At 44.0% G+C, this 72089-nt stretch overlaps 1 protein-coding gene across 3 annotated transcripts; it reads left to right on the top strand.

Moving 5' to 3' along the window:
• Positions 1 to 38243: 38243 nt before the first annotated feature.
• Positions 38244 to 59120, top strand: LOC142852129 (transmembrane protein 184C-like). Of its 3 annotated transcripts, XM_075976598.1 has the most exons (13): positions 38244 to 38488; positions 38815 to 39019; positions 42905 to 43035; positions 43128 to 43164; positions 43891 to 44090; positions 44820 to 44894; positions 46697 to 46790; positions 51218 to 51330; positions 54022 to 54121; positions 54543 to 54714; positions 55191 to 55514; positions 55995 to 56087; positions 56608 to 59120. In XM_075976598.1, the coding sequence occupies exons 2-11, from the start codon at positions 38906 to 38908 to the stop codon at positions 55439 to 55441; spliced, it is 1287 nt and encodes a 428-aa protein (XP_075832713.1). In that variant the 5' UTR covers positions 38244 to 38488; positions 38815 to 38905; the 3' UTR covers positions 55442 to 55514; positions 55995 to 56087; positions 56608 to 59120. The 3 variants fall into 3 exon arrangements, with proteins under 3 accessions (XP_075832713.1, XP_075832712.1, XP_075832714.1); XM_075976597.1 differs by lacking the exon at positions 38244 to 38488 and having other exon boundaries at positions 38605 to 39019; XM_075976599.1 differs by lacking the exons at positions 38244 to 38488; positions 42905 to 43035; positions 43128 to 43164 and having other exon boundaries at positions 38605 to 39019.
• The last annotated feature ends 12969 nt before the right edge of the window (positions 59121 to 72089 follow it).

Genomic DNA, 72089 nt, shown 5'->3' with positions numbered 1-72089 from the left:
ACAGACCCAGATCATAAAACTGAGGTTAGGAATTTGTGCAGAGTTGATCACTGTCCTAGGTTCTCAGCCAGACCTAGCAAAAGAGACTGCACAACAATTAGGCTGCTTTGTACTTTTCGCCTTAGTCCAACAGATCAGACAGCTTGTTATGTGTCCTTGTGAATTGGGTTGCCTTTTCTGAGTATAGTTCATCTTAAAAGCCATTAGTAATGTACCTGGTCTGATCTAAAGCTACTTTGAAATTTTATATCAGTTGATCGTGCACATCTGTCCTGACCGCTGTGGAAAATTTCACTATTTCCTTGGCGTCAGCCTGAGCTGTGATCTATAACAGGTCTTTGGGGGAACTTATAAAATAACCTCTGACATATGTAGCACTTCTTTGTATTTATTTTATTCATCAAAATTTTATATAAGATAACATTATTAAGCTGGACAGTGGTGGTGCATGCCTTAGAGGCAGGTGGATCTCTGTGAGTTTGAGGCCAACCTGGTTTCATGAGCTAATTCCAGGACAGGTACCAAAGCTACAGAGAAACTTTGTCTCCAAAAAAAAAACAAACAGCAAAAAAGATAACATTATTGATATCAGTTAGATAATACAATTAAGGAGGAGTCATCTTTTATTAAAAAAAAATATTTTATTTATTATGTATACAATATTCTGTCTGCATGTATGCCTGTAGGCCAGAAGAGGGCACCAGACCCCATTACAGATGGCTGTGAGCCACCATGTGGTTGCCGGGAATTGAACTCAGGACCTCAGGAATAGCAGACAATGCTCTCAACCTCTGAGCCATCTCTCCAGCCCCAGGAGTCATCTTCTTGATCACCCACAGATAAAAATACCTGGTAGATTGGCATGCGATCATGACATAAGCACACTATGTATGATACAGTTTGAAATAACACATGTGGAGTAAGAGACAGAAGCATAAGATATTCCCGAGTCTTTGCTCTATGGCTTTGCCTGACGTGGTTTCTCATCAGTGAATTTCATTCTGTTAGGTTGACATCTTGAATATTAGTTATTATGTGCTGCTCCTTTGACAATGGTCACTGGCATATCATGAGCATTAGTCAGCAGGGGTCAAGGCACTAGGGAGGCACATGACTTCTCCATGTTCAGTGAGCTTGTGTAGGTTGGTGTTGGCTTCAACAATAAGGCCTTTTGGAGAGCAAGCAATAGCCTTGACAATAGCCAGTGCTGTTTGGGAGTTCCCGTACAAGCCCTTTGGCGAACAACTCAATTAAATGTAACTGATTCCCAGTACTGAAAACTTCATTTGGTGATGAGAGATGTCCAGCTGGGACTCTGTTCCCTTCTTATGTGACAATTTCATTGGAGTTGATTACATATACGTATATATTATAGGAAGCATCTACTGTATTAAGTTTTTTAAATTTATTTATTTCATGTGCATTGGTGTTTTTGCTTTCATATATGTCTGTGTGAGGGTGTTGGATCCCATGGAACTGGAGTCACAGACAGCTGTGAGCTGCCATGTGGGTGCTGCGAATTGAACTCTGGTCCTCTAGAAGAGCAGTCAGAGCTCCCAACCGCTGAGCTATCTCTCCAGCCCCATGTATTAAGTTTTTATACAACCTCTCCAATGGCCCGTAGTTTTAGATGTCCCTCCCCATGTTCCCTCACTCGCCCCTTGTCCCACCCGCTCCCTGTTTTATCCTCCCATTCCAGTCTCCCCACACCTCATGCATTCATGAATGTGTATTCTATTTCCTCTTCCTGGGGGGATCCATCCCTAGTCCCATAGTCCCTTATTCTATACATATATAGTGTAATCTATATATACCCATATATGTGCACATATTTATGTATCTCTATATATACCCATATATAGATAGACACATACAGATTATATACATATGTATATAGATAGGTATAAGCACATATGCATATATGTAATATATATATATATAACTTCTGTGATTATTTACATTATAGCTTCCTTATCAATGACTTAACAGCTAACATCCACATATAAGTGAATACATACCACATTTGTGTTTCTGGGTCTGAGTTACCTCACTGAAGACCCATTTTTTTCTAGCTCCATCCATTTATCTGCAAATTTCATTATTTCATTTTTTAATTGCTGAGCAATATTCGATTATGTAATTTACCACATTTTCTTTATCCATCCACCTATTGATGAACATGTAGGTTGCTTCCAATTTCTGGCCATCGTGAATAGAGCAGCAATGAACATGGTTGAACATGTGTCTCTGTAGTAGAATGAAGAGTTCTTTGATTATATGCCCAAGAATAGCATAGCTGAATCTTGAAGTAGATCTGTTCCCAGCTTCCTGAGGAACCACTACACTGATTTCCAGAGTGGCTGTATATGTTTGTACTCCCCCATCAATGGAGGAGTGTTCCTCTTACTCCACAGCCTCGCCAATATGAGCTGCCATTTGTTTTATTGATCTTGGCCACTCTGATGGATGTAGGATAAAATCTCCAAGTATTTTGATTTACATTTCCCTGATGACTAAAGATCTTAAACATTTCTCTAAGTTTTTCTCAACCATTTCAGTTTCCTCTTGAGAATTCTCTCTTTAGATCTATACTCCATTTTTTAATTGGTAAACTTGTTTTCCTGATGTCCAGGTTTTTGAATTCTTTATATATTTTAAATATTAGCCATCTAGCAGATGTGTAGTTTGTAAAAAAAAAATCTTTTCCCATTATATAGGCTGCCATTTCGAATGATGGTGTTCTTTGCTGCATAGGATTTTTTGGGGGTTTTTCGAGACAGGGTTTCTCTGTCAGCTCCCTAATTGGTGCTGGGATTAAAGGCGTGCACCACCACCACCCGGCTGATATTTTCAGTTTCATGAGGCCCCATGTTTGAATTTTATCTTAGTGCCTATGGTATTGGTGTTCTGTTCAGAAAGTCATTTCCTGTGCCAATAAGTTCAAGACGACTCTCCACTTTCTCTACTATCATATACAGTGTATTTGGCCTTATTGTAAGTCTTTGATCCATCTGGAATTGAGTTTTGTGCAGGGTGGTAAGTATGGATCTATTTGCATTCTTCTATATACAGCTGTCTGGTTTGACCAGCACAATTTGTAACAGATGCTGTCTGTTTTCCAGTGTATATTTCCAGCTTCTTTATTAAAAATAAGGTGTTCACAGGTGTGTGCATTTATGTCTGGGTCTTTGATTGATTTCATTGATCAAACTGTTTTTATGCCAATACTATGTGGTCTTTATTACCATTGCTTTGTAGGACAACTTGAGATCAGGAATGGTGAGGCCTCCTGTAGTTATTTCAGTGCTCAGGATTGCTTGAGCTATTCTGGGATTTTCATGTTTCTAAATGAAGCTGAAAATTGTCCCTTCAAGAATGTGAAAAGTTGTGTGGAGCTTTGATGGTGATTGCATTGAATCTGTAGGCTTCTTTTGGTGAGATGGCCATTTTTACTATATTAAGCCTATTGATCCATGAACATGAAAGATCTTCCTGTCTTGTGATGTCTTCTTCAATTTCTTTTTTCGATGTCCTAAAGTTTGTAATTATACTAATTATACAGGTCTCCCATTTGCTTATTTAGGGTAATCACAAGCTATTTTATATCACTTGAGGCTATGATGAAAATGTTATTTTGCTGATTTCTTTCTCAGTCTATTTGTCATTTGCATATAAGGGGGCTACTGATTTCTGGGAGTTAACTTTGTATCCAGATACTTTAATAAACATAGGAGTTCCTTGTTGGAATTTTTAGAGTCGCTTAAATATACTATTATATCATCTGCAAATAAAAATACTTTGCCTTTTTTCCCAATTTGTACTCCCTTGATTTCCTTCAGTTATCTTATTGCTGTAGCTAAGACTTTAAGTCCTGTATTGAATAGGTTTGGAGAGACAAGTACTGTATTGGATAGGTTTGGAGAGACAAGTACTGTATTGAATAGGTTTGGAGAGACAAGTACTGTATTGGATAGGTTTGGAGAGAGTGAACAACATGGTCTTGTTCCTGATTATGGTGGAATTGCTTTGAGTTTATCTCTACTTAAGTTGATGTTGGCTATGGTCTTGCTATAAACTTCCTTTATTGTGTTAAGGTATGTCTCTTATATACCTAATCTCTCCGTTACTTTTATTATGGAGATATTTTTGCCGGATTTTGTCCAAGGTCTTTTCTGCATCTAATGAGATGACCATGTGGTTTTTGTCTTTTAGTTTGTTTATATGATGGATCACATTTATTTATTTACCTATGTTGAACCATCTCTGCATCTCTGAGATGAAGCCTACTTGATTATTGTGGAATATATATATATATATATATATATATATATATATATATATGAAGTGTTCTTGGATTAGGTTTACAAGTATGTTTGTGTCTTTGTTCATAAGGAAAATTTGTTTGTAACTCTATTTTTTGGATCTTTGTGTGGTTTAGGTATCAGGGTAACTGTGACCTAGGAAAAGAGTTGGGCAGCATCGCATCTGGTTCTATTTTGTAAGAAAATTTGAGGAATATTGACATTACCTCTTTTAAAGTCTAGTAAAAATCTGTACTAACCATCCTGATATTTTTGGGGAGGGGGCTTGGGAGAATTTTAATTGCTGCTTCTATTTCATTAGGAACTGTGGGTATGTTTAAACTGAAGATAAGCAATTAGTTATAGATTGTTAAAAAGTGTGCTAGGCATAGTGGCACAAGCTTTAATCCCCAGCACTCAGGAGACAGAGCAGCTGGCTCTTTGTGAGTTCTAGGTCAGCCTGGTCTATTTAATGAGTTCCAGGACAGCCAGAGTTGTATAATAGAGAGAGGTTTCTAAAGCACCCAAATATAAATAAAATAAAATGAAATCTATCATCAAATTTCACATATACAGTTGAGTACTTTTAACTACAGTAACAATGATAAATATTAGACTTCTAAAATTTATTCTTCCCAAAAAACTGAACTTTTGTACCATCTTAGTCAGGGTTCTATTGTTGTGAAGAGACACCTTGACCGCAGCAATTCTCATTACTTAACTCCAATGCTTAAAGGACAGCATTTAATTGGGTCTTGCGAGCAGTTTCAGAGGTGCAGTCCATTGCAGTCATGGGGGGCAGCATGGCAGCATGCAGGCAGACGGCCCTAGAAAAGTTGGGAGTTCTACCCCCAGATCCACAGCCATCTGCAAGAGAGAACATCACTGACCTGGTGTGGGCTTTTGAAACCCCAAAGCCCCCGTCTCCTGAGTGACACACATCCTCTAAAAAGGCCACACTTTCTAATTTCTCTCGTGTAGTGCCACTCCAGAATGACCAAGCAAACAAACATATGAGCCCTTGGGGGCCGTTCCTATTCAAACCATCACACACTCTTTAACCAACATCTCTTCATTTTAAGAAATAATTTTCAGTCTTAAACATTTCTTTGCCAAAAGTATTTATATGGAAGGATAAAAAGATAATGTCTAGAGTCATATCTGACACATATTCTCTTGCTGAATAGTGTTTATATGCTAATATATGTATATATATATATATATACACATACATATTTATACATCTAGCTTGTATTTAGCTGGGCTTGGTGACAAATACCTTTAACCCTAGCACTTAGGAGGCAGAGGCAGAGGCAGGCAGATCTCTGTGAGTTCAATGCCAACCTGGTTGACATATCAAGTTCTAGGCCAGACAGGGCTACACAGTGAGACCCTGCCTTAAATTTTGTTTAGATTTTTTTAATGTTGCATAGTGAGATTCTGTCTTAAATTTTATTTAGATTTTTTAGTGTTACTTTTTAATAGATTTATTTATTCATGTATTTATGTACATGGGTGTTTTGTCTATGTGTGCGGTAGTTTAAATGGAAGTGGCCCCCATAGACTTATAGGAAATGATACTATTAGGAGGTTTATGACATTAGGAAGTGTGTCACAGGGGTGGGCTTTAATGTTTCAGAATCTCAAGCCAGGTCCAGTGTCACTCTCTCTTCCTGCTGCCTGACAGTCCGTATGTAGGACTCTTGGCTCCTTCTCTAGCACCATGTATGCTTGCACACTGCTGTGCTTCCTGCCGTGATGACAATGGACTAAACCTCTGAACTATAAGCCAGCCCCAGTTAAATGTTTTCCTTTATAAGCGCTGCCTGTGCTCATGATGTCTCTTCACAACAATAGAAACCCTAACTAAGACAACATGTATTTCTGCACACCAGCAGAGGGCATCAGATTCCGTGGTTGTGAGTTACCACGCAGGTGCTGGGAATTGAACTCATGACCTCTGGAAGAGGAGCCAGTGCTCTTAACCATTGAGCCATTTCCAGCTTCCTAGATTTATTTTCATTTTTATGAATGTGAGTGTTTTGCTTTCATGTATGCCTGTCCCAGGTGCATACGATTTCTTCAGAGCCAGAAGAGGGAGTTGTATCTCCTACAACTAGAGTTACAGACAGTGGTGAGCCAACATCCAGTCAAATAAGGTCATCTGAAGGAGCATCCAATGCTCTTACTGCTGAGCTATCTGTGGTGTGTGTGTGTGTGTGTTTAATATTCATGTTGTTAAGTAGAAAGTACATAGTCCAATATGGTGTTGGATGACTGCATACTCACCACTTGGAAGTCTGAGCAATAAGCTCTTGAATTCCAGTCCAGGCTGAGGTTATATAGAAAACTGTCTCAATTTCCCTCCTCTCCCAAACACATAGAGATAGGGATGGCAAGCAGGCAGGAAGCACATTTATTTGGTATTCATGGTATTCATTTTTTTAGTTTGAGGTAGATGTCTAGGGTCTAGAAACCGTAGAATTATACATAATTGTGCGAAAGGAGAATCATGAGTTTGATAGCTAAGTTAAATAACAAATAGCAAGGAAAGGTGCAAGTAAGTGAACACCACTTCCAAGCTGACAACTGTCCCTTTAGCATGTGCATTATATATGTGAGTTCCCCAAATCTATCAGCATTTGAAAGACACTCTAGACTCTTAATAGAAAAAATATGGAAAAATTGTACATAAACCAGAAAGAAAGTATGTATAAGGTCACTAATTAACCATCAGAAGCAGAGAAAATGGTTTGGAGTATAACGGAGTAAACAAATGCAGACATATTGTGTGTATATATATATACACACATATATTTTTAATGGAGAAATAGACTTACAGAAACACCGTTCCCGCGGAGACCAGGAAAGCAGAAGCAAGTGCTGCAAGCATGCTCACCAGATTTTTAGGTAAACATTAGCCTGAGAAGAATACGGCCCCTAAGGGGCGGGACTTATCCCTACATCTCCCCCTTTTGTCTAAATAAGACAGAACTAAACTAAATACAACTATATACAATAATAACAAATAATAGATATAACAAACAATATTGAGAACAAAAGTTTTGCTAAACATTCTATCTCAAGAAGTCTAAATAATGTAGGGAGTAACTACAATTATATAATCTTCAACTCCGTCAAAGATCTGAGAAGGGAATAAATATTACTTAACAAACGAGATATATCCAAAATGTGCAATAATTGACAGAGACAACTGACTACCTGGGCAATCACCCAAAGTCTCGTTTGCAATGTTGAGTCAGCCTACTTTGGCTAAGGCCTAACATAACTGACATACCATTATTAAAGGTAAGGAACTTTTCAAAACTATCTTACCCTGTCTTGGCAGGATATGACAGTCCTGTTTTATCCATTGATGCACACTCTGTATCTCTGTCAGTGGTTGAGGTATGGGCATTTCTTTGCCCAAAGGCCAGTTCTGCCAAAAAGAAAGGCTCCAGATGGAGTGTCTTTGGTGCTCAACGTTCTCTCGGGAATAGAGCGGTGTTGCCAGGAGCAATTGTGTCTCACTACCACAAAACTCTGAGTTAGATTAAAGGCCATTTTCTACAGCTCTTTGAAGAGGTTGAAGATTATCTATCTATACTGAGTATAATCTCTATATATCTAGAGAACCTGGTTAATCTAATTATAAATGACAAACTTATAAGACTATTTATCTATATAATTCTCAATATCTATCTAACTTAAAGACTAAGACAATAAACAACTGTGTAACAAATGAGGATAATGACCTCCAAATATAAACACTGTACAAATATACATTGCAATATGGTAAATATATATCGATACACAAACATTATATAAGTATCTTAATCAGAGGTAGAAATGTACACTGCAATATGGTAAATATATACAATATATATCAATACAATATATGTCAATACATAAAAAATGTTTTAAACAGAGGTAGAAACATGCATGCATACAATAGTCAATATAATTTAACTTTGTATCATCAATATACAAGAATCGATACCAATATATTTGTCTAAAGCAGTAACTCACAATTATAAATCTATTATCCCATCATTCCCTCTTTTTTTTTTCAAAATGATCCCTGAGCTTATAAAATTCCTCCCCCAACCTCCCAACCCTTAAATGATGTCCCTAAACCCAGGGGCAAACTTTACTGGGAGAGGGGACATCATCGTCCTCTAGAATTACTTCCAGCTGTCATGGGGGCAACGTTCTTTCTGGGGGATTCTGTGAAAGTAAAATGATGGTTAAATTTCAAGATCAATGTCTTTTAAAATTGCAAATAGTCTCTGAGTATTTTGTGGAGGTCTGGCCAGAATGTTGTACAAGATGTGCACCATTTCAGCTAACCAAGTTGGGATCGTCTTGTGCAGCTGGTACCCAAAACAGGTCTTGTAGTAGCGCTATCAGTATCATGACGTCATATCAACCAGGTAGAGTTGTTGTTATGGGGCCCTATCTTCTTCCTGGAAACTTCAAATGTCACTTCAGGAAAAACTCATTGTTCATTGTGAAAAACTTAAGCACTAATCATATAGACATATGTAGACATACATACATATATATATATATATATATATATATATATATATATTCAATGAAAGGCATGATAGATATATTCAATGAAAAGTATGATAGATATGAAGAAAAGCAAAGATGTTTTCTAAACTTATATTTCTTTCTGTCCCATATCATGGCTCTTGACATGAGACAGAAACTCCAGAGACTCTGGGTTTTTCTCTTACTAACAGGCTTGGAATTGGAGAGGGACTGAGCCAGAGTCCAACTTCAAAACCAGCTCTACATATTTATAAAGAAATGTTTAATAAGACATATATATAAAAAATTAATACTTAAAAAATGTGTCCATCCATCAGTAATTAAATATTCAGGGTCCCTTAATTTCTTTGAAGATGAGTATTTTCCTATGGAGATAAGAAAAGAACCCTGCCCCCAACCTATTTATATTTCTTACCATCAGTATGCTCACCATCCTTGTGAATGAACTGTTATTTATCTTTTCCAAGTGGCTTCTTTTCTTCAAACCAAACCTTTATTAATTTTGACAGTATCCACAATTTTTCCTCACCTGTGGAGATAAGAGCAAAATCCCTTCCCCAATGCAGCACATCTCCTGGCTCCCATTGTGAGGTCAGCACATCCTTGAAATAAACTGGTTGATTTAGTTCAGTAGACTTTTCCATTATTCAATGTCTTTCTGCAGCCGTTGTTCCCTTCTCATTAGCGTTGAGAAAATTCAAGGTTAACCAAGCATTATGTAACCTATTTCTGGGGGTGTTTTCCACACCTTTCTGTTTGTTCAACATATCCTTTATAGTTCGATTTGATCTTTCTATGACTGCTTGACCTGTAGGATTGTATGGTATACCTGTAACATGCTTGATATTGTAATAATCAAAAAACCGTTTCATTTTCCTAGAGACATAAGCAGGACCATTATCCATCTTTATTTGTGTAGGTATACCCATGATAGCCATGACTTCTAATAAATGAGTGATTACTGAATCAGCTTTTTCTGAACTTAAAGCAGTTGCCCACTGAAAGCCTGAATAAGTGTCAATGGTGTGATGAACATATTTTAATTTGCCAAATTCTGCAAAGTGGAACACATCCATCTGCCAGATTTCATTCCTTTGTGATGGAGGAAGGTCATTGGTTAAAATAAAAGAAGCTGCTTGGCTCTCATTGGTTAGGAGATAGGTGGGAGGAGTAAACAGAACAAAACGCTGGGAGGAAGAGGAAATGAGGTCAGACTCCGCAGCTCTCCTCTCGGGAGCAGACGCCTTCAGAGAGACGCCATGTCCCAGCTCCCAGGCAGATGCAAGCAATGAAGCTCCGACCCAGGATGGACATAGGCTAGAATCTTCCCGCTCTCCTCTCCAGAGCAGACACTTCAGAGAGATGCCATGCTACCTGCTCCAGGGAAGACGCACGCTATGAAGCTCCGACCCAGGATGGACTTAGGCTAGAATCTTCCCGGTAAGCGCACCTAGGGGCGCTACACAGATGATTAGAAATGGGCTAAATTAATATGTGAGAATTAACCTAGAAGAGGCTATATAGAAATGGGCCAAAGCAGTGTTTAAATGAATACAGTTTGTGTGTAATTATTTCGGGGCATAAGCTAGCCGGGCAGGTGGCTGGGGTTTTGGGTTTTGGGGACGCAGCCCCGCCGTCGCTCATATTACTACACCTTTGGGTGCCCTTTGGATTAGCCCCTGCAGGCAGTGGCGTTTGGTTATAGAAAGAGCAAGTAGGGCATTTCTTTACAATCTCCTTAGCTTGTTGCCATGTAATTGAAAACTCTTTCTTCAAACCTTTGCTATTAACATGATGTTTTCATGAAATTCAGAGGCTTGTAGCACATTACCAATCAATAATTGATCAATTTCTGCATTCCCTTGTGCTAGAGGACCTGGCAGAACCGTATGGGATCGGATGTGTGTTATGTACATAGGGCAAAGCCTGTTCCTGATCAAATCTTGAACCTGGAGAAACAATGAGGTTAGTTCTGTATCTTCAGGTATAAATTCAGCAGTTTCAATATGTAAAATAACTCTTTTTGCATATTGTGAATCTGTAACTATATTAATAGGTTCTTTAAAATCCCTTAGCACCATAAGAATGACATATAATTCTGCCTTCTGGACAGAATCATAAGGACTTTGTTCCACCTTACCCAAGTCATCTGCTTTGTAACCCGCCTTCCCTGATTTATTGGCATCAGTATAGAATGTATGGGCTCCAGTTATTGGAGCATCACGGACGATTCGAGGAAGAATCCAAGAAATTCTCTTTATGAAGTTAAGCCTCTTGCTTTTTGGATAGTTGTTATTAATGTCTCCAAAAAATTAGCACAAGCTCTTTGCCATGGTTCATTATCTTCCCATAATTTCTGTAGTTCATCAGCAGTGAAAGGCACTATAATTTCTGCTGGGTCTATGCCTGCTAGTTGATGAAGTCTCAGTTTGCCTTTTATAATTAACTCAGAGACTTTTTCCACATAAGTTTTCAGTTTCTTACTTGGTTTATGTGGGGAAAAGATCCATTCCAAGATAATATCATCTCTCTGCATTAAAATTCTTATAGGAGAAATTTTTGATGGTAGTATGACAAGAATACAATCGAGCTCTGGATTCACCCTGTCCACATGTGTCTGTTGTATTTTTTCCTCAATCATTGTCAGTTCCTTTTCTGCTTCAGCTATTAATTTTCTGGGACTCTTTAAATCTTTATCACCATCCAAGGTTATGTTCAAATGAATTATTATATCAGGTGTTATCCCAATAGCTGGTCGTAGACTGGAAATGTCTCCTAACAGTCTTTGAAAGTCATTTAGAGTCCGTAGGCAATCTCTCCTAATTTGTGCCTTTTGTGTCTTAATTTTTTGCAAATCTATTTTATAACCTAAATAATTAACAGAATCTCCCTTCTGAATCTTTTCAGGAGTGATTTGCAATCCCCATTTAGGTAAAAGTATCTTTATTTCTTCAAACATTCTGTTCAAGGTATCCATGTTTGAATCGGTTAACAAAATGTTGTCCATGTAATAGTATACTATAGATTTGGGAAATTTCTTGCCTATTATTTGCAATGGTTGGTTCACAAAATATTGGCACAGGGAGGAGCTATTTAACATACCCTGGGGGAGGACGGCCCAGTGGTAGCTCCTCGAAGGTTGAGAATTGTTATAAGTAGGCACCGTGAAGGCAAATTTTTCTCTATCTTCTTTTTGCAAAGGTATAGTGAAAAAACAATCCTTCAAATCAATAATTATGAGAGGCCATCCTTTTGGTAATAAAGAGGGCAAAGGAATTCCAGATTGCAGAGGGCCCATAGGTTGTATAACCTCGTTGATGGCCCTGAGATCTGTCACCATTCTCCATTTAGCTGATTTTTTCTTAACCACAAATACAGGAGAATTCCAAGGGCTGGTAGATTCTTCTATATGTCCAGCATCTAATTGTTCTTGCACCAGCTGTTCTAAAGCCTGTAACTTTTCCTCAGCTAAAGGCCATTGCTTTGTCCGTATTTGTTTCTCAGTCAACCATTTTAGAGGCAAGGCTGTTGGTATCTCTGAAGGGACATCAATTGCTTGTTCTTGTACAGCTCGAATGGCGGGTTTTCTCTGTTTGTAATATCTTTTAATATTATTCTCAGAAATATAGGTTCTAGAAGTAGCATGAATGTTAATTTTGGTATTCCATTGTTGTAATAGGTCACGACCCCATATATTCATTGCAATATTGGCTACATATGGCCTTAATTTTCCTATTTGTCCCTCTGGCCCTATACATTCAACCCATCTCGTGCTCTGCCTTAAGAATCCTGGATTCGTCTCGTAAAGACTTTATCATATTTCTATTATCAAACCATTTAGTGCCAATGAAAACTACAAATCCCAGAAGGATTTATAGATGTGGGGTGATAGACACCTCTTGTAAAATCTCCCACATGGTACAATTAAAAAAACTGTTAAATTCTTGAATAGTAACGTGTCCAGACATTTTATTAATAAAAGACAAATTTTTTACCTGCAATGATCGGTTCCTGCCAGTGGTGGTCTCTGTGTTTTTGGAGCCTGTCCTGGAACTAGCTCTTGTAGACCAGGCTGGCCTCAAACTCACAGAGATCCGCCTGTCTCTGCCTCCCGAGTGCTGGGATTAAAGGCGTGCGCCACCACCGCCCGGCGCCAGTGGAACTCTTAAGATTAGATCTGATGACGCTATATCTGAACACGTCCAGTAGAGAAGTAAAGGTAAGGACAACGGCCAGCAGTCACTCTTGTCAGTCAGAACAGTTTGCCTTCATGAGGGATACTATACTCACACGGTTTATCATTTTCTTTGAAGATTTAAATCTTTCTAGACAGCATGCAAAAATAGATTGAATAAATATTAGTGTCTAGGACTAGTTATTATTAAATTTGAATGGGTGGTTCAATATGTTTTTAGTTCTTATATCCAATTTGATTAAAAAGAGAAAGACTTGATGATTTGCCTTGATGAAATGTTCAAAATTCGATTTCTATAGGTCCGCATTTGTAGATCTGGACGAGTGACTGCTGTCCCATTTTGGTTTCATTTGTGCCTTGATGATGAGGTCAGGCTGGACACCTCAGGTGAAGGCTCCCACTGGAAGCAAGCTGCCATGGTTCTGGACACCCCCATCCAGGTGCAGGCGGGAGAGGAGCTTGTGCTCAGTGTGCAGCATCACAAGAGCAATGTCAGCATCACAGTGAAGCAGTGAGAGAGGCTGTAATCATGGGAGGAGTGTAAATTTCCTTGTCGTGCTCAAAGTAAAGCGTTAATAAAGCACATGGTAACGGTCTTAATGTGCAGCCTTGTTTTTGCTCTCTAGAAAAGGATACGTCCTTTGTTTCATTTTGTTGGGCTTGGTAGGGATTTAAAAGTTGTCTGCCTCATTGTCATGTCAGTTAAACAGATTTTTAAGGTTTTGAGGCCTTGGCTTATAAAGGCTTCTAGTGAAGACTGAAAGGTGGTGTGAGCCAGAGCTTGCTTCTGTTAGGTAGTGAGTTAGAGAGTGAAGGGCCTAGGAGGTGTCTTAAGGAGGCACAAACAAAAGCTTGAAAATGCTAACTCAGGGGCTGGAGAGACGGCTCAGCAGAATTTTTCTAATTTTGATTTGAATGTCCTCTTGCAAAGCTTTGTAATTCACGGGATCCCATTTTTAATTGTCGCTGTTTCCTGAGTGATCTGAAAGCCTTCAGAAAGTCATTGCCCATGTCTCTATCCTGAAGTGCTTTCCCTACTTTTGATTTTGCTAAGGAATTCTTTCTTTCTTTCTCTCTTTATTTTTTGGTTTTGTTTTTTTTCACGACAGGGTTTCTTTGTAGCTTTGGAGCCTATCCTGGAACTAGCTCTTGTAGACCAGGCTGTAGACCAGGCTGGCCTCGAACTCCCAGAGATCCACCTGCCTCTGCCTCCCTAGTGTTGGGGTAAAGGCGTGTGCCACCACCACCCAGCAATAAGGATTTTTTGATCTTCCTTGTCCCAGTCTCTTCTTCTCTCTTTTCTCCTCTCCGTTTTCTTTCTTTGATCCTTCCTCTTCCCTCTTTTTTCTTTTCTTTCTTTTCTTTTTTGTTTTTTTGGACAGGGTCTATGTATCCCCAACTGGTCTCAAATTAGCAATGTATCTGAGGATAACTTTTAATTTCTAAATTTCCTATCTCTACTTTCTAAATGCTGAGATTACAGGCGCATGCCAGCATCTCTGGTTGGTCCCGATTTGGGCATGCTAGCCAAACATTTTTAGTAAGCTCCGTTGCCATCCCTTATTCATCTACTCAAGGAACCAACTCAGCTTCATGAGTCTTTTTATTAATTTCTGCCCTCATTTTAATTTCTTTCCATCCACTGCTGTTTAGGTTTGGCTTGTTCTTACTTCTCCCAAGACTCTGAGGTTCATTTTTCTTTGAGATTCTCTGATTTTTTTTTAAATGTGGGCATGTTTAGCTACGACTTTCCCCTTAGAAATGCTTTTGTTGTGTCCCGTAGGTTTTAGTTTGTTGTTTTCCTTTTGCTTTGATTCTCCTGATCTCTGATGGCCTTCTTGATTTCTTCAGTGCCAGTGCAATGGCAATGGTGTGCTGTTGAGTTTCTACAAGTTTGCATGCTCTGTCGTTACTCTTGCTGTTGATTTTTAGTTTAACATTTTGATCAAAATAAAAGTTATTTCAAGTTCCCTATGTTTATGTCCTATTATATGATCTATTATGGTCTATTTTAGAGCCGTCCCTATGGGTTGCTGAGAGTGTCTGTCCTGAAGTGCTGGAATGGACTGTAGGCTCTGTTGCTACGTCACTTAACTCTGGTGTGTAACTTCTGACACGATGACCTGTCTGCTGCTGAGAAAGTCACCCACTGTGTGTCGGGATTAATTTGTGATTTTTCATTTGATTTAAAAATTTTATTTGCATGTGGCTTGTGTGCTAGTACATGTATGTGCTAGTGTGCACACACAGTATGTACCCATGAATACTGAACCCTGAAGTTGATACTGTGTCTCTCTCCCTCATTCTTCGTTTATTGAGGTATGTTCTCTTGCTGAAGCCAGAGAGCACCAATAGCAAAGTCTTTTCTAGCCAGTGTGCCTTGTAGACCCTGGTTCCCCTCCAGTGTTGGGTGACGGAGAACCACCAAGCTGTCTAGCTTGGATGCTGCTCCTGCTCCTTTGTGGAAGCCCTCTGGTCACTGGGCCATCTTCCTACTTTGACTTTACATCTAGTAGTTTTGTTTTGTGAAATGGGTGCACATGTGCTGGGTGAACAGAAGTTTGGAATTGTAATGTCCTCTTGAGAGATTGTTGCCTTAGATACAATCACATGTTAGACCTTGTGACTGCCTGGCTCTGTCAGGCAGTAAAACAGTGGCACTTTGCTTGTTTATAGTTCCATTTGTATGGACCACCATTTCATCCTGGCACTGCGTGGTACCATCAGTTTATACTGGTGGCTCATTTGTGGAGACAACAAATAGTGGATCCTTACTTTGACCGCGAGGGGCTGGTCTGTGTCTTTGTGGACTTGGGAGCATTGCTGTTCAGTTGTCAGTGAGAAGGAACACCTTGATCCTGTCGCTCCAGTGTTTGCTTTCTCCTGCTCTTCATTTGTTGCAGCACAGCCGCAGAGTGCCTGTTTCCATAGCCTCTTGGGTGTGTTTGTTTTCTTCAGGCCCAAAGATTCTTACTAGTGTTTTCTGATAACCTGGCTCCACAGTCTGTCCATGTTGTGTTGTGCGCCCCACCCCTTCTAAAACAATAGGGTTTGGACCTCTGTCTTGGGCTAGACACCATGATCATCTTTAATTGGCACTGGTCTATAGTTCATTATCGTTGTACCTGCAAAAAAGATTAATTATTGTTATTCCTAAACTTATGGATGTGTGTATCTGCACACAGGCGGGTACCAGAGGAGGCCACAGAGGGATCAGCATCCAGGAGCCAGAGTCACAGGTGTCTGTGAACTGCCTAAGTAGGTGCTGGGAACAGAACTCGGGTCCTCTTCTAGAGCTGAACCTGCTCTTCAGCAGTGTGCCACCTCTACAGTTACACCTGGCTCTGTGTCACATCTGCCCTGGGTCCCCTCCCACTCTGGGGCAGAGACGTCACACTACACTAGACTACTTACCTTCTCTCTAGCTTTGTCCCGCAGGACCTTTGCTCAGAGGCTAGCACCTCCCTCAGTCTCTACTTAGAAATGGCCAAGAAAGCTGCAGACACTGCGCCGGAAGCTTCTTTCTCGCACCTTCACCTTCTCCAGGGAATGGGGACAGCTCTCATCTTCTCATTGAACTCTGAGTCCCCTATTTTCCAAGTCCTATCCTGTATGATATAATATCCATATCCTGCTCACATGCCCCAGTGCAAACTGCATTTCCTTTACAAACTAGCTGTTCTTGGCTGTCGGGGACAAAAGTGACTCAACTAGGACTCTTTAGCTTCAGTATCCTTGAAGCTTGATTTCCTGCGACCCCTACCACCAGTCAAGCCTTGAGTTTGAGTCCTCCCTCCCTCCCTCCCTCCCTCCCTCCCTCCCTCCCTCCCTGCCTCCCTCCCTCCCTCCCTCCTTCCCTTCCTCCCTCCCTCTCTCCCTTCCTCCCTCCCTCTTATCTGTCCCCTGCTCTGTTCCCACTCTACTCCAAGTTCAGATAAATCTCTGTGACACCCTCAGCACAGAACCTTCCCCTTCCAATCTGCCCACTTGAGCTAACACCAATATTTTCAAAACATCGTCTTTACAGTATTCATTTAATTAGAGAAAATTGTATAGATTGCTAGAGGTTGTTTGACTCTAAGGCCAAAGACCAGCTCAGAGTATCAAGGCTCCCAGTAATACTTAACGTTATTTGTGTGTGTGTGTGTGTGTGTGTGTGTGTGTGTGTGTGTGTGTGAGAGAGAGAGAGAGAGAGAGAGAGAGAGAGAGAGAGAGAGAGAGAGAGAGAGTGAGTGTGTGTCAGGGGCTATTGACAACTTCGCAGAGCCAGTCCTTCCTTAGATCTCCACATAGGTTCTGAGAATTGAACTCAAGATGTCCAGCTGTGTGCTAATTGAACTATCTTACTGACTGCCTTTTTTTTTTTTATCTTGAAAACAATGTTCAAACTATTCTTGTAGAATTCCTCAAATGCCCATGAGAGCTGTGAAATATGCACCTCCTTCAGTCTGCATGTGGGGTCTCAAAGTGTGAGGAAAGCTTCTGGATCCTGCCAGCCAAACTCTCATGGTGGGAGAGAATACCTTCTGAGTTATTTCCAATACTACAATAGGATAGGGCACTGTATAGCTAGTATGGCGTAAAAAAACCCCCAGAGAAGGCTGGCAGGATGGCACGGTGGGTAGAGGCCTTTACCACCAAGCCTGAGATGGTCCCTGGAAGCCACACAGCGGAGGAGAAAACCAACTCCTTTCTGATTTGTCTTCTGCTGTGCACACAAGCACTGTGGTATGGGTGACCGCACCACCACATACACACATAAATAAACAAACGTAAAAAGGCAACAACAAAACCCCAGCAACCCAGATGGACATTTCAGCTCAAGAGCCCGGAGAGAGGCTTCCCAGCAGGTAGAAAGAGCATGTGCGACCAGTACCACCTATGTCTGAATCTGTAAGTACTTCCCACTCCCACTGTCTGGCTTCTTCACAAGAAGAGCTCCCAGGGCGACTGCATCTCAGTGTCCTGTGGAATCAGTTTGTATCTTCATAGCATCTAACGTAATAGTGGGCATGGGTGGGCACTTCAGAAATGTTTGTTATTTAACTGTCACTCTGATAAAGTATCTTACACGCAGACATTTCTAGAACAATTTCTCCTGGAGCTGTAAAGGTGTTCTGCCGGTGATTAATGAGAGCGCAGTCATAAGACGAAAACGCACTAATCACGGCCTCACTTAAGATCCTTAAGTGAGGCTTCTTAGAAACAACAAACCACCCGAAAGTAATGGTGAGTCTCCATAAGGCAAAGTCTCCGTTAGTGGCACAGGGACAAGTCACAAGTGTGCAGCCTTCAGTCTTCACAGCAAACAAGCAGAGTTGAGTTAGAACTGGGCACTAGTAACTACTGTTGGTTTGCACAGCTTTCTTGCTCTTACAGGTAAAATTCCATTATAACAAACAGAACCATGTGAGGAATGTTCCCGCGCTCCTCCTGCTATCCCCCAGGAAGGTTTCACAAAAGCTTTTTCGGGGGTCGGGAGGTTGAGCTCTACATTCTTTTGGTTTGCTTGTTTGTTTGTTTTCAAGACAGGGTTTCTCTGTGTAGTCCTGGCTGTCCTGGAACTCATTCTGTAGAACAGGCTGGCCTCGAACTCAGAGATCCGCCTGCCTCTGCCTCCCGAGTGCTGGGATTTAAGGCATCTGCCACTACATGCTACAGGTTCTACATAACAAGTATCCTCCCAAATACTATTCTAATCAACGACCACTTTCTTAACACCGAGAAAAGAAACGATAGAGCTTGAACTCCTCAGCACGTGGGTTTATAAACACCCTGTGTGCGCTCTACAGGTCACCGCCACTTTTGCCCTGTGAATCAAGGCACCAGCTGGCAGTGCGGTCACCGATGGTCACAGGCTGTTAGCAGCAGACACTGGCCTGCTACTGATCTTCGTTTTCCTGTTGCTTCCTCAGGTAGTGAAATAACTGTGCTCTGGCCTCCTCTGCCGCTGTATGCCTTCTAACTCCCCAAAAGCCAAAGATGACCAACTTAAAATATCTTTGGGATTATAGAACGGGGTATGTGTGCGGAGGGGATGATGACCCCCGTACCAAGCATTGGGGAAAGGCTTTCTGGACCCTCTGGGTCAGTCATACACTCTATAGGTTTCTATTTAAAAACCTGTAAAATCAAGGCTTGGGGGTCAGCACTGCTCTGTGTCTGGGGAGAAAGGTTTGAAAGGGTCACAGCTTTTAGTAGTCTATCTCATTTCACGAAACGTCATTGCCCCCCAGTCCACCTAGCCTCTAGGATTTGCCATATTGGGATTTTACCTGCGCGATTAGTTTCTCACACAGATCCAAAATTACAGCACGCTCACTGCAATGGGATCGGTTTGCTTTCAAAATCTTCTAGTAGTAGGTACTCCTCTCCTTCTTCAGAAACAAAAGATGACCCTTGTCTGGTTTATAATCACATAAGAAATGGAGCAAGATCACCATTCACAAGTCAGAACATCTGTCAAGCAAGTAACAAAAACTGGGAGACTCTTTCCAAAAGAGCCTTGTAGAAACACTGTGATCGGCCATGATGGCAGAAACGGTTTTATCAACAAGAGACCTCCCAGATAACGGAAATCATTAACAAACCTATAGTACAAACCTGCAGTGTAAGCCTACTGAGATGGTTTCGTGCAAGCTAGGCTTTTAAACTCTATACACACACGTGTACATATGTGTACATGCATGCACCCACTCACACCCATTCACACACACACACACGATGGCATGGATCATGTACCTGGTGGGTTCAGGCTTCTTGCTCTGACAGTTGATCAACAAGAGGTAGTCCTGGGGGTCATCCTGGAGGCCTAGAGTGTCTGGGTGTGGCGGGAGGCTGATGAGCTGGTAAGAAGGAGGTAGTGCTGCTGAGGAAGAGGCTTCCAGCTGGGTGGAGGCTGGTGCTGTATTCAGAGGGAAAGGTGAATCAACTGGTGCTTGCGAGGAGCTGCCAAGGGGCTTCACGGGATCTGCAATAAAGTTTAATTTTCTTCAATCTATCACAGTTTAAGGCTTTGTTCATGTTGTTAGACTAAACAGCTTTGAAGATAAACTCTTTTCATGCACAAAACCAGAATAAATGGTACATGTTGGTTAAAACAAATACCACCCAAGGCCACAGGCAGCGGTGCATGTGTGCAATGTTAGCTATTCTGAAGGCTGGTGTGGAAAACTTCTCACACTCAGGAGTTCCTCAGAACAAAGCAGCAAACACCACTTACATAGCCACATTTATGCGCTGTTTGATTCTTGTCAGAGATGTCTGAAGGATAACCTTCCCTTTATCGGGGGCCCTAAAGAAGTCTCAGTTGGGGCTGAGGAGATGCTCAGTTAGTTGGGAAAGTGCCTGCTATGCAAGCAGGAGGCCTGAATTGAGATCCCCGCAACACGCACGAAAAGCCAAGCAGACCCCTAAAGCTCACTGCCACCTAGTCTAACCCTCTTGAGCTTCGAGCAGAGTGAGAGACTGACTCAAATTGAAAGGAGATAGAGAAAGACATGATACCAACCTCTGGCATCCACACGCATGTGAACATGCATGTACACACGTCTACATCCCCTCCTCATGAGACCACGGTAATGGAACTCTGAACTACACTTAGTCTTGAAACTACTTACATTTAAAATAAAAATGTTCTATGATCTTAGCAGGACACATTTTTAATGCTAATTTAATTTACTGTGCACAGGTGTTTTGCTTGCACATATATCTATGCACTGTAACTACACGCATGCTTGGTGCCCTTGGAGGGCACAAGAGCGCATTGGGTGCTCTGGAAGTGGAGTTACAGGTGGTCACGAGCTACCATGTAGATACCAGTAATGGAACCTGTGGCCTCTGCAAGAACAGCCAGTACTCCAAACCACTGAGCCATCTCTCTCCAGTCAAGAGACAGGCATCTTGTTTGTTTTGTTTTGTGATTCCCCACCTCCCATGCCGAGGAAGTGTTTTCTAGGTCAAGCCAGTCTGACAAGGACAGCCTTGATGGCCACAGTGCTGATGGACGCTCCAGGGTCTGCTCTCTAGGCTATACCCAGGGTGCTGCTCATTCTTTCCTTTCTACTTCTCCCGTGGCTTGGGGAAAATCTGTCTAATTCAGAGGCTAGTGAAGATGGACTCTTCATCATCAGCATCAGAGCCTCTGCCCTGGGCTCGCACCATACCGGGCAGCTTGCAGAATTTTCAGGAAAAGACAGTCAGTGAACAAAGAAGCAATTCACACATCCCTTAATCATGTTCCCAAGTGATAAATGAAAATTGTGCAGAAGAATATGACTAGAAAATAAGTTGAGTAAGTTGTACGTCTAGAAATAAAACCCTCTGCAGTTTCTGACATGACAAAGTGCAATTCTAAGGGCCCTGGCAGATGGCAAGGCCATCATCAACAGCCAAGGAAAAGGCAATACTCAGATGTGAATGAACGAACAGAAAGGAGAAGGCTGAGGGAAAGTCAGACTTTAAAAAAGGAAATACGCAGCTGGGCGGTGGTGGTGCACGCCTTTAATCCCAGAGGCAGGCGGATCTCTGTGAGTTCGAGGCCGGCCTGGTCTACAAGAGCTAGTTCCAGGACAGGAACCAAAAGCTACGGAGAAAAAAAAAAAAGGAAATACGCAAAACATGCTAAAGGGTTACCACGCCATCAGCTCCTACTGAGCACAGTCATTTAACCTGATGACCTGAGTTCCGCTTCCACCACTCCCTGGTGGAGAGAAGGGCACACTGTGCTCTGACTTCCGCTCTGTGACATGTGTGTGCACTCACACACAAATAAATGATGTCAATTAAAATTTTTGAACTGTGCCTAAATCCTCTCTAACTTAAGATTTCCGCCAGAGTCAAACGGCCCCCAAAAGCCTGCTGTTGGACCTTACAGGCTGTGACGTCAGCCACTTCTGGGCCACAAGCCCCACGGCCTAGACCACTCCGCTCTCTGCCTTGCTTGGATTTCTGATCTTTTCCTCTCTCTAGGTATCTTCCTAAGAACAAACAGTGGTTCAAAGTCTGCATGCCCATGTAAAATCATTTCCCATGTCTCAACTCAGAATGCACCAGAGTATGATTGACACCTTTAAAGGCCTAACAAGCCCCTGGAGCAAACGCCTAATTGGAATTTCCTTAGAAAGCTAATAGACACCTCTAAGGCGAGACCTTCCAGCAAGTCTTCAGCACAGAAGGGAGATTATGATCTGAGTGGATCCACAAAGAATAAACTGGCTCACATGACCCCCTCACCCTATGTGTTGGTTTTTACTATTTAGGAACATCATGCTTGTGTTAAAAAGGAAATATAGGCGATTGACAAGAATGGGGGGGGGCAAGAGAGAGAAGATGGGGAAAGTAGTGAGTATGACTGTATGGTGGCGAGAATTCCAAGGAGCGTTGTGAGCAGCAAAGCAAAGATGTTGGTGCCAAAATGGATGGAGCTATTAAGATGGATCGTTTAATAAAGGTGGTGACACCCAGCATATTATAAACATCTCCCAAATCATTATTGATATCTTTGGTCAATATCTCCCCGTGAGGCAACTGAACAGAACGTTAAAATTCTCCCAAGGAAATACTATGTCAGCAACAACGAAAACCAGTCTTCCAGATAAAGACCGAGTTCCTTAGGACACAGCAGGAAGACAATTCCCTCACTCCCCTGCTGGGTGAAGCAACCTTTCTTACCTGGTCCACTTCTTAGGTGATTTCCTACAACAGGCGGGGTCTCCAGAGCTCTCATTCTCTATTGTGGATTTTGGGTTATACACATATATAAACGATAGTTGGAAAGTAAGAGTTTTGACGTCTGTCAGTAAGAGCAAGCACTTTGGTGCTCTTTCTCAACCAATCACATCTCAAAACCAGAAAGTAGGACACGCCAGTTTTATATTCACCAGGCAGTGGGAAAGGTATTTGAATTCTGAACTATTCCAGGAAATAATGTCACTTTAATAACACTCTTTTAAATTCTATAACCAGGATAACCAGTACTGTGGTGAAGAACTAATCCCCTTCATCTCTCCTCCTCATCTCTAAGCCATCCACAAAGTCTGCACCCTCTTCTGAATGGAACACGTTCTTGTCTGATGGATGTCAACTTAACACCTTCTCTGGCTCGACAGCTTTTGAGGACTTAGCAATACTTAGGGACTTTTTAACAGTCGAATCATTCTGAAAATTCTTCTTTAGTTTTGTCATCTAAGTACATCCTTATGGAGGAATACTTTTGATGTCAATCACAACCAAAAAAAAAGGCAAAACTAAACACCTGTATTTCCAAAACTCCCATATTCCCCTCATCTCAAAGAAACAAGAAAAAAATAACTCTGAGAGCCGATTCTACCTTCTCATCCCAATGTAAACAATATTCTTATTAGATCTTTGTTCTTTTCCCCTTTGCACTAAGATCAATATCTCCCCAAGTATTATCTGAGGCCCACCACCATCAAATCATCAGGTGGACCAGGGTTGGTTTTTAACTGTGGGATCCTAGGGCTGGAGAGGTGACTCAGCTATTATGTGCTTGCTATGGAGGCCCTGAGTTCAGTCCCCAGCAGTCACAGAAAATAAATAAGTAAAAAGCCAGGTGTGGCAGTGTGCACCTGTCACATTAATGCTGGAAAACCAGAGCAGGGGGATTCCTGGGCTCTACAAACCAGCCAGTCTAGACGATTAGTGAACTCCAGGTTAGTGAGAGGTCCAACCTCAAAAAAAATAAAAATAAAAAAGTAAGGTGGAGAGAGAGTGAGGACATTGGCGCAGACCTTCATCTTCCATCTGTACCAGTGCACACACGTGTGCACATACACAAATGTGTGTATCTACAAACCCCACAGACAAACACAAAATAGACAAATATATTTGCTTTTCTAAAAACAGAGTCCCTTTTCTTTGTACGTGTATGTGTGTCTATGTCCAGATATGTACAAGCCACAAGGGTCATGTGGTCAGATCCCCTGGAGCTGAGCCGCCCAATGTGGGTGCAGGAAATGAAACCTAGGCCTTCTGGAAGAGCCTCAAGTAAGGGAGTTTCTTGATAAGCACCCTCTCCAGCACAACACTTGGGGTTTTGTGGGTTTTTTTCTTTTTATTAATTTCTGGACCCTTACCTGTACTTACTAAAGTCATCAGGTGGGGGAAGGAAATAAAAACAGCAAGGCTGCACTTTAGAAGTGACACAGTGACGTCATGAACATGGAAATTTGAGGGCCACTACCTCAAACCTTCCATTTCCCCAAACCAAAGGACAACAAGGACTCTCCCAAGTCCTAACGTGGGGCCGCATTACATCTGAGATCCCGTGCTGGGTCTCTCCGCCTTCCATTTCAAACACAGGTAGAAGAGACAAGCGAGTTTGGCGAGCACATCTCCTACCCTACAAGAGCAGCAGTGCAGACTCGCTGGCCCGGCTCTGTGGCGACTGCCAATTACAGCAGCCAGACCAGCAAGAGGGCTTGATTACATGTAATTTATAAAAAGTAAACAAGTTGGGCGGCGTATGAACAGTGACTGGTGACCTTCCAGCCAGGAGGTAACAAAGAGTACGATCAATGACTCAGCACCCCCGCCCCCCACCCAGACAACAATGGCCTGTGCTCTATCTAGGAGAGTGAGGCAAATGAGCATGGGGTTGATATGAAGGACAATAGCTCTTTGGACAGAGGCTCTGCCTTGCACAGTCTTTCCCAACCCTAGAGTGTTCGAAATACACGCACAGAAATGACTGGTCTTGTCGTTCTGACCAGAGTGAAGAAACGCTTTGACTCTAGGGTCACAACTGAACCCTGCACCTTCTAGAATTGCAGCTTCTGGTGGAATCATGGGACAGAAACCCAACAGATAACACGGGGGAGGGGCTGCTCACTGTGGCACGCTGACAGTCAGGGTCGGGCCGTGGTGTGTTGTGGGGCTGGGCTGTACAATACAGGTTTGGTCCTGATACCACCTCCCTCCAGACGCTACAAAAGACATCGCCTTCAGACACAGCCACATGTCCTATACCTGGGTAAAACGGCCTCCCCACCTCATACCACACTGACTCCTCTATGGGGAAACATCTCAAGAAACAGGCTTGTTAGTAAGCCAGCTCATGGAGCGTATTTTTGAAATCATAAACATCGCAATGATTCTTGCTTTTAAACATATATAAGGGAGTCTTGTAAGCATATATAAGGCAGCAAATATATACGTTTTTAGGTGTATCCTAATTTTCTGAGAACTGTTCTATTCCCAGGGACCAAACAGTGACATCTCAGAATTGCTTGTGAGCTACCTGGGTGATGACAAAAGTGCCACATAACTGAGCTGAGTGACCTTTTTGCCACTGTCCTGATCTATCTGCTGACGTATGCAGTGGGACTTTATCTGCAAAGCATTTCTGTCCACTCAACAATCAGTGTATCCATGAATGAATGGTATGTATACAAAAGGGGCAGTATCTGGTGACCAAGATAGTTTAATAGAGCTTAGAATATATTTACATTACAAAATATATTTTTGCCTACCCTGCCGCTGTGTGTATATTCATATATTTTTGCAATTTTTGCAAGAGTTGGTTCTCCCTAATTCATCATATACTCCAGGGATCAAACTGAGGTCTTCAGACTTTAGGTAAGTGCTCTGTGGAGGTTTGAAAGAAAATGGGCCCCAAAAGGAGTGGCAATATGAGGAGGTGTGGCTTTGTTGGAGGAAGTGTGTCACTGTAGAGGCGGGCTTTGAGGTCTCATATATACTCATGCTCAAAATATCACCCAGTGTCTCAATTCACTTCCTGTTGCCTTTGGGTCAAGACGTAAGGCCTCTCAGCTCCAGCACCATGTCTGCCTGTGTGTTGCCTTGCTTCCCGCCATGATAACAATGGACTAAACCTCTGAACTGTAAGCAAGCCACCCCAATTAAATGTTTTCCTTTATAAGAGTTTCCAGGGTCATGGGGTCTCTTCAGAGCAACAGAAATTCTAAAACATACCCTTATCTAAATTTTCATTTTCTGCTTCTTTGGTTTTGGTTTGTTGACACAGGGTCTCACTATGCATCCTTGGCCAGCCTGAAACTCATTCTGTAGTTCCAGACTGCTTTCCAATGTGAACTCATCCTGTCTTGGCTAGCCAAGTGCTGAGATTATCCATCCAAGCCACCACACCTGGCTTTACATTTTCTATGCAAGGGGATCCCATGAGAGCAAAAGTGCCTGGAGCCCATAGAAGTTGCAATGGACTTTACCTACCAGTATCACACAGTCTCGGGGAAAATAAACAACTACGTAAGTAAATACAACCAAGGGTGGGAGTGGCATGCTTAAAGACACAACTGTCTTTTATTTATTTATTTATTTATTTATTTATTTTTGGTTTTTCGAGACAGGGTTTCTCTGTGGTTTTGAAGCCTGTCCTGGAACTAGCTCTGTAGACCAGGCTGGTCTCGAACTCACAGAGATCCGCTTGCCTCTGCCTCCTGAGTGTTGGGATTAAAGGCGTGTGCCACCATCGCCCGGCTTTTTTTTTTTTTGACACAACTGTCTTGCACAGTGTGTCTGTGCCGGTGATGGAGTCCAGGCTAGACCACAGAGAGGAGAATGAGAACCAGCAGAAGTTAGTGTAGTTGAAAAAACAGAAAAAGAAGGTCAAGCATTCCTTCAGGGGCTAAGGTGTGTGCAAAAGCCCAGAACGACAGGTCTCAGGGCCAACTGGGAACACAAGAGTCCAGCAAAGCTGAGGCAGAGGCTGCCTGAAGATGGTGGCATCAAACCTCCTGGAGGGATGTGGTCATGCCACATGATGAAGCCTGGTGAGCCAAGGCGAAAGGCCTGGCTATTACCAACAGCAAAGGAACGCAGCAGAACCATCAACCTCAGCCCAGGGCGATGGCATCATTAGATTTGTTTCAGAAAAGTTGCCTAGCTGCCTTCGCAAAGAGATCTCTGCAAGCCTGGATGCAGAGGCCAGCTAACAACTGCAGCTGTCCGGAGGGAAAGCAGCAGAGCCAATGGTCGAGAGCTGCTGAGGTAAACTGACACGGTCTGTTTCTGGTCACTGTGTACAGAAGGAGAAAGCCTGCGCTCTCAAGCCACTGGAGAAGGGCCGCAGTGCTGAGCACCGGGGACGCGATGGGGACACCAGGCCTGAAAGGTGAAATGCTGGCACAGCCACCTGGCCCTTCTACAGAGCAACTAAGCAATCTGATCCACAGACTGGCTGAGAGAATCCCCATGTTAGCAGCATAAAACGTGAGAGCATTTAACCATGCATTGAGATTTGCATATGGGCTTGACAGGTCAGAAACCACACAAGTTACAATACTTACAAGTTCCTTAAGAATTCTTATGAAATTGAGAGCCCAATGCTTTTTATCCTTTAAAAGTTGTCTGTGGGCATACGTCTGCCACACTGTGCGCAGGAGACGATCAGAGAAAAACTTGGAAGAGCCAGTTCTCTTCCACCACATTGGTTCTGGGGACTGAACTGGGTCGTGACACTTGGTGGCTAGTTCTGGGGACTGAATTGGGTCCTACTTGTTCTTTCTATAATCAAACACCGTTGCCTGCAGGGAGTAACCCAAAAGGTACTAAGAGAAATGAAATCTGGCAGATGGATGTGTTCCACTTTATGGAATTTGGTAAATTAAAATATGTACACCACACCATAGACACATATTCAAGTTTTTAATGGGCTAGTGGCCTGAGCTCAGAAAAGGCTGATTCAGTAATCACACACTTATTGGAAGTTATGGCCATCATGGGTATACCTGCACAAATAAAGACAGATAATGGTCCAGCATATGTATCTAAGAAAATGAAACACTTTTTTGATTATTATAATATAAAACACATTACAGGTATACCAAATAATCCTACAGGTCAGGCAGTTATAGAAAGATCAAATCGTACTATAAAGGACATGCTGAACAAACAGAAAGGGACAGAAAATACCCCCAGAAATAGATTGCATAATGCTCTATTAACCTTGAATTTTCTTAACGCTAATGAGAAAGGAACGACAGCAACAGAAAGTCATTGGATAATGGAAAAGTCTACTGAACTAAATCAACCGATTTATTTCAAAGATATCCTGACCTCTCAATGGAAGCCAGGAGATGTGTGACATTGGGGAAGGGATTTTGCTCTTGCTTCCACAGGAGAAGAAAAATTGTGGATACCATCATAATTAATAAAGGTTCAATTTGAAGAGGAGAAACCTCTTGGAAAGGAGAAATGACAACTCATCCACAATGATGATATTCATACAGGTGGTAAGAAAAACATATAGAATGGGGGCAGGGTTCTGTTCTTATCACCACAGGAAATCACTCATCTTTGAGAAATTCAAGGGACCCTGGATGTTTGGATACTGACAGATGGAAAAACACCTGCCCAATAGGAATTATCAAGAAAACTGAATAGGTTGTGTAAGTAAAATATACTAAACCATATTTCTAAATTTATAGAGCTGGTTTTGAAGTTGGACTCTGGCTCAGTCCCTCTCCAATTCCAAGCCTGTTGGTAAGAGAAAAACCCAGAGTTTCTGGAGTTTCTGTCTCATGTCAAGAGCCATGATATGGGACAGAAAGAAATATGAGTTTAGAAAACATCTTTGCTTTTCTTCATATCTATCATACTTTTCATTGAATATATCTATCATGCCTTTCATTGAATATATATATATGTCTATATATGTCTATATGATTAATGCTTAAGTTTTTCACAATGAACAATGAGTTTTTCCTAAAGTGACATTTGAAGTTTCCAGGAAGAAGATGGGGCCCCACAACAACAACTCTACCTGGTTGATATGACGTCATGATACTGATAGCGCTACTGCAAGACCTGTTTTGGATACCAGCTGCACAAGACGATTCCAACTTGGTTAGCTGAAATGGTGCACATCGTATACAACATTTTGGCAAGACCTCCACAAAATACTCAGAGACTATTGGCAATTTTAAAAGACATTGATCTTGAAATTTAACCATCATTTTACTTTCACAGGATCCCCCATAAAGAATGGCATCCCCATGACAGCTGGAAGTAACTCTAGAGGACGACATCCCCTCTCCCAGTAAAGTTTGCCCTTGGGTTTAGGCACATCATTTAGGGGTTGATTATAATTAGTATATGATTGAGGGTTGGGGGAGGAATTTTATAAGCTCAGGGATCATTTGACAAAAACAAGAGAGGGATAATGGGATGATGGGGTAATAGATTGGTATTTGTTGGTACGAGGATATTGGTATCGATTCTTATATATTGATACAAAGTGAAATTATATTGACTATTGTATGCATGCATGTTTCTACCTCTGTTTAAAACATTTTTTATGCATTGACATATATTGTATTGATATATATATATATTGTATATATTTACCATATTGCAGTGTACATTTCTACCCCTGATTAAGATACTTATATATTGTTTGTGTATTGATATATATTTACCATAGTGCAATGTATATTTGTACATTGTTTATATTTGGAGGTCATTGTCCTCATTTGTTTCATAGTCGTTTATTATCTCAGTCTTTAAGTTAGATAGGTATTGAGAATTATATAGCTCAATAGTATTCTAAATTTGTCCTTTATAATTAGACTAATCAGGTTCTTTAGATACATAGAGATTATACTCGGTATAGATAGCTAATCTTCAACCTCTTCAAAGAGCTGTAGAAAATGGCCTTTAATCTAACTCAGAGTTTTGTGGTAGTGAGACACAATTGCTCCTGGCAACACTGCTCTATTCCTGAGAGAATGTTGAGCACCAAAGACACTCCACTGGGAGCTTGTCTTCTTGGCTGAACTGGCCTTTAGGCAAAGAAATGCCCATACCTCAACTACTGACAGAGATACAGAGCATACATCAATGGATAAAACAGGACTGTCATATCCTGCCAAGACAGGGTAAGATAGTTTTGACAAGTTTCTTGCCTTTGAAAATGGTATGTCAGTTATGTTAGGCCTTAGCCAAAGTTGGTTGCTTCAATGCTGCAAACGTGACCTTGGGTGATTGCCCAGGTAGCTAGTTGTCCCTGTGATTTGTTGCATGTTTTGGAAGTTGTTTGATTGCACTTCCTAATTACTCAGGTAACATTTTTTCCCTTCTCAGATCTTTGATGGGGTTGAAGACTATATAAATGTAGTTACTTTCCACTCATGACTTGGCCAAGCTATTCATTATACAAGACCTAAGCTAGTTAGAATAGGATATTTGTACATATTGTATATAATTCCGTAGTAGTTTTAGAACTCTCTTACTTAAGCAAAAGGGGGAGGTGTTGCGGGAGATCCTTCTGCTCCTCCAGCCAATAGCCGCTGAGATACCAGCCCATTGGGGCGTGGTCTCTCTCCCTTTAAAAAAGCGGTCACTTCCCTCCTCACTCTCTCTTACTTCCTGTTCCACTTCCGGCGACTAGACTCCCTTCCTGATTGCACAGAGAGCTGTTGTCTGGGACGGTGATCTGTAAGTTTTTTCCCCTTTAAATAAATAACCATTCTATTAATCATAATTCCAAGCAGGTGTGGGATTGTTTGTGATTTACGCCTTAACCTTCAAATTCTTTTTTATATTTGTGAGGTTTTCTTTAGTATTCCTGCTAGGATTTTAGTTATGGTTAGATTTAGACTTGGGCTGGTGTTAGAAATAGGGTTAGATACAAACTTAAAAATGGAGCTATGGGAGCATTAAATTTAAAGTTCATGTGATTAGGGTTAGGAATAGAGATTGGTGTAACACTGGTATAAGGTATAGTTACTGTTAAAAATGGTTTATAGTTAGTTATAGTCCTAGTTTTACACTCGGTTACGTGACCAGTTAGGGTCATTTAATTCTTATTGAGAGATAGTTCCCTAGGACAATGGTACATGGTTTCTAACAACGTTTATTCTAGAGTGTCTTTTCAAGGGTGTTTATAAACAGCCTCAGGCAGGGAGCTTATCTTTTCCTAACCAAGGCTGTAAGAAGAGACAAAGTCTCCCTCCAGGTTAGTTAGCTTATGGTTCTCTAGAGACTGGAAATTCTAAGTATGCCTACTGTACCTGAAGCACTGCCTTATGTACTCTTCACATAAGCCTTTGTGACTTGAACACAAGGTCCACCAATGCAAGCATACTCCTGTTTGTTCTGACTGCTGTCTTATGAGTAAATGTGACCTGTGTTTCATGTCTTCTGCTAACACCCAAGGACTGAAGAAGTTAAAAGGCCAGCTTAAGCATTGGTCCCCTTACTATTGCTGTAACAGAACTCCCGAGATAATTGACTACTAAGAGAAAGGAGTATTCTAGCTCCCAACTACAAGGTTGATTGAAAGAACCTATAGATTTTAGGGCCTCTGGCGTGGTTGTTAAGACAGTCACAGCAGGGTACACAGGGCCCAGAAAACAGTTGATTTCATGGCCAAGATGCAAGGGGTGACAGAAAGGGCCCATTTGACAGCATGCTCCCGGGCCCTAAGGACCTACCACTTCCCCCCAGTAGCACCGCCCTAGAGACCAAGCCCTTCAACATATGGGCCTTTGGGAGACATCTGTCACTCAAACCATAGCAGCTTGCACACACAGTCCTATCTCATGCCCTTCCAGGCCTTGCCAGCCTAATAGCATCCTTGGATTAGCTTCCATCCTGAAGTTGGGTTATTTCTGTATCAGGCCTGCTGCTTTTGACAATGATAGCCACTTTCCCTCTAGATACTCTGGGCAATGAATGTTGCTAGGTAGCTTATTCTGGGTCTCTATTCTTCCATTTTCATTGATTAGAAGGCCGATAGCATTACATTGCTTCTCCAGTAGCAGCTACACTCACAGGAAGTGGTTTCTAAGGCAGTATGGGCAGTAACACTTCTTTTATCAATGCTTTTCTCTGGCCCCATTTGGGGAGATAAAGTCAGAATTTGATGCCTATGTTAGCAACACATGAAAAATCCATTCCCATGTCCCTCTCTTACATGTCTAAGTTCTTTCCTCTTTGTCTGGGGTGATGGTAGTTAAGAGCACTGGCTGCTCTTCCAGGGTTTTCTTCCAGTAAACACATGGCAGCTCACAACCAGTTCCAGAGAATCTGTTGCTCTCTTCTGTCCTCCGTGGGCAGCAAACACATGCGCGAGGCACAGACATTCCTGCAGACAACATACCCACACACATAAAAAACAAAAAAAATTCTTTCCTCTATAATATGTGAAGGAAATGTCAGGGCTTGGCTATATTCAGTGCAGAGCCCCATATTCAGTTAGCATGGCTTGCTGGAGTCAGGGAAGTGTGCTGGCAAGGTCTGTTAGTTTTCTGACATTGCTGTGACCACAAAGCCTGAGTGAATTGACTTCAGGGAAGACTTATTGTGGTTCGTGGTTCCTGAGGGTCCCATCCATCAGTGCACAGAGAGCATGGTAGGGCAGCTCAGTTGATGGCATGAGACACACGTGGTGGAGACCCCAGAGTTCAGGGCAGGAGCCAGCGGCAGGTGTAACCCCCAAAGCCCTTGCCTTTGATTGCTTCTACCAGGGTGGCTCTATTTCCTACAGGCTCCACAGGTTCCCCAAACACAGCACCACCAGTGAGGGGGCAAACATTCAAGACTGGCATTTCAGATTCAAGCCACAACCGATGACAGAGGTTTCAACACACATACACCAGCCATGAAATACTTTGGCCTTGGAGTACACCTTCCATCCAACTTAGATTCCATGGCATGAAGGGACATAAACGACTGGCAAATAGAATTAATCAGACTAGCTTTAATATAAAATATTCATCTTTAATAAGGAGAAGAAGAGGGGAGCTTACAAAGCCAGGGTTCGAGCGAAGAGCAGCAAACAAAGAGAGGACGGGGAGCACACCCACCAGATTTATAGGTAAATATTGGCCTAAGGGGTACATGCCCTACAAACAAGGTGATTGGCTGGGGCTTCCCCTTCAATGGCATGTGACCATTGGGGCACAATGCACCAAGCTCTGAAACCCTAATACTCACCTGCTTTCAGTGAACCCCGAGACAAGGACAAACTGCAGCGTCTGAGCCAGGTTGTCCGGCGTCACTGGGTGTGTGGAGGACACGTGAAAGGGCAACCCCTCAATGAAAGGACAGGATGTCTGGGGGCGCTGCACCCTTGGAATGTGGAGCTGCACAGGAATGAAGTCGCAGCCTCCCAAATTATTATGCGTCCTGCGGGGAGTTCCGAATTCCTGAAGTGTAGAATGTGCGGTGGGTGCTTCCTGCCACCCATCTAGCTTTACCCAAAATAATTACATGGAAACAGTTACCAAGCAAGAAGTAAAGTTATAATATTTATATCTATTTTATGTTTTACAATAACAAAGGAAAACTATAACTAACTATTCTTCAACTCCATCAAAGATTCCAGAAGGATATAATATTATCTAAGTAAATGAGAAGAAGTAAGAAACTTCAAAAACCCTAGAAATGACAGAAACATCTTGCTACCTGGACAGCCATCCAAAGTTCCTCTGTATGGTTGGGGCATCCATCTTCAGCCTACAGGCCCATAGTTTCCAGCAGATATTTCCATGAAGCAGAAAGTTTCAAAGGCAGTTCAGTCATTTTTTTTCTGTGTCCTGCAGAATGTCTCGCAGACTCTTTCATGAATCAGGAACTCCGAAGGATCATCTCACCTTTAGGCAAGTTCAACAGTCCTCTTTCTGCAGGTTCTTTGTGTCCAGCTCATATAACAGTCCAGGCAAGAGCAGTTTTTTGCCCAAATGGCTAGCAAACTCCATAAGGAGCCTCTTCGATGCCCATCTTCCTCTTGAAGTAGATTGGTGCTGCCAGGAGCAGACGTGTCTCATTGCCATGAAAAGTCCTAAGTTATTAAAACATCTTAAATGCCATGTTCTGTAGTCTTTGAAAGATATGAAGAATGTCTATTTAATTGAAATCTATCTCTACATATCTAGAAAATCTAATTAACATGACTATAAGCTTGACTATTATTGATGATATTTTGGGGCTGTCCGAACTAAACTGCTCAAGGTGTGATTTACAGGCACTGTTTATATTAGCAGTAACAAGAATAGCAATATGATTCTGTGGTCTTTTGGCTTCTGCAACTGGCCAATGTCAAGTCCATGCATCTCCCCTGTTTCCTCCCTATAGTTCCTAAATGTTATTCTTTGAATCCATGTTAGCTTACCTCATGGCTGTCACCAAACAGAGGGGAAGGAACCTTTCCCCATATCCCCTTATGGGTTATATTGTTTGTGATTTATTATCTTGGTTTGTCATGTGGAAGGAGGGTTTTTTTTTAAAAAAAAAGATCTATTTAAAAAAAAACAAAGAAAACAATCTTTTTTCATTATGAATACCAATCCAAGTTCCCACTCCCTCCTCTCCTCCCATTACCTCCACATACTCTCCCAGCCCACCCCCAGCCACTCCTCAGAGAGGGTAAGGCACATTGCTTTGGGGAAGGTCCAAGGCCCTCCCTACTACATCAAGGTTGAGCAAAGTATCCATCCAAAGAAAACAGGTTCCCCAAAAGCCAGTACAAGCAATAGGGATAAATCCTGGTGCCACTGCCAGTGGCCCCTCAGTCTGCCCCAGTCATGCAACTGTCAACCACATCCAGAGGGACTAGTTTCGTCCTATGCTTGTTTCTTCCCAGTCCAGCAGATGCTAGTGAGCTCCCATTCGCTGTAGGAATTCCTACAGCCAGTAGCCTTTAAGTTACCCTCCCACTTGGGCATGGCCTCATATACTATTTATGCTGATATAAAGCATGCGTCCAGTCTCTCTTTTCTGGCCGCTGGATTCAGTTGCTGTTCCCTGTTGGAGCAGAGGATTTGATCTATGAGTATACCCCTAAATAAAAAAAATTATTATACTCAATTCTGAGCTAGTGTGGGATTTCTTTTAGTGTCTTTCTTTTCCCATTAGCTCAGGTAAACTGTTTCAGTGGGTCAACCCATCATGGTCGTGACCTCTTTGCTCATATTCTCATTCCTCCCACTCTTCAGCTGGACTTTGGGAGCTCAGCCCGGTGCTCTGATGCGGGTTTCTGCCTCTGTCTCCATCAGTTGTTGGATGAGGTTCTATGGTGATATTTAAGATATTCATCAGTCTGACTACAAGGCAAGGCCAGTTCAGGCACCCTCTCCTCTACTGTTCAGGGTCTTAGCTGGGGTCATCCTTGTGGATTCCTGGGAATTTCTCTAGAGCCAGGTTTCTTACTAACCCCGTAATGGTTCCCTCAATCAAGATTTCTCTTTCCTAGGTTTATTGTGTATATGGTGCTCTGTCTGCATGTGTGCCTGCACCCAGCAGAGGGCATCATATGTGGCTGCTGGGAATTGAACTCGGGACCTCTGGAAGAGTAGTCTCTCCAGTCCTGTGGAAGGAGTTTTACAGGTCCAGGACATGGTTATCTTTCCTAGTAACCCTCCCTCCACAGGCAGGAGCGCAGACTGGCAGCCCAGTAGTGAGCTGTGTCAGTGTGTATGTCTGCACGTGTGTGTCCCTTCTGCTTTGTGAAGCGAATCCTGAGTGGCTGGCCAGTGATTTTGCTTCATGGCATTCTTATCGCTGCTCCTTCTCTGCACCACACCGTGCTAGGCGTAACTGTCTGACTCTGGAGTTAGGCTCTGACACCTGCCCCCATTAAATTGGTTTTCCAATCTTTTGTGTGTGTGTGTGTGTGTGTGTGTGTGTGTGTGTGTGTGTGATATAAAATTATATTTCCGTGGGGTGAGAACTACATTAGGAACAAGCTAGGCAAAGCAAAGATCCAGCTACTCGGGAGAGAATGAGAAGACTGCATGGGAAACCTGAGCAGAACAAAAGGAGGGGCTGGGGTCTCCGTCTCTATCCACCTAGTGACATGGTGGGGACTTTATTTTCAGCCCCTGGTTTTACAGGCCCTTGTTCTCTCTCTGAATTCATTGCAGAGCCTTGTAAAGTCAGCAGATCTTGCTGTAAAGTCAGGGACTATCAACTGTGGGGCATGGTGGCACACACTCTTAATACTAGCACTGGAGAAGCAGAAACAGGTGAATGTCTATGAATTTTAGGCCAGTCTGTCTACACACAGAGACTGTCAAGAAAGAAGGGAGGAAGAAAGAAAGGGTGGGAGGATAGGAGGGAGGGAAGGAGGGAAGAAGAAAGGAAGGAAGGGAAAAGGAAGGAAGGATGGGAGGAAGGGAGGAAGGAAAGAAAGAAAGAAAGAAAGAAGTAAGGACATCTTTGAAATAAAGCAGAGCCTTTATGAGAGAACATATTTAGGTGAAAAACTCAATATGTCTGTTTTCTCTACTTTTGGGTAGAAGTTAAACCAAAAATGAACTCCCTCTTAAAAACACATGCAGAGTCCGGCCTGCATCTGACATCTCTGTCTCTTCATTGCCCTGTTTTTAACAATAGTTCTTAATGGTTCAAGAATTTTAGTTTTTTTCTGAGGAACTCACAGTCTAAGAGAAACACACAAACATTTAATGGCTGTAACAATGATGTGGGAGCGTCATATATCAATCTGTTGATTTCATTGGTTAAGCAATAAAAAGAAACTGCTTGGCCCTCATAGGTTAAAACATAGGTGGGAGGAGTAGACAGAACAGAACGCTGGGAGAAAGAAGCTGAGTCAAAGAGTCGCCATGGTTCTCCCACTCCAGACAGACGCAGGTTAAGATCTTTCCTGGTAAGCGCACCTCGTGGGGCTACAGCAGATTATTAGAAATGGGCTAGTCCAGGTGCGAGAGTTAGCCTAGAAGAGGCTAGATAGAAATGGGCCAAGCAGTGTTTAAAAGAATACAGTTTCCATGTAATTATTTCGGGGCATAAGCTAGAGCTAGCCATGTGGGCGGCCGGGTGCCGGGGACGCAGCCCCGCCGCTCCTGTTACAACATAACAAAACATGAACGATGATGCTGAGGCGTTGAGATAGATTTCAGAAATCTTGTTAAAAAATGGTTTTCCATAGGCAGCAAAGAATGTGTGTTACTGAACATACAGAAACAACCCATGTTAGACAGCCTATCCAAAAAAGAGTGTCATTGGCCAAGAAGTAAACAGTAAGGAGATTTGGTTTTAGAGCAAGAGTTTTCTCTTATTTTCTGAACCTCAGCAATGCGTGAGGTATTTTCATTAATGATCAGGAATTTCCCCCTAACCAACTATTTTAGTTTAAACCAAACAAAAGTTGTAGTGCCCCTTCAAGGAGAAGTTGTAAAATGGAGATCTTGAAAGAAATGGGGAAAGATTGTGGAAGTCAATCTCCAGGCTCTGGGTCACAGAGTGACAGGAATATACATACAATTCCATCTGTATCTCCAGGAGACTTGGGCCCACATCATTTTGCACACATGACCAATCGCCAGAATTGCCCTGGTTTCTGGTGATGACAAACCAAGTATTTAAACATCAAGCAGAATTCAAGGTCAGAGAAAAATGTTTGGGCAAATCTGTCACTTGAAACTTCTCACCTGGAAGTGGAAACTGCCTGTCTCTAGGCACTTCTTTGCAGATCAACTCATATAATATGGGTAAAGATCGTAGTATAATGCTTAATTTCAGAAAATGACATTACAGGCCATATTCATGTGTCTAATTGGACACAGATGTTTGCTTGTTCCCTTGATTTAGAAAGACTTTATGATCCCATTTGCTATTGTTTTGTCTGCAAACCTATATAGCTAAAAGCTAAGTGCATAGAATATGGTGTCAGAAAACCAGTGAGTAGGACTTTTTAACACAAGTTCCAAATGTGAACATATATTGGCAGTTACTTCCAAATGAGCTTTTTTTTTTTTTAATGACTCTCCTACTCGGTTCAGAAATTATGCAGACAAATTCTTCCTTAGGGCTCAAACTCTAGCAACTGACTAAAATCTAAGCGAAAGTTTCCTATTCTGTCTTTTTCAGGCTGGCTCCCGATTCCACCCCTAAAGACAGTTGGGAAGCCGTCTGAGAAAAAGGCTGTCTCATGTTCCGCTCCACAGTGCTCACTAAAGCTTTCCGTTATGTGGAATAAAGTCTAAAGAATGAAGAAGGTGTTTCTGAAAGGGTCTCAGTTCCTACAACCCCCCTCAGGCTCCACTAAGACCCAGTAAGTCAGCAAAACCGCTAGTCCTCCACTACCCTCTCCTACATCCCTCGCCCCGCCCACCGGTAACCTAGGTTACAGTCACGCCCTTCCTCTGTAGCTAACCAATCATAAAGGCTGATGTTATGGGACAGGGTTTGCCTAGCTTGAAGCTCCCCATCGGTCATTGGCTTTGAGTTTCTGATCAGAAAGGGAATTGGACTCATTTCTTTCTTTTTATTTCTTTTTATTTTTTTATTTATTTTATTTATTAAAAAGCCTCCTCCCCGCCACAGCCTCCCATTTCCCTCCCCCTCTCCCAACAAAGTCCCCCTCCCCCAACCAAGTCCCCCTCCCTCATCAGCCCAAAGGGCAGTCAGGGTTCCCCACCCTTTGGGAAGTCCAAGGACCTCCCACCTTTTCGGAAGTTCCAGAAGCGTGAGTGAGGAAGTAGCTAGCCGGGACTTCGAGGGGGAGGGAGGTGCGGAAACTCGCCAGCCAGAGCATGGGGGGGGGGGGGAGTTGCTGGTTTCCAGCTGCAGGTGGGACCCCCCATGTCACCCCGGCTGTCCTCTGGGCCATGGTGCAGCCTAGACTTTAGGCGACCCCCAGGTGAGCAGCGTCTGCGCCGCGGCCGACCTGGTGCATGCAGCGAGGATGCAGCCCGCAACTGCGAGCATCCTAAGCGGCTTCCGCTGTGGCAGCCACAACCACAGCGCGACCCGAGGACGCGGTGCCAACGGCTGCTGAATTTTCCCCTGTAGAGAGCCGGAGGAGAAAAAAAACGAAGAAAACCCGCCAAAATCTCGGCTTGGTTCGTTTTTTGAGCTGGTCAAAACTAATTTTTCTGTGAAAATGACCTGCACCTGTAACTGGAGGCGATGGATCCGGCCCCTGCTCGTAGTTATTTACATAATTTCCATCCTCGTCTCAGTTTCCTTCGGTGTTTGGGAACTTCAAAAACTAAAGGTAGGAGGGTCCAGCACCTCTACCCTTTCCTACACTTGTTGGCAGAATCCCTTTGTCTGCCCTCTCATGCTTGGGGTCTGAAAAAGATTTCGTCTTTGAACACACGGACCCGTCTGATTTCATTTTGCCGCTACAACTGGAGGTGGGACCGGGTGGAGAAAATAGTCAATGTTGCTGCTGAGAATGCTTTGCTGATACCCATCAATTCCCAGAGAACTCTTCTTGAAATCAGATCTGCTGTGCAGATATTGATCTTAACCAGATAAAATAAACTACCTTGAAAGTTACATTCTGGATTTTAGAAGCTCTTCCTGAAACGAAAGGATTCCCTTTAGTTTGACTTGCTAATTGTTTTTATGAAGTTACGTCTTTTGTTTCTTTCTTTAATGGGATAAAGTCTAATGTAGACCGTGCTCTTTGAAATTTGCCTTGTAGCCTAGAATAATCCTCCAAGCACATTCTCAGCGCTTCTGATTATTGAAAGCTGGGGATGGAACCCAGGGCTGTGTGCATTTGAGGCAAGCAAGCATTCTCCCATCTGAGCGACATTCCCAGAATTGAAGTTGCTCCTCAGTAAGGGAGAAGTTTTACTAAAGTTCCTTGTCTATTCATTTCTTCTTTCTTTCTTTCTTTCTTTCTTTCTTTTTTTCCTTCTTTCCTTCTTTCTTTCTTTCTCAATCATGGGAAAAGTTTTACTAAAGTTCCTGTGTATTCATTTCTTCTTACTTTCTTCCTCCCTTCCTTCCCTCCCTCCTTCTCATCCTCCCTCCCTTCCTTTCTTCCTTCATTTCTTTCTTTTCTTAAATGTATTTGCTGGCGTATTTGTAGGATGGCCCGGTTGTGGAGGTCAAAAGATAGACAAGTTGAGGGAGTTGGTTCTCTCCTTCCTTCTTGAGTGCTGAGTGAGGGCGGAGCGCAAGGGATCAGTGCAGTGTTGGAGGCCAGCACCTTAGCGCAGCCATCTCTCTGACCCACCCTTCATTATTTGTTGAAGTCACGCTGTGACATTAGTAAAGCATTGGAAGCTGGGTACCTAACATAGCCATAATATATGTATAAAGGGAACTTAGAATTATCGACTAGTTAATTAATAACCAGAAAGTACTTTTATTGAGAAACACTTATTTTGGAAGAGTTATGACATACCGTGTAGATGACCTCCCCTTTGATTGTGGAAAATATTTTAGTTAAACAATGTGTCTAGCCATATTTGTAGGGTGCTTTTGTTCACTAAACTTTTTTTGGCTTCTCTTATAGTCCATATAGCTAGTTCAGGCTATTAAAATATGACATTAAATATTTCTCATTTGTTAAGTTTTTAGGTTATTTGAAATTTGTTGTCTAAATTTGGGTATAGCAATCTTAATATAAATATAACTTCCTCATTTAGTAGTCCTTGGAATATAGTATAGGAAGGTGAGTGAAATGTGTACCATTTCTACTTAAGACTTCTCTTAGTTGTGAGCTGCAGTTTCAAAGCCTCTAACCTTTCAGACCAATTCTGATCTGCAGTGTAAACTGCCAACACCCCAAGTCAATCCCTCAAGTTCTGATCGGGGTCTAATGGAGGGTGTGCAGGTGAGCCTGTCATACTGCACTGGATATGCAAGTCTAGACCTCAGAACCGCTTCAGCTGCAGATACTCGTCTTGTTTTGTCTGCTCGCTCTGCCCTAAGAAAATGCCATAAACTGGACTGTGAAGATGGCTCAGCAGGTCACGCAATAGCCAGGAAAGCCTGACCCCGAGTTCCCCTCTATAGCCACCATGAACGATGTCTATGGCAAGAGGAAGGTAGACACATAGTTGCCTAGAAGCTTGCCAGCCGTCTGGCCTGGCGTATGCAGCACAGCAGCAGAAACAAGAGAGACCCTGGCTCACAAGGTGGAAGGAGAGCTGATTTCCCAGAGTTGTCCTCTGACGTGCACACATGCATTCACCCCTTCCCCCACACCTGCACTCATACCTGCACACCTGTACCCACACATGCACTCACACATGCACACCTGCACTCACACCTGCACACCTCTACCCACACCTGCACTCACACCTTCACACCTGTACCCACACCTGCACTCACACATGCACACCTGCACTCACACATGCACACCTGTACCCACACCTGCACACCTGTGCCCACACCTGCACTCACACATGCACACCTGCACTCATGCCTGCACACCTGTACCCACACCTGCACACATGCACACCTGTACCCACACCTGCACTCACACATGCACACCTGTACCCACACCTACACTCATACCTGCACACATGCACACCTACACTCACATGCACACCTGCACTCACACCTGCACTCACACATGCACACCTGTACCCACACCTGCACTCACACATGCACACCTGTACCCACACCTGCACTCACACATGCACACCTGCACTCATACCTGCACTCACACATGCACACCTGCACTCATACCTGCATACCTGTACCCACACCTGCACTCACACATGTGAAAGCACATGTTTATGAACTGAGTGCCTTCAACAGGAATTTATCTTTTCACAGTCCTGAAAACTATTTTGGAGTCAGATATCATGGGGGCCAGAGGGGTTGCTCTCTGGGGAGGGTGCTCTCAGGTCACAGGTGGCCATGCTTTTGCTGAATCCTCAGGTTGTTGCCTGATCTCATGCAGTCACCAGCCCTGTGAGACTCTGACCTCATTTTACCTAAGTCACTTCCCATCAGCCTTATGCCCAAATATGGCCATTGGCATTCGAGGTTAGGTTTCAGCCTCTGAAAGGGGAGCACACCTAGGTACTCCCACAGGTGTACTCCTAGGTATGGTCAGACTTCAGTCAATGCCCGCAGTTAGAGAATGCTTTAGATCAAGGACACAGAGAAGGAACAACGGCAAAGGACCTGGCACCAGTATTTCACAGGAAATTACAAAGAACAAAGTGAATGCCTGGGAAGGAGGGTTTCGGGGAACATTTTGGCTGGTGTCCATTGTTGCCACCTTGCCTGTCACGTTTCACAAGTAGAAAGGTCATTGGGAGCTCAGTGATTTCACTGCAGTTGAAGGACTAAAGCCAGAACAGAACTGTTTAAGTGGGAATGTGTGGTGCAAGCTTAGAATCCGGAGAATCTTTGAGTTTTGAAGATTTGACTCTGAAGGGCCCTGAGAAATGATAGCACCATGGGCAGAGAAGACTGAGATTACAAAGGCTTTGTTTTGTCTTTAAGGTTAGAGGTATTAGCTAGAGCATATCCTCAAGATCGCTCTCATTCAATCTGTAACTATGATTTTATTTAACCCTCTGAGAAATGCTGAGTACAGGAGATTCCCTCTGTGGACGAGGACACTGAGGCAGAGAGAAGTGCCCACAGCGCTGCCGTGCTGTGCCACGTGACTGCAGCGGTGGCTGTGGTGGCTTGTTTTTCCTGTCGCATGGTTTATGACTGCTCGACATGGAACTTTCCTCCTAGCAGCACTCTGTGAGACACTTGGTCTGTATCAGTCCTTGGCACACACGGTGCTGGTCCTCACTCAGACATGATTCTGTGGGCAAAGATAGTATGGGAATGTTTTGTTTTGTTCGAGGAGGGCTCTTTTGGTGTCCTGGAGCCTCCTCCTTGGACACACACTAAAGGTGGGTGCTCTCACACCCCTCTAACTCCAGGTCCAAGGACTCTAGCGCCCTCTTCTGGCCTCAGCAGATGCCCACACATGCACATACCCACACACAGACACAAACATTCGTAGAAGTTTTTAAAAAGTAAATCTTTTTTAAAAATTTTTACTAATTATTTTGGAAATGCCAAGCAGGATTAGAAATCAAATGAAAACATAAGAAATAAAAAATATTGATCTTTGTAGTTTTAATATCAGAATCTAAACTAATGTGTTCTTTCGTTTTCCAAGGCTGGAATGCACATACAACCATGGCTTATTGCCGGTGTCATGGTGCTGTTGACAATCCCTGTGTCCCTCTGGGGGATTGTGCACCACTTACTGCATTTCACGCAACCAGAGCTTCAGAAGCCGATTATAAGGTCAAGTCTTAATATATTTGCTACTACTAGTGTTGACTGACATAATTCATAAACATGATATTAAATGTTATTATATGTTTTACTTTCGATAGAATTCTTTGGATGGTTCCAATATACAGTTTTAGTAGCGTAAGTATATTTTATTGTATTGCATTAAGAACTTTTGGGCTGGAGAGATGGCTCATCTCTCTCTCTCTCTCTCTCTCTCTCTCTCTCTCTCTCTCCCTCTCTCCCTCTCTCCCTCTCTCCCTCTCTCTCTTTTTATTTTTGAGATAGGGTCTCACTGTATTTCTGGCTGTCCTGAAACTCACTCTGGAGACCAGGTTGACCCTGAACTTACAGGGGGCTCCCAGTTTTTTGACAGAGGTTTCTGTCTCCCCCAGTCCTACAGCTGTTCAGTCCCAAAGAAACACACAGAACTCTACATTAATTATGAACTGGTTGGCCTATTTCCTGTCTGGAAAAAAAAAAACAAGAAAGACACACACACACACACAGATGTCTTCAGGAGCATTTTCTGTGATCATTTTTCCCTTAATTTCGGATAATTTGAGAACACAGTTAATTAACTTTTCTTTTTATATTCCTTATTTGCCCCAGCACTTACCTGTTTTGTTAGCTGTATTGAAGCTGCTTGTTGCACATCAAGGCATGTGTTACAGGGCTGGGGATGCAGCTCAGTGATGGAATGCAGCCTTGCATTCCCTGGCCTCCTCCCCAAGTGAATCCATTCTGGATTATGGTAGTTTGCGGCAAGCATGGGAAGTGATCTCCAGGCTCTAGAGTTAGCTTCTGTGAGTGGGGTGAAGTCATGTTATGTCGGCGACAGGTCTTTAACATCTTGTTTTCTCGTAGTGGCTCTCTATGAAGTTTCCTAAAGTAGCCGTCTATGTGGATACCTGCAAGGACTGCTACGAGGCTTTCGTCCTTTATAACTTTATGATCTTAATGAGGAACTACGTACAAATCCAATCCCCCCGTGTGATGCTACACCTCGAAACTAAACACCAGCGTCTCCCCTTTCTGTGCTGCTGTCCACCATGGGCTAGGGGAGAGTAAGTATGTTTGTCTTTAGTGAGCCTCCGCGTGGGCTTTCAGTATCAGCCAGCTGTTTTTATTGCTTGTTATTTTGTTTTCTTTTTACGTTGCAAGTGATCACTCCGGTAGAAAAGTTCATCAATGAATTGTAGGAGAGAACATTAGAAAACATTTAGTCAGCATCCTTTTTACAGCTGGGAATAGGAGCCTGCGTGATCTTGTCTGTGATCACACACTAATTGTCTCACTGCTGGGACAAAATGACTGCCAAGAGCAACTAAGGAAGAGAGTTTGTGGAGCCAGTCCATTGTGGTGGGAAGGTGTGCGGCAGGAGCTCAGCTCACCGCCTCCTCTGTGCAGTCCAGGCCACAGCCTGGAGAATATGCTGCCACCCTCGGTGACTCCCTTGTCCCAGGAAATCTTTCTGGGAACACATTCTTATATATGCACAGGTACATATGCACAGTTGATCTGTGCCTCAGTTTCTCTCCTGGAGTGTGTGTTAGAGCTTTCATTGTCACTTCTATCAAAAATTTCTGAGATAATCGGGTTTATTTGCACTGTTGATGAGATCATTGGGTCCTGTTGATTTGAGGTATATCATGGCAAGAGTGGGAAACAAGGAAAGACCAAGGTCCCAGTACTTTCTACTCCTCCTGTTCCACGCCTTGTGACTTTAATTTGGAGGCTTTGAGATGCTCTGATGCCACTGAATAGTTGAACTTTGGTGTTCTCTTCTCTTGCAGAATGGTTAATTGCATGTGCAGATGGGGGATGTTACAATATGCTGTCATTAGGCTAGTCACCACTCTGACAACAATGTAAGTGTGACCTTTCTGGAGCTGGGTTTATTTTATCTTCTTGATATATGCCAGGGAATACAGCTCAGTTAATAAGAGTGTTTGTTTGTATGCACAAAGCCTTAGATTTAATTCCACAGAAACCAAGTGTAGAGAATGGCAAATAATCCTAGCACTTCAAGGTAGATTCGGGAGAATTGAGAGTTCAAGTTCAGACTGGGCCCTGTCTTAAAAAATAATTCTTAAATGGGAAAAACAAGTAGAAAATCAATGTTGATTAATAATGTAAATCCATATGTAAAAGCTGGAATCTACTACAGTGAACAATGCAAGAATTGTCACAAGATTTACATTCTTTTGAGAGCAGGCTGTAAAACACAAAAAATAAAATCTCCTTTGGGTTAACCAAAGAGGTTTATTTTCTACCTTGTTAAGAGTTAATAGGAGTTGGGCGTGGTGGCACACACCTGTAATCCCAGCATTTGGGAGGCAGAGGCAGGAGAATCTCAGTGAGTTCAAACCAGTCTGGTCTACAGCCAGGGCCACACAGAGAAACCCTGTCTCTAAAAAAAGTTTTATTAGGAGCACTGTCTTTTGTTACAAGGAGCAGGGGCCCCTTGTTTGTCCCAGCCACCTGGCTAGCTTACACCTGAAATAACCACACAGAAACTATTAATGAAAACTGCTTGGCCATTAGCTCTAACTTCTTATTGGCTAACTCTTACATATTAGTTTAACCTACCTCCATTAATCTGTGTATCGCCACGTGGCAGTGGCTTACTAGAGATTCTAATCAGCGTCCATCTCAGGTGGAGGATCATGGCTTCTCTGACTCTGCTTTCTTCCTCCCAGCATTTAGTTCTGTTTTCTCCACCTACCTAAGTTGTGCCCTATCAACTAGGCCAAGGCATTTTCTTTATTCATTAACCAATGAAAGCAACACAACTTTCATTCCAGCACTGAGAAGGCAGAGGGTAGCAGATCTCTGTGAGTTTGAGGCCAGCATGGTCTACATAGACTGAGTCTCAAACACAGACAAAAAGCATCTGATGTCAAATAAGAAGCATAATAAAACTACCCAGGAAACGTTCCCTAAAAATATCCAAAGTGTCAATTTATATGATTCCTTGCATGAAATTCAAAGTTCTGCAGCTCACAAAATAAAGACAGCCACATTGAAACAAACCAGGTCAGTTCTTTATTCTACCTTTGAGCTGGAGTGCTTTATGGCTTAAGATGTGTTTGCTGCTTAGAAAATGGACAAGTGCAAAACCCAGTACTTAGGCTAATAATTACTTGGCGGGGGGTCTAGGTCCGCAGATATGCATCTGCCAGGTAGTTTACAGGGAAAAGGTGAGCTGGGATCAATATTTATCCGTCACATTTTCCAAAATCAGGCCTTGTCTTCTGGAGTTAGTGATGATTCTCTAGTTTAATGATGCTGAGTTTGTCATTCCTTTAAGGTAGAAGGAATAATCATATCATACACATCTAGAAGAATGTCCTCTGTCTGTGACCAGAGTCAAGAGATGATCCATAGCGCTGCTGAAGTAAATGGTCTCGGAATTCTTAAGTGTGTGTTCAGCGCTGAGAGCACGCAGTGGTTAAGAGCACCCCGAACTCCTGCATAGGACTCGGGTTCAGTAACATCTAGGGCCAGCGTGGCCAGCACCCTTTTCTGGCCTCCAAAGGCACTGCACACACATTGTGCACAGGTCTGCATGCAGTAGAACATCCATATACATAAAATAAGTCTCTAAAGGAGACATATTAAGATATGGGTTTGCTTGGTTAGTCATAACTTCGAGTTTTGCCATTTTTAGGGTGTGTGAAACAGCTGGTGTCTACAAAGAAGGGAACTTAAGTGTCGACAATGCATGGACTTACTTGTTTATAGTAAATAACTTCTCAGAATTCGTAAGTAAATCATCATTCCCCATAGCTGTACTAAGTTAGTTTCTGTGCTGAGTGTTATCAGGCACTTTTCTTTTTTTTTGGGGGGGGGGGGTTTATTGATAAAAGGAGGATAAAGAAAAGAAAAGAAAAAAAAACAAATTTCCACCTCCTCCCACCAGCCTCCCATTTCCCTCCCCCTCCTCCCACTCTTCCCCTCTTCCCACTCTTCTCCCCCTCCTCCCACCCCTCTCCCCTTCCCCCCACTCCTCTCCCCCTCCCTTTCCAGTCCAAAGAGCTGTCAGGGTTTCCTGCCCTGTGGTAAGTCCTAGGTCCTCCCCCCTCCATCCATATCTAGGAAGGTGAACATCCAGACTGGTTAGGCTCCCACCAAGCCAGCACATTGCTTAGGATCAAAACCGCGTGCCAATGTCCTTGGCGTCTCATCAGCCCTCATTGTTCGCCATGTTCCGAGAGTCCAGTTTTATCCCATGCTTTTTCTGGTAACAGTCCAGCTGGCCTTGGTGAGCTCCCAGTAGATCATCTCCACTGTCTCAGTGGGTGGGTGCACTCCTCGTGGTCCCGACATCTTTGCTCATGTTCTCACTCTTTCTGCTCCTCATTGGGACCTTGGGAGCTCAGTCCAGTGCTCCAGTGTGGGTCTCTGTCTCTATCTCCATCCATCGCCAGATGCGAGTTCTAGGATGATATGCAATATATTCGTCAGTATTGCTCTAGGGTAGGGTCATTTCAGGTTCCCTATCCTCAGCTGCCCAGGGAACTAACTGGGGACCTCAGCTTGGGCACCTGGGAGCCCCTCTAGAGTCAAGTCTCCTGCCCACCCTAAAGTGGGTCCCTTAACTAAGAATTGTGGTTCCGTGCTCCCCTAACCAACCTTCCTTTATCCCGATCCTCCTGTTTCCCCAAGTCCCCCCTCCTTCCCTTCTACCTTTTCTCTCCCCATCTCCCCTAACCCTCATCCCACCCCACCCCCAAGATCCCACTTATCTCCCCGGCAATTTTGTCTACTTCCCTTATCCAAGAGGATAACTATATGTTTTTCCTTGGGTTCACCTTCTTACTTAGCTTCTTTAGATTCGCCTACAGTAGACTCCGTGAGCCCTATTTATGGCTAGAAATCAATTATGAGTGAGTACATCCCATGTTCATCTTTTTGGGTCTGGGATACCTCACTCAGGATAGTGTTTTCTATTTCCATCCATTTGTATGCAAAATTCGAGAAGTCATTGTTTTTTACCGCAGCGTAGTACTCTAGTGTGTATATATTCCATACTTTCTTCATCCATTCTTCCATTGAAGGGCATCTAGGTTGTTTCCAGGTTCTGGCTATTACAAATAATACTGCTATGAACATAGTTGAACAAATGCTTTTGACCTGTGATAGAACATCTCTTGGGTAAATTCCCAAGAGTGGTATTGCTGGGTCCAGGGGTAGGTTGATCCCGAATTTCCTGAGAAACCGAAACACTGACTTCCATAGTGGTTGCACAAGATTGCATTCCCACCAGCAGTGGATGAGGGTACCCCTTCCTCCACAGCCTCTCCAGCAAAGGCTATCCTTGGTGTTTTTGACTTTAGCCAATCTTACAGGTGTAAGATGATATCTCAAAGTTGTTTTGATTTGCATTTCCCTGATCGCTAAGGAGGTTGAGCATGACCTTAAGTGTCTTTTGGCCATTTGAACTTCTTCTGTTGAGAATTCTCTGTTCAGTTCAGCGCCCCATTTTTTAATTGGATTAATTAGCATTTTAAAGTCTAGTTTCTTGAGTTCTCTATATATTTTGGAGATCAGACCTTTGTCTGTTGCGGGGTTGGTGAAGATCTTCTCCCAGTCAGTAGGTTGCCTTTGTGTCTTAGTGACAGTGTCCTTTGCATTACAGAAGCTTCTCAGTTTTAGTAGGTCCCATTTATTCAATGTTGCCCTTAATGTCTGTGCTTCTGGGGTTATACCTAAGAAGCGATCGCCTGTGCCCATCTGTTGTAGGGTATTGCCCACTTTCTCTTCTATCAGATTCAGTGTTTTCGGGCTGATATTGAGGTCTTTAATCCATTTGGACTTGAGTTTTGTGCACGGTGATAGATATGGGTCTATTTTCATTCTTCTACAGGTTGACATCCAGTTGTCAGGCACTTTTCTTGAGAAAAATATTACCTTTCATTTGTACATGTTACTTGAAACAGCTTTAATGTATATAAAAGTACAGTAATGTGCTCACGAATGATTTGGTGATGTTTCCCTGTCTGTGGACACCTGTTTGCCCTTGTTACCGCCTAGCTGTGGGTAAAAGCATTGTGTGCTTCTAAATGAGCAGAACATAACACAGTCAGCCTGTTCAGTTAGAGGGAAAGTCTAATTGGTGCAAAAGGATAAAGTTTAAATAAAAATGGAAAGATTCACCAGGCGGTGGTGATACAGTCCTTTAATCCCAGCATAAAGGCAAATCTCTGAGTTTGAGACTAGCTGGGTCTACAGAGTGAGTTCCAGGACAGCAAGGGCTACACAAAGAAACCCTGTCTCAAAAAAAAAAAAAAAAGAAGAAGAAGAAGAAGAAAAGAAAAAGAAAGAACTCAATACTCAATTGTCTTTTCTGTATTTAGAATTAAGATTTTTTGGTTTTTGTTAGTTTTGATTTTTCTCTGTGTAACAGTCATGGCTGTCCTGGAACTTGCTTTGTAGACCAGGCTAGCCTCAAACTCACAGAGATCTGCCTTCCTCCACCTCCCAAGTGCTGGAATTAAAGGCATGCACCACCACTGCCCGCCAAGACTGAAGTTTAAAAAAAAAATGGGTGCTGTTCTAGGAACTTAAGGGCTGTAAGGAGTGTCTTTGGGTGGTGCTTCCCACAGTGTAGTAACTGAAATACAGTGGCCCACACACAGTGTTGGAAGTTTATAATGGTTTTGGGCATGGCAGCGCATGGTTCTGGGAGGCAGGGGCAGGCAGATCTGAGTGTGAGGCCAGTATGGTCTACAAAGTGAGTTCCAGGACAGCCAGTGCTACACAGAGAAACCCTGTCTCAAAACACCCAAAACAAACAAAACAATTTTTAATGGAAATAAATGTGGTGTGTCTCCAGAGATTTCCCTCGTGTTTGCCTTCATGATCCATAGTCCTTTTTCTGGAAATGTAGTCTAAAGAAATGGTCAGAAGTGCTTTTGCCTTCCGGATGAAATACCCATGATAAGAAAGGACTGGAAACGCTCTTCATTGTGGGCATAGTTTGTTCTTCCCATTGACATTTAGATAGATATTAAAAGTAAAATTTAAGAAAACCGCACAAAAATTAGCTACTTTTAGTTGAAAACAATATTGGGGAACAAAATTTTATTTTAGTTCATGACAGATGTTAGAAAATTGGGTTGTGACTGGTGGAATATGAGTGTTTGCCTAGCACACATAGCCCTGGGTATGATCCCAGCCTAACAGGGTAACAGTTCATATGTACAGAGAAATGGCTAGGTGCCGAGAGTCAGTTTGTTTTGGTTTCTGTTGTTGCTGTTGCTTTTGAGTTTTTGAGACAGGGTTTCTCCATAGTTTTGGAGCCTGTCATGAAATTTGGTTTGTAGACCAGGCTGGCCTTGAGCTCACCGAGGTCCACCTGCCTCTGGCTCCTGAATGCTAGTATTAAAGGTGTGTGCCAAAACCGCTAGGCCTTCAATTTCTTTTATTGTTTTTTTTTAACAATACTAGAGCTAGAACCCAGGACCTGTGAGTGTAGAACATGCACCTTGCTTGGCCCTGACTCCACTGCAAGAATCTGAAGAAGGATCCTTACTGCTTTCCTGTCCTGGAGTAGTTTAAATGAGCATAAAGTGTCTTATCATTTTAATGGGGAAAGTCAGCTTTCAGAGATGCTTCTTGCTGCTGAAGTCCTGGTTGGTCTTTAGAACTGACTCTGACGTCATGAACATGTATTCTAAGAAGTCAGACCAGCTGGACTAACAGACTGCTCTCAAGGAAGTTTGTATGATGTAGATATAATGGTCACAATTTTATTGAAACTGTACTTATTTAATGTGTTGATTTATAAACCGTGTATGTATGTGTGTTGTGTAAATGTTACACAAGAGACTATCTAATAATAATAATAACTGAGTTTTTATAAAAAGTGTGGTAATTTGTGTTTAAAAGCTTAACAGGTATGTTTCCCTTCTCTTTTGAATGAAAAAAATCTTCTGTTCACGTCATTTGTTTATTGCTTGAGTTACAGTATGTGAATACTTAGAAACACGTTCAGAAAAATGGCACATATGTCTTGAGAAATTTCACATGTATACCTCTGCAGTAACATATTAAAAGCACTAAAACATTGACTAATTAGCCTTAAGTTCCACCTGGAATGTTCCTGTAAAGCAGGCTCTGGTTTCAGCTTTAAGAGTCAGTCCCTGTCTTTCCACTGCAGAATGATGAATGTTGCTTTTGTTTCTAGTTTGCCGTGTACTGCCTCTGGCTGTTTTATAAAATGCTGAAAGAAGAGCTCAGAGGTCTAAAACCTGTTGGCAAGTTTGTTTGCATCAAAATGGTAGTCTGGCTCTCATTATTGTAAGTATTGCGTGCTCTTAAATATTCTTTCTTTATAAATGCCAATAAAACTGTTGTTTAAGGGAGTTTTTTAGATTAATGTGAAGACCGTGCCAGACTCAGTGGTCCCAGCCCTTGGGAAACTGAGGCAGGACCACCCATTCAAGGCCAGTCTAAACTAGGCAGACGTCCTTCGGCTGGAGAGAGAGAGGCTCAGCAGTTAGAGTTTGCACATATCCAGAGGACCAAAGTTTGTCCCCAGCAGCCATGTATGGCGACTCACAACCTCATGTCACCCTAGTTCAAGGGACCCGAAGCCCTCTTCTGACCTCTGTGACACATGCACATACTTGCACAGTCTCCGTCTCAGTCTCTCTCTCTCTCTCTCTCTCTCTCACACACACACACACACACACACACACTCACACACACAGAGACACACTTGCGCGCACGCACATAGCAATGTTTTTTAAACCCATCCATTTAGCTTTTGTAAGATTTACAAAATCAGGGCTGCAAAAATGGCTCATCAGGTAAGAGCCCTTGTTATTGTTTTGGAGGATCTGGGTTGAGTTCCCAACACCAACAAAGTTAGTGGTCACAACCCTCTGCAGTTTCAGATCCAGGTGATTCTAATGCCCTTTCTGGTATAAACAGATACTCTACTTGTATATACACATGCAGGCAAAACTCACACAAAACAAAATATTAAAAAATAGTTTTTAAAAGTATTTTTAAAACCCAGTCTTAGTCCTGTGTGGTGGTGTATACCTGTAGTCCCAACACTCAGGGTAAACCAAGAGAATCTCATTGAGTTTGATGACAGCCTACTCTCTATAGCAAGTTGTAGATTAGCCTATGCCACTGTGTGTGATCTTGTATCTAAACAATCAAAGAAGTAGTCAGACGGCCACTATGACATTTAAAATATGAAGATAATTTAAGATAGCCTAACTATCTTGATACCATCGTTAAAATTATAGTTCTGCTGAGTGTGGTAGTGTACCCTTTAATCCCTGAACTCCCTGGTGAGGCAGAAGCAGGTGGTTCTCTATGAGTTCAAGGCTAGCAGGGTCTACATAGCAAGTGTGAGACCAGTCAGAGGTACATAGTGTGACCCTGTCTCAAAATGAATAAAATAAACTGTTTAAAATTATGATTGTCATGAATAAAACAGTATCAGTTTAGGAGAAGACATTTAATGGCGTGAGGAAATGTTTATCAGTGTGTGTCCTTTAAAATACAAGGTAGGGATGGAGATACATTTGAGTGTCCGCATAGTGTAGACAAGGCCCTACTGCCTGTCCTTGGTGTCACAAAGCAAACAAACAAACCTAGACGTGGTGTTAGATTAGTAACAGGCTAGGTAATAAGAGTTACATAGACAAATCTATCCAGTTTAGCAGTTCAGTAACGGGAAAGGAGAAAAAACATTCATGGAATTGCACTGCCAGAGTAATGATTAGCATCTGAGGGCACACATCATGTGCAGTCTTCTACAGACATAATTTATGCTAGAAAAACTTCTGGAACTCAACAGTATTCTAATTTAGATAACCCATAAGCTGGCAGGATAGCTCAGCAGGGAAAGGCCCTTGCTGTACACACCAAAGAATTGAGATTGATCCCTAGCACCCTTGTAAAAGCAGAAGTAGAGAACACAGCTGCCCTCAGAGACCCTGCCACACTCACTGATCATAAAGGGAGGGGGAATAAGACAGAGTAGTAGAGCCGTGGCATGGGTCAGCAGGAAGAGAGGCTTGCCGTTGCCAAGCCTGATGAGGGGAGTTCCACCCAAGAGCCCACGCTAGAGGGAAAGAAATGGCGCCAGCGGGTTGTCCTCTGATCTCACATACACGGCCGAAAATAAATAGTCTATTTTTTGATCCTAGTAATTATCCAGGTGTGATGGCACGTGCCTTTAGTCTCAGAACTTGGGAGGCAGAGGTAGCCAGATCTTATGTTCAAGGCCAAGGCCAGGTTGGTCAACATAGCAAGTTCTAGAACATCCAGGGTTGCATAAAAAGACCCTGTATCTAAATAAAGAAATAAAAATAATAAAATAAAGTCCTAATAGGCACATGTAAACACACTGTTGGAACGCAGAATCTAATTATTTGTACCTGGTTTCAAAACAACAACAAAAAAGATATGTAAATCAAATGCTGAAGTTCTGGCAATACATAATGAAATTCATCTTAAAAAGCTAATACATTTGTAAGGCAAGGTGCATATAATTTAATGTAAACACAGTTTGTTTGGGAGTATGTCCTGAAGGCAGGATAGTTTGGAGGCCTTCACTGTTTGTGGTTGTGTATTTTAATCTTTTTGTGTATATGTTGTGTATATGTTTATTGTGAGTGGGAACATGCCCATGTCATGTGTGCATATGGAGACGAGGAGCTTTGGGTGTCCGTGTCTTGCATTGAGGTGAGGGTCTCTTAATTGTTCACTGTACACACACAAGGCTTGCTGGCCTGCGGCTTCCCCGGACTGTGTTCCACCTCTCAGCTCCCCTCAGGAACGCTGGTTTACATGTGTGTGCTACATGCCCGCCTTACCTGGGTTCTGTGCTTCTCACTTAGGACCTTCCTCACTCTTGTACAACAAGCGCTTCGCCTACCGAGCCACCTCCCTAGCCCCTAATTGCATAAAACAGCTGGTCATTTTATGATTTAGATTTGACATTTACCTCTTCTTTTTGACATCCAGGCAAGGAGTAATTATAGCTGTGTTGCTAAAAGTTGGAATAATTTCAGAGACTCTTACAAAGGAATGGCAAAATCCTGAAGCTACGGCCATAGGCCTGCAAGTAAGTAGGGCTGTCTCTAAACTCAGGGGGGTGTTACTGTTTAAGCTATTTAATGCAGTGATGCCCAGAACCTGCCAACGTGCAAACAGTGGGCAAGACTGTTAGCTTACTCTGTAGTGAGGAGCAAGAATCCGAGAGAAACGGCCCATAGGGACTGATGGGTACTGATTGTATTCCTGGTCCACTTATGTCTGCATGGTTCCTTTCAGTGCTTCTGTAATGCATTGAGAAATTCTTGAGTGAGGGAAAGCAAAAGAGATGCAAACTTTGCTTGTCATGTTATGAAGTGGGGGAAAATGTTGAAAAGGAATATAATCAGGATTCTGTTTCAAAATTATTGACACTCTAACTTTGAAAAGTTAGCAATTTGAAAAACTAGATCGAAGCCCAAAGATGTCTGATATTTGTGTGACTTTTGTAGGATTTCATCACCAGTATTGGGATGCTTGTTGCGGCATTTGGAAATAATTATTTTTTTCCCTATGACCCCTATATAAAAGAAGGAGAGGAAGGCTCATGCTTCAACTCCTTCCTAGCAATGTTTGATGTGTCTGATATAATGCATGATATTATGGAGGAAATGAGATGTTTCGGTAAGTAACAGCTGTTTAACTTCTGTTAGTGTAAGTGTGTATATTGGGAAGCTAGGTTTGTGTGTTGTGCACATGGGGTCAGAGATGAAGCTCAGGTGTGGTCCCTCGGAATGTTCAGCTTGAGTTTTGGAACAGGGTCTCTCGCTGTCCTGGGGCTCAGCTAGGATGGCTGACCAGAGGGCCCCAGGGATCCTATCTCTGCCTTGCTAGCACGGGGACTACAAACATGCCCAGCTTTGTACCCGTGCTGAGGATCGAACTCAGGTCCTCATGCTTGTGTGGCATCCCGACCCAAATATGTAAGATAAGGTCATTTACTCTAGTAATTTAAGAAATGAGAAAATATGGAAAGCAGTGCCATGATACATGCTCTTCAGATTTGGGGAAGACAAAGAGGGTAGGGAGGGAGTGGTTATAGAATTATGTTTACAGTAGTAAAAATAACTTTTGGCTATTAATTTTATATTGTCTTATAGAAGGAACGAGACATAATACCAAAAGGGATGTTGTCCTGAAAACCCAGAGCATACCAAACACACAGGTCGGATTACCTCATCACCACACAATGAAGGTTCTCCAGGCTCAAAGACATCCTTTCCCTAGGGCGAGTATAGGGGCTTTGGACACAAATACTCCCCAGAATGCAGTTGTTGCATTCCATCTGGGTGAACATGACAGGATTGACATCCCAGAAGAGAAGGGCCCTCCTGACGTTTCAGGCAAATGAAAACAGCGTCTTCTTCACAGGACGTGCTCTGGGTCCGCACATACACATCGGCCATGTTGTTTACAGGGAAAAGGTGAGCTGGGATCAATGTTTATCCATCACACTTTCCAAAATCAGGCCTTGTCTTCTGGAGTTGGTGATGGATGATTCTCTAGTTTGATGATGCTGAGTTTGTCATCCCTTTAAGGTAGAAGGAATAATCATATCGTACACATCTAGAAGAATGTTTCTCTTTCCGTGACCAGAGTCAAGAGATGATCCATAGCGCTGCTGAAGTAAATGGTCTCAGAATCTAAGTAGTTCTGCCATGATACCTTCCGTGTGTGTTCAGGGTTAAGAGCACTCCACACTCCTGCAGAAGACTCGGGTTCAGTAAAATCTAGGGCCAGCGTGGCCAGCACTGTTTTCTGGCCTCCAAAAGCACTGCACACACATTGTGCACAGGTCTGCACGCACTAGAATATTCATATACATAAAATAAGTCTCTAAAGGAGACATATTAAGATATGGGTTTGCTTGGTTAGTTATAACTTTGAGTTTTGCCATTTTTTAGGGTATGTGAGACTCTTGCTCTCAACGATCCAGGGAACTTTAGTTACTTCACCGCTTGGAGTTACTATTTTATATTAAAAACATGTCAGAATTCGTAAGTAAATCATCATTCCCCATAGCTGTACTAAGTTAGTTTCTGTTGCTGAGTGTTATAAGGCACTTTTCTTGAGAAAAATATTACCTTTCATTTGTACATGTTACTTGAAACAGCTTTAATGTATATAAAAGTACAGTAATGTGTTGATGAATGATTTGGTGATGTTTCTCTGTCTGTGGACTCCTGTTTGCCCTTGTTACCGCCTAGCTGTGGGTAAAAGCATTGTGTGCTTCTAAATGAGCAGAACATAACACAGTCAGCCTGTTCAGTTAGAGGGAAAGTCTAATTGGTGCAAAAGGATAAAGTTTAAATAAAAATGGAAAGATTCACCAGGCGGTGGTGATACAGTCCTTTAATCCCAGCATAAAGGCAAATCTCTGAGTTTGAGACTAGCTGGGTCTACAGAGTGAGTTCCAGGACAGCCAGGGCTATACAAAGAAACCCTGTCTCAAAAAAAAAAAGAAGAAGAAGAAGAAGAATAAAGAACTCAATACTCAATTGTCTTTTCTGTATTTAGAATTAAAGGAAAATAAAGGCCTCCCTGCTGAGTTACTACAGCGGCCTCATGAACTCCATGGATGTGGTCACACTCCTTGTCTGGCTCTTTGAGGTGAGCATTACTGCCGACTCCGCTACTGCACAGGACACTGGAAAGTGTGTCCAAACCCGAGGACCCCGAGTGCGAGAGTGAGGGCTGGCTGCTGGAGAAAAGTGTGCCCGAGACCTGGAACGCCTTTGTGGAGAGCTTTAAGAAGCTGGGCAAGAGCAATCAGGTGGAGGTCGAAGGTGCAGATGCAGGCCAGGCCCCAGAGGCTGGCTGATGTCTTGGGATCTCTCCCCTCCTCAACACTTATCAGACTCCAGGAAATGTGGATACCCCCTTGTCCAGCTGAAAGCCCGAATTTCCCAAGAAAGACGGGTACCTACTGACTCTCCTTGACAGAGGGCTTTGAAGTTCAGGGTCCTTAGGGCATGCGACAAACATTTGTGAAATGACTGCGTTCACATGTGCGTGAGTGAACCCTTCACCACAGACCTGCAGTCTCACGAGCCGGCCGGCCCAGGATTCATCTCCTCCCTGTGAGTCCAGCTCTCCCACAGGTGACTGGTCACACCAAGGCCCCTGCCCCGGTAATGCCCGCCTCTTCTCAGTTCCAAGTTCTGCATCCGAATCATCAATCACTTGATATATAAACACAAGGGTGAAAAAAAAAGGCTGGAGAGATGGATCAGTGGTTAAGAGCATTGCCTGCTCTTCCAAAGGTCCTGAGTTTAATTCCCAGCAACCACATGGTGGCTCACAACCAATTGTAAAGAGGTCTGGCGCCCTCTTCTGGCCTTCAGGCATACCAACAGAATATTGTATACATAATAAAATAAATAAATATTTTTTAAAAAAAGGAAAATTAAGATTGAAGACTTTTTGGTTTTTGTTTGTTTTGATTTTTCTCTGTGTAACAGTCATGGCTGTCCTGGAACTTGCTTTGTAGACCAGGCTAGCTTGAAACTCACAGAGATCTACTTTCCTCCACCTCCCAAGTGCTGGAATTAAAGGCATGTACCACCACTGCCCACCAAGACTGAAGTTTAAAAAAAAAATGGGTGCTGGAGTGTCTTTGGGTGGTGCTTCCCACAGTGTAGTAACTGGCCCACACACAGTGTTGGAAGTTTATAATGGTTCTGGGCATGGCAGCGCATGCCTTCAGTCCCAGAAGGTGGGAGGCAGGGGCAGGCAGATCTGAGTGTGAGGCCAGCGTGGTTTACGAAGTGAGTTCCAGGACAGCCAGTGCTACACAGAGAAACCCTGTCTCAAAACACCCAAAACAAACAACAATTTTTAATGGAAATAAATGTGGTGTGTCTCCAGAGATTTCCCTCGTGTTTGCCTTCATGACCCATAGTCCTTTTTCTGGAAATGTAGTCTAAAGAAATGGTCAGAAGTGCTTTTGCCTTCCGGATGAAATACCCATGGTAAGAAAGTACTGGCAACGCTCTTCATTGTGGGCATAGTTTGTTCTTCCCATTGACATTTAGATAGATATTAAAAGTAAAATTGAAGAAAACCGCATAAAAGTTAGCTACTTTTAGTTGAAAACAATATTGGGGAACAAAATTTTATTTTAGTTCATGACAGATGTTAGAAAATTGGGTTGTGACTGGTGGAATATGGAGTGTTTGCCTAGCACACATAGCCCTGGGTATGATCCCAGCCTAACAGGGTAACAGTTCATATGTACAGAGAAATGGCTAGGTGCCGAGAGTCAGTTTGTTTTGGTTTCTGTTGTTGCTGTTGCTTTTGAGTTGTTGAGACAGGGTTTCTCCATAGTTTTGGAGCCTGTCATGAAATTTGGTCTGTAGACCAGGCTGGCCTCGAGCTCACCGAGGTCCGCCTGCCTCTGTCTCCTGAATGCTAGTATTAAAGGTGTGTGCCAACACCGCTAGGCCTTCAATTTCTTTTATTGTTTTTTTTTTTAACAATACTAGAGCTAGAACCCAGGACCTGTGAGTGTAGAACATGCACCTTGCTTGGCCCTGACTCCACTGCAAGGATCTGAAGAAGGATCCTTACTGCTTTCCTGTCCTGGAGTAGTTTAATTGAGCATTAAGTGTCTTATCATTTTAATGGGGAAAGTAAGCTTTCAGAGATGCTTCTTGCTGCTGAAGTCCTGGTTGGTCTTTAGAACTGACTCTGACGTCATGGACATTTATTCTAAGAAGTCAGGCCAGCTGGACTAACAGACTGCTCTCAAGGAAATTCATATGATGTAGATTTCATGGTCACAATTTTATTGAAACTGTACTTATTTAATGTGTTGATTTACAAACCGTGTATGTATGTATGTTGTTTAAATGTTACACAAGAGACTAGTTTATAATAATAATAATAATAATAATAATAATTGAGTTTTTATAAAAATTGACGGTAACTTGTGTTTAAAAGCTTAACAGGTATGTTTCCCTTCTCTTTTGAATGAAAAAAATCTTCTGTTCACGTCATTTGTTTATTGCTTGAGTTACAGTATGTGAATACTTAGAAACACGTTCAGGAAAAATGGTACATATGTCTTGAGAAATTTCACATGTATTCCTCTGCAGTAACGTATTAAAAGCACTAAAACATTGACTAATCAGCCTTAAGTTCCACCTGGAATGTTCCTGTAGAGCAGGCTCTGGTTTCAGCTTTAAGAGTCAGTCCCTGTCTTTCTACTGCAGAATGATGAATGTTGCTTTTGTTTCTAGTTTGCCTTGTACTGCCTCTGGCTGTTTTATAAAATGCTGAAAGAAGAGCTCAGAGGTCTAAAACCTGTTGGCAAGTTTGTTTGCATCAAAATGGTAGTCTGGCTCTTATTCTTGTAAGTATTGCGTGCTCTTAAATATTCTTTCTTTATAAATGCCAATAAAACTGTTGTTTAAGGGAGTTTTTTAGATTAATGTGAAGACCGTGCCAGACTCAGTGGTCCCAGCCCTTGGGAAACTGAGGCAGGACCACCCATTCAAGGCCAGTCTGAACTAGGCAGACATCCTTCGGCTGGAGAGAGAGAGGCTCAGCAGTTAGAGTTTGCACATATCCAGAGGACCAAAGTTTGTCCCTAGCAGCCATGTATGGCGACTCACAACCTCATGTCACCCTAGTTCAAGGGACCCGAAGCCCTCTTCTGACCTCTGTGACACATGCACATACTTGCACAGTCTCAGTCTCTCTCTCTCTCTCTCTCTCTCTCTCAAACACACACACACTCACACACACACACACTCACACACACAGAGACACACTTGCGCGCACGCACATAGCAATGTTTTTTAAACCCATCCGTTTAGCTTTTGTAAGATTTACAAAATCAGGGCTGCAAAAATGGCTCAGCAGATAAGAGCCCTTGTTATTCTTTTGGAGGATCTGGGTTGAGTTCCCAACACCAACAAAGTTAGTGGTCACAACCCTCTGCAGTTTCAGATCCAGGTGATTCTAATATCCTCTCCTGGTATCTACAAATACTCTACTTGTATATACACATGCAGGCAAAACTCACACAAAACAAAATATTAAAAAATAGTTTTTAAATGTATTTTTAAAACCCAGTCTTAGTCCTGTGTGGTGGTATATACCTGTAGTCCCAACACTCAGGGTAAACCAAGAGAATCTCATTGAGTTTGATGACAGCCTGCTCTCTATAGCAAGTTGTAGATTAGCCTATACCACCGTGTGTGATCTTGTATCTAAACAATCAAAGAAGTAGTCAGATGGCCACTACGACATTTAAAAGATGAAGATAATTTGAGATAGCCTAACTATCTTGATACCATCGTTAAAGTTATAGTTCTGCTGAGTGTGGTAGTGTACCCTTTAATCCCAGAACTCCCTGGTGAGGCAGAAGCAGGTGGTTCTCTATGAGTTCAAGGCTAGCAGGGTCTACATAGCAAGTGTGAGACCAGTCAGAGGTACATAGTGTGACCCTGTCTCAAAATGAATAAAATAAATTGCTTAAAATTATGATTGTCATGAATAAAACAGTATCAGTTTAGGAGAAGACATTTAATGGCGTGAGGAAATGTTTATCAGTGTGTGTCCTTTAAAATACAAGGTAGGGATGGAGATACATTTGAGTGTCCGCATAGTGTAGACAAGGCCCTACTGCCTGTCCTTGGTGTCACAAAGCAAACAAACAAACCTAGACGTGGTGTTAGATTAGGAACAGGCTAGGTAATAAGAGTTACATAGACAAATCTATCCAGTTTAGCAGTTCAGTAACAGTAAAAGATAAAAAACATTCATGGAATTGCACTGCCAGAGTAATGATTAGCATCTGAGGGCACACATCATGTGCAGTCTTCTACAGACGTAATTTATGCTAGAAAAACTTCTGGAACTCAACAGTATTCTAATTCAGATAACCCATAAGCTGGCAGGATAGCTCAGCAGGGAAAGGCCCTTGCTGTGCACACCAAAGAATTGAGATTGATCCCTAGCACCCTTGTAAAAGCAGAAGTAGAGAACACAGCTGCCCTCAGAGACCCTGCCACACTCACTGATCATAAAGGGAGGGGGAATAAGACAGAGTAGTAGAGCCGTGGCATGGGTCAGCAGGAAGAGACGCTTGCCTTTGCCAAGCCTGATGAGGGGAGTTCCACCCAAGAGCCCACGCTAGAGGGAAAGTAATGGCGCCAGCAGGTTGTCCTCCGATCTCACATACACGGCCGAAAATAAATAGTCATTTTTTTGATCCTAGTAATTATCCAGGTGTGATGGCACGTGCCTTTAGTCTCAGCACTGGGAGGCAGAGGTAGCCAGATCTCATGTTCAAGGCCAAGGCCCGGTTGGTCAACATAGCAAGTTCTAGAATAACCAGGGTTGCATAGAAAGACCCTGTATCTACATAAATAAAATAATAAAATAAAGTCCTAGTAGGCACATGTAAACACACTTACAGGTAAATGGCATCAGTGGTGGATATGAACATATTCTGTCTCCATCACTCTTCCCCAAGCCATGCACACTAACAGCAATGAACACGCCACCCGTGTCAGAATGCAGGCTGTGTGCAGGCCAAGTGGGCTTTGTGGAGAGGACTGGAATCTCGTGCATTGCGATCACACGGGTCCTGGGAGCAAACTCCTGGGGACACTGAGGGACCCCATTCGTATCATGGTCCTGTGCTGATTCCGAGGCTCGGAAGCGGAAAGTGTGCAGGGTCCCAAGCTGGTTGTTACATTCTGGGTAAAGATGGGCGGATGGCCTTCCGGGTGCACCATGTCTCTTCTCCTGAAGAAGGGTCTGGATGCCACGTGAGGGCTTGGAGGATGCCTCACGACGTCTCTAGATGAACTTGTTCCTAGGAACACTGGAGGATGTCCCATTTATCCACCATCTACTCCTTCCCCTCCCATTTTGACTGGAATTGGAAGCTTGCACATGCTAGGCAGGGGTTCTACCTCTGAGTCACATCCCTAGCCCCTCACTGGGGGCTGTCTGTGACTGAGCCACGCTCCCTAGCTCCTGGTATTTTCTGTGTTAGTTCAAGAATAGATACAGAATCCACAGCACACTACACTTGTGAGAGTCTTCCTTTGTGTGTACAGAAGTTAGTTAGGGGCAGACTATTCTGTCAATGGGCAGGAACTTCGTTGCAGGGGTCAGGAAGACAGGTCCACACCCCCATCTCTCATGCTCAGTCACATGCTTGTAAAACAGCACATTGTCGCAGGAGTGGGGGGGGGGGCAGTGGAAAGTATTTGACTCAAACACAAAGCCTTCGGGATGCTCACAGTTTAGAATGAGGGTGCAGGGGCAGGAGAGGGAAACACGAAGGCACAGGAAGAATGGATCTAGTAAACCCCACAGGTTCCAGGATTTGAAGAGACTGGAGGGTTCCTGCCCTTGTCATGGAGTATGATGGAATTTAAGAAGGTGAACAGCAAGGAGCGAGGCCTTGTGATCTGGGGCTGCTTTGTTCTCTGCATTTATGTATGGAACATGCATAGATGCTGGAGTTGCTTGTGTCTGTGCGAGAAGCTTCCGAATTGCGTTAGCTTGTGCCAAGTTTCTAACTGGTTCTTAGAAGCTCAGGTGGGGAAATGAGTTTGGGCTTGAAAAGACGCCACAAGGAAAGGATTGATTCCAAACGGCACGTCCCACGGCACTCTGAGAACTAGAGAAGTCTTCCGTATGGTCCGCAAGGCCCTGAAGGATCTCCTCATCACCTTCCATGCTCACATTCTCCACTTTCCTCTTTACTTAGGCCTTCCCATGAGCCCCTGCTTGGCGTGTGAGCAAGCCCCACACAGTTCTGCCTCAGGGCCTTTGCACGCTGCTCTGGAGGGATGGAAAGCCCTTCATTCAAATGCCTGTGTGATTTCAGCATCACCTTCGAGTCCCTGCTTGGCAGTCACCTCCACAGTGGCCTTCTCTGAGATTCACTTAATGCATAACTGGCTCCCAATACATCCTGTCAAGCCTTTGTAAAGGCTAAATTGAGTGCTGTCTGAAATTGATACATTCAAGTGTAATCCCAAGTACCTTCAGACGAGGCTGCATTTGGAGAAAGGGCCTTTTAAATAGGTAACCCACGGCTGGGGATGTAGCTCGGTTTGGTGTGGTGCTTGCCTGGCATACGCAAGGCATGCTCAACCCCCACCCTGCATACACAGAGCATGCTCAACCCCCACCCTGCATACACAGGGCATGCTCAGCCCCCAGCCCTGCATACACAAGGCATGCTCAACCCCCACCCTGCATACACAGGGCATGCTCAACCCCCACCCTGCATACACAAGGCATGCTCAACCCCCACCCTGCATACACAAAGCATGCTCAACCCCCAGCCCTGCATACACAAGGCATGCTCAACCCCCACCCTGCATACACAAGGCATGCTCAACCCCCACCCTGCATACACAGGGCATGCACAGCCCCCAGCCCTGCATACACAAGGCATGCTCAACCCCCACCCTGCATACACAGGGCATGCACAGCCCCCAGCCCTGCATACACAAGGCATGCTCAACCCCCACCCTGCATACACAGGGCATGCACAGCCCCCACCCTGCATACACAAGGCATGCTCAACCCCCAGCCCTGCATACACAAGGCATGCTCAACCCCCACCCTGCATACACAGGGCATGCACAGCCTCCAGCCCTGCATATGCAAGGCATGCTCAACCCCCAGCCCTGCATACACAGGGCATGCTCAACCCCCAGCCCTGCATAAAGCCAGCGGAAGAATCTCACATCTGTAATCCCAGGAGGATCCCTGCAGGCTGGAGGTCAGCCCAGGCATCAGAAGGAGAGTGTCTCAAACAACAGCCTCCCCTGCCCACTGATACTCTGTGCTCTTGACAAAGGCCAGGGCATACAGTGGCCCTTGTGGATGGAGAAAGCTCTTCATTCCCACAGCGAATCTGTCCTGAACACACACTTATGATTTTCCTTGTCCTTATTCCCAAACAACAGCATGTCGGCCATACTCACAGCATCCCCACTGTGTCCCAGGTCTCCTAGAGAGACTGGAGTCTGTAGGACTGTGTTCTCCACTCTGTAAGTCTATGCCTTTTCTCTAAGGGACCTCTAAGGGGACCTAGCCTCTGTAGGACTTGGGGTCTCTGTCAGTCCTGGGTGACAGTGGACAGCTGGCCTTGCTGACAGCAGCCCAAGGTACACCCTGTCCCTGCTGATTCTCTCCATCGTACTCTTCTGCTCCTGCCTTATTCTGTCCCTGTCCGTCCCTCTCTCCCTGGGATGTCTTCTCTGCATGGGAAGCGGCTTCTCTGTCTATCCACAGCATAGAGGCCACATCCCCAGCACCCAGCCCAGAGCTAGTTACACACTCGGTGTTTGTTGAATGAGGAAATGAGAGACCACAAAGATGTTAAGCCCCGGTTCCCCTGGTTTTGAGACCCCAGCAACTCATGGGTGTGGCAGTAGAGTTTATTGCTTTCCCTCCCTGAACAGCGGCTGAAAAGAAGACACATGTTTTCACACTGAGCCTTTCTGTACAGTCCAGATGCCCATCAAGCTCTCCATTCCCCTGCCTCAGCCTCCTGAGTGCTGGGCTTGCACGTGTGAGCCACCTTGCTCCTGTCCTCCTCAGTCTTAAAGTGCTGTGCTCATCAGAGTGGCTGGGATGTTTCAGCCCATGTAATGGTGACTTGAACAGGCTGACCTCTGGCCTCCACACACATATACATACATGTCCATGTGCGAATGCACTGCATGAACATGAACACAGACGACACATTAAAAAAATGAGATGAAAAACCTAACCGTTGGTCCCCCTGCTCTCTCTACACCCCAAAGGGAAGCAGATGGGGACCAGACGTCTAGCCCAGCACATCTGAGCTTGAACTTGCCATCAGGGGTCTGGAGTTCACAGAACTCAGAGAGTAGGGGCTCTAGAGGGTCCATTCCGCAGAAGGAAACATCTAGATGCGAGAAAACGCCTCTACCCCAACCCACCTCAGTCTGGCTGGCATCTGGAGCCAGGTGGTCAGAGTGCTCAGCATCAGCCACACCCTTGTGCCCTTTCAACCCACGGCCTGTGTTGCCCGGCAACTGCTAGAAGTGTCTTTCCTGTCCCCTAGTTGCCAAGGGAATACTCAATCCTGGCAGCCAGGCCCGGGGTGCTTAACTTCCGGGTGCAGGGTGGGGTGGCCTCTGCTGCCCACACCTGCTCTCGTGGCCCTGGCTTCCTTGTAGCTTCTCTCACTCTGCTCTCCCCATCTTCCTTCTCCCTCCAGTTTCCTCTCCTGGGATTTCTGAGTGAGGTCCATGGATGCCGAAGGCCTCCCGGGGCTCTGACCCCATGCTTCCTCCACGCAGTCATGACGTCCTGTACCGCCCAAGCTGCCGAGGCGCGGACTGCACTCTGGCAGGCTCACGCAGGCCCCTGCACGTCTCGTGGTCACAGCAGATGAGCGGCAGCCTCGACGGGCCAACTCTGAAACGGCGTGGTGGCGTGGTGGACCACTGGGATGTCATCTTGGCCCACCAAGCGCACAAAATGCACAGCACCCCTCAGGCCAGAAGGAAAGAGTGGGAGTAATTATGTGGGGTTTGGGGTGTTCGCGGGCTCGTGGGCCAGTCGGAGCTGGCAAGCTTCAGGGTGCTCAATGTGCTGATAAGCTATGCGGTTACTGGCCTGTGGGTTGCCTTGAATTCTCTGAGCCGGCTTTGTGAAGGACCCAGGTCTCCTGCAAGCAGTGCAGCCAGAAAGGACTGGCAGAGGGGACAGATGCTTCTGCTGGGGATGTGGTGGGGAAAGGCTGAAAAATGTTGCCTTCTAGAAGCAACCCCAGAATCCCCATCGGCTCTCTCTGCAGTTTCCAGAACAAGGGAAAGACCTTTGTGCTGAAGGCAGAGTGGGAGGCCAGCTTGGGTTGGGAGAGTGTGGTGCTTTCCTGACTTGGTTTGTCATCCCCAAGTGGGCCTGGGGGGGGGGGGGATAGGGGATAGGGGGGGAGATCAGCTACCTGGTGCTTGGGACTGAAAACCTCTTCCCAGGTTCCTTCAGTGGTTGTGGAAACCAGCCACGATGAGATGCTCCTTTGCCGTTGCTTTTCTAGGCAGATTGCTAAGGCTTACTAAAAACGTTTTTCCCCCAAAGGTGCAAAGCCGGGGAGGGTTCCTGGGTGGACAATGATGGCTGTGATTTGAACACCAGTAACAGCACAAGCAGCTGATGCTGGCGGGACAGAAACCATCAGCTCAAGTCCATCTCCACACACTGCCTGTCTCAGAGAGGCTCAGTGTGGGGTCAGCCTGCTTCTCTGCAGCTGTCTCTGTTTTCTTCTGTTGCTGGAGGAGGCTGGGGTGCTGGGTGAAGCCAGTGGGTGCTGGTGCGCGTGTGCAAACACAAGGGCCTGACCACTGTGTGGCAACTGGTTTGAAGTATAACTTCTGGGGAATGGCTGCTGCATGGGACCTCTCAGGTGGTCCTAGAGATTATGGCGACACCTGGTGGCATATTTGAGCATCTACAGGCAGCAACTATCTGACCATAGTCTCCCCATGCTCCCTAGTTGTCCCATCCTTATATCATCCCATGCACCCTGATTTCCCCTCCCTCCTCCACTCACACACCCATGTCCAACCCATGCACTCTTCAGCCCATCTGTCAACCCATCCATCCATCATCCATCCATCCATCATCCATCCATCCATCCATCATGCATCCATCCATCATCCATCCATCCATCATCCATCATCCATCCATCCATCCATCCATCATCCATTCACCCATCATCCACCCATCAATCCATCCATCCATCATCCATCCATCCATCTATCCATCATCCATCCACCCATCCATCCATCATCCATCCATCCATTCATCATCCATCTATCCATCCATGCATCCATCCATCCATCCATCCATGCATCCATCCATGCATCCATCCATGCATCCATCCATCATCCATCCACCCACCCATCCATCCATCCATCCATCATCCATTCATCATCCATCCACCCATCCATCCACCCATCCACCCATCCATCCATCCATCATCCATCCATCCATCTATCCATCATCCATCCATCCATCCATTTATCCACCCATCCATCCATCCACCCATTCATCCATCCATCCTTTCATAGGTGCCGGGATAGGACCTTTCCAGAGCTTCTCCCCAACCCCTTCCTCTTCAGCTCTCCCCACTCACACTCTCCCTTGCTTGGTTCTCTCAGAAGCAATGAGACTCTTGAGTATTCCTGCACACTTGATGCAAGGAAACTTTTTTTAGGGACAGAAAAGTGCTTTTTTGTGTGCATATGGAGAGGGGCGGGCCATGGCACGCAGGTGGAGGTCAGGTGACTCCTTGCTGGAATGGTTCTCTTCTTCCACTGTGTGGCTTCTGGGAATTGAACTGAGGTTGTCGGCTTTAGAAGCAAGTGCCTTAACCTGTTGAGCCATTGTTTCTGTGCAAGGAACATGGTTTAAAGAACTGAAACACACTGTGGTCCCAGGAAAAGGATGTGTGCAATAATGAGACTAAATACTCACTTAGCCGTTGTGAGCTTGACCCAGGGCTCAGCTCTTTTGGACTTCCTGTGCAGGCTCGGCCCTGGCCTAGGCTGCTTTCAACTTATCCCCAATGTGAGCCCTTTCTGTTGGCCACAGTATAGCTGGTAGACTTTACTGATCCCTGGTCTCTGATCTACTGTGGGATCTGAGCCAAGTCCCTAGTCTCTCACTGGGGGATTCTAGGCAGGGTCTCTACCACTGAGCCACACCCCCAAGCCTTTACTGGGGGATTCTAGGCAGGGTCTCTACCACTGAACCACACCCCCAGCCCTTCACTGGGGGATTCTAGTTAGGTATTCTTCTGCTATGCTTTCTATCCTTATCATGAAAACAATTTTTGGACAAACCCCTGTCATATTTACTTTTACTTATTTAAACATATGTTATGCTAAACTTAGCATGTGCATTGTAATATACATAAAAATAAAATTGGAAAGGAGGACATCAATAAAATACATAACATTTTGAAATAACCTATTTTTTTTTTTTTTTGGTTTTTCGAGACAGGGTTTCTTTGTGGCTTTGGAGCCTGTCCTGGAACTAGCTCTGTAGACCAGGTTGGTCTTGAACTCACAGAGATCCGCCTGCCTCTGCCTCCCGAGTGCTGGGATTAAAGGCGTGCGCCACCATCGCCCGAAATAACCTATTTTGAAGACATTTTGTTTGCTTTTTTTGAGACAGAGTCTCTTTATGTAGCCCTGGCTGTCCTGGAACCTGCTAGGTAGACCAGGCTGGCCTCCAACTCACAGACCACTACTTATATCTGCTTCCAGAGTGCTGAGTTATGACTGGAGGCAGATCTTGATGTATAGCACAAGCTAATATCACACTTGTGACCCTCCAGTCTTGGCCAAACCTCAAGGACTCCAAGCCTTCCTGTGAGGGTTAGTGTTAACTTCCAACTTGACAGAATCTAGAGACATCAGAGAAAGACCTCCGGGTGGTTATGCTGGTTTTGTGGATTGAAACATAAGATCTGCCCTCAGCAGACTCTTCATTGGTCCCCAAACTGTATAAAATGGAGAAAGCAGATGGAGTGCCAGTTCACACCTCAGTTTATCCCTCTCTACTCTTCACTGGGGCACAGTGTGAACATCTGCCTTAGCCATCTCTCTCTGCCCTTCACTGGGCACAGTGTGAGCATCTGCCTTAGCCATCTCTCTCTGCGCTTCACTGGGCACAGTGTGAGCATCTGTCTTAGCTGTCTCTCTCTGCGCTTCACTGGGCACAGTGTGAGCATCTGTCTTAGCTGTCTCTCTCTGCCCTTCACTGGGCACAGTGTGAGCATCTGTCTTAGCTGTCCCTCTCTTCTCTTCACTGGGGCACAGTGTGAGCATCTGCCTTAGGCTCCGCTGTAGAGGTGATGGGCTGCCCTTATGAACAGGGAGCTGAGACCCACCTTCCCCGCTGATGTCTCCGTAGAGCATTATGGCACTGGAACAAGACACGGGTTCTAAGTCCGTCCCCCTGCCTTGGGGTTTGCTTTCCCCTAGGACACCGCTCTGTGTAAGTTTTCGCTCTGCACATGTTCAAGTAGAAGTCACCCAAACCCCACAAGTCCATGATCGCATTCAATAGTTGCCAGGATTTCTGGGTTCGTGTGACAAAGCCACTCTTCTCTTTCTTATTTTCTGAGGATTGTAGAGCAGATCTCAGCTCTTAGCCAGCTTTATAAGCCCAGTCTACGTCTCTAAAGCACACAACTTCCCCACCCCACCCCCAGTGCTATCATCACACTGACGGCATCAGTCACGATGCTCACAGCCCTTGTAGCTGGTGGACCTTCCGCTTTCCTGAATCTTTTTTTTTTACACTGATCTCTTGGAGAAAGGGGTCTCTGTGTTATGTTTGATTATTGATTCTGCTTTTGCAATGGAGAAGGACACAGAGAACCTAGCTGAGCCAGCGAAGGCTCCAGCACCATCACCAGCCACCTCCAGAGCTTGTTGCCTTCCTAACTGGTGCCGAATCCCTGTCCCTATGTGGCCATTGATGTAGGGGGCTCCTAGGGATGAAGTGTGAGAACGGTCATCTCTGGCTGGATCAGTCTGGGCTATGGAATAGCCATATCAGAACATCCTTACTTGCCTTCTTCTTCTCTCCCTTCTTTTTCTCTCCCCTCCTTTCCCTGTCCTTCCCTCCTATTCTAGCCTTGACCTCCTGATATTCCTGCCTCTGCTTCCCAAGTGCTGGATTACAGGTGTGTGCCACGAGGCTCTTAACCACCAAACCATCTCTCTCCAGCTGCCCCACCCATTTTTTTCTTAAAGTTACATTGATGGGCTGTGTATGAGAGCGGTAAGGTGCTTGCCTAGCTTCCCCAGCCCCAGGCTCCATCCCCAGCCCCTCAGAAAAGCACAAATACTGACTTGTGCTCTCTAGGGAAGCCTGTGGTGACCGCACTTGCTCTCCCTGAGCTCACCAAGAAGTGAGGGAAGTGGGTGAGTTACCATAGCCATCACTTTAGATTTATTATGTGGTGGGAATATGTGAAATCCTTTCTTTTAGCCATTTTCAGATGAAATTGTTAACCAGAATTGCAGGCTCACAGCTTCCAAGGCCCATGGTCACCAGCTCCAGGTTCTGGGTTCTGTGGGCAAGGATGTCATGGTGGGCTGTGTGGTGGAGCAGAGCATCTCACCTCAAGGCCTGCTGGAAGGAGAGAGGGATAAGGATTCTAACCGCTTACTGGGGTCCAGCCCCCTGTGACCCTACTTTCTCCCACTGGGCTCCACCCCTCAAAGGTTCCACTACTTCTGGATAGCACCACAGGCTTCAGCAGAAGACCTTTGGGGCGCACCTCAGGTGCAAATCATAACAGGAAGTGGCCTGAGACACTTCAAAAATATACCTCCAGTGACATGCCACCTCCAAGCAGTCCCCAGCAATTCAGCCTGAATTCAGCCTGGATGTTTTAACTCATCAGAAGGGTGAGTTCTGCCATGATCCAGGCCCAACTCAATAGCACCACCTGGGGACCAGGCACTAAACAATGAGCTTCAAACTCCTGCATCTGGTGACTGTTCTTGCTCTCCCCCCTCCCCCCCCCGTTTTGTTTTGTTTTGGTTTTTTACGAGCTTTTTGAATGTTTTCTGGACATTCATAGATCCATAAAATTCTGTGTGTGCGCAGGTGCGCATAAGGACGGTCAGGGTGTGCGATGTGCGTATAAGTGCGTGCAGGTGTGTGTTGAGCCAGAGGTTAACCTTAGGCGTCCTTCCCTTGGTGCCCAAGCAGGCCACTGTTAGAGTTACGGGTGCAAGGAACGCTCTCAACTAGGAGTGGTCTCTCTGCTTGCTGGTTTAGCCCCAGAGCTGGAATTAACCACACCTGACGTTTTACATGGGTTCTGCGGATAGAAGTCAGGACCTTCAGCTTGCATGACGAGCACCTTACTCCCTGAGCCATCTCCTCTGGCCCCTCCTTAGTGTTTGCCTGTAGTCGGACATGGTGTCCCTACTTCTGGAAACATTTGGAGATAGTTTTGTCTCATAACGCAAGAACTGTCTTTGAAACGGACTGTCTGGCTCCTGTGGCTGAAAAATATTTCCTTTAGAGCCTTTTAGGAACGGGGTTTGCTGACTGGTGGGTAGGAACCGCTGGCTTCCAGCTGAAGGTTCTATAGCAGATCACCAGGTGGCGCTGTGGTCCACGAGTTGAGCAGGTGCCGGGGGGGGGGGGGGCAGCCTAAAATCTAGCTCTCCAGTCTGCACCTCCTGGTCCTCTGCTTCCTGTCTTTAGGGGGCAGGGTTCTGAGACACTAATGGCAGCTCCCTCAAGATGCCAATTCTTACCAGATTATAACCGATCCTCACCCAAAAGGCCAGCTCTTTTTAAAGCACAGCGAGCCTGGCAAAAATCTGTTGCAGGAAGATGACCCAGTGGGTAGACGGGCTTTCTGCACAAGTCTGGAGAGCTGTGTTCAATTCCTGGAACCTAAGCAAGTGTTCCGGAAGACACTCAGTTCTACAGAGTTATCTTCTGGTCCCCACATGCGTGTTGTGGCACAGGTGTTAGAGCGTCCATACACAGTAAGAGCAACTGGAACATTTAATTTCTAATTTTTTAAAAATTATTTATTATGTATACAGTATTCTGCCTGCAGGTAGACAGGCAGGCCAGAAGGGGGCACAAGATCTCATTGAAGATGGTTGTGAGCCACCATATGGTTGCTGGGAATTGAACTCAGGACCTCTGGAAGAGCAGCCAGTGCTCTTAAAGGCTGAACCAACTCTCCAGCCCGCAACTGGAATATTTGAAAGACCAATTGGGATTGGGGTTGTGACTTAGTGTCAGGGCTCTTGCCTAGCATGTACAGAGTTCGAATCCTGAACTTACCACTCACTAATCCTGACGGTGGGAGGCCCCTCTCTCTCTATCCCCAGTTTCCTGGCTGTAAAGTGAAGTTAGCGACAGCATCCAGCTCTGGGGGACAAACATTTCCTTTTGTGTGGGGTGTATGCATGTTTGTGTGTGCAGGTGCG

The sequence above is a fragment of the Microtus pennsylvanicus genome, chromosome 6 (assembly GCF_037038515.1).
Source record: "Microtus pennsylvanicus isolate mMicPen1 chromosome 6, mMicPen1.hap1, whole genome shotgun sequence".
NCBI classification, from domain to species: Eukaryota; Metazoa; Chordata; class Mammalia; order Rodentia; family Cricetidae; genus Microtus; species Microtus pennsylvanicus.
Note: the sequence above shows the minus strand (reverse complement) of the source record. Positions and strands in the feature narration are given on the sequence as shown.

Coding starts and splice junctions, on each gene's coding strand:
- LOC142852129 (XM_075976598.1), top strand. CDS start 38,906: ATGACCTGCACCTGTAACTGGAGGCGATGGATCCGGCCCCTGCTCGTA. Junction 39,020..42,904: donor GGGAACTTCAAAAACTAAAG/GTAGGAGGGTCC, acceptor TCGTTTTCCAAG/GCTGGAATGCACATACAACC. Junction 43,165..43,890: donor CAATATACAGTTTTAGTAGC/GTAAGTATATTT, acceptor GTTTTCTCGTAG/TGGCTCTCTATGAAGTTTCC.